General features: G+C 36.7%; 3 protein-coding genes across 3 annotated transcripts; all 3 read right to left on the bottom strand.

Annotated features, from left to right (window-relative positions):
• Positions 1–6,004: 6,004 nt before the first annotated feature.
• LOC119774962 (5-hydroxytryptamine receptor 3A-like) lies at positions 6,005–16,285 on the bottom strand. Its single transcript, XM_038272798.1, has 9 exons — positions 16,082–16,285; positions 14,312–14,356; positions 14,068–14,177; positions 12,919–13,088; positions 9,575–9,732; positions 8,989–9,199; positions 8,757–8,897; positions 6,704–6,786; positions 6,005–6,608 (listed from the first exon to the last, which is right to left on the bottom strand). Exons 1-9 carry the CDS (start codon positions 16,283–16,285, stop codon positions 6,381–6,383), a joined length of 1,350 nt encoding a protein of 449 aa, XP_038128726.1. The 3' UTR covers positions 6,005–6,380.
• A 3,231-nt stretch (positions 16,286–19,516) lies between these two features.
• Positions 19,517–38,762, bottom strand: LOC119774966 (5-hydroxytryptamine receptor 3A-like). The gene is made up of 10 exons (XM_038272800.1): positions 38,517–38,762; positions 37,808–37,965; positions 37,479–37,523; positions 37,246–37,355; positions 34,057–34,226; positions 29,786–29,946; positions 25,665–25,875; positions 25,431–25,583; positions 25,112–25,197; positions 19,517–21,505 (listed from the first exon to the last, which is right to left on the bottom strand). The coding sequence occupies exons 1-10, from the start codon at positions 38,554–38,556 to the stop codon at positions 21,287–21,289; spliced, it is 1,353 nt and encodes a 450-aa protein (XP_038128728.1). The 5' UTR covers positions 38,557–38,762; the 3' UTR covers positions 19,517–21,286.
• Positions 38,763–44,848: 6,086 nt separating this feature from the next.
• On the bottom strand, positions 44,849–59,108 carry LOC119774912 (5-hydroxytryptamine receptor 3A-like). The gene is made up of 11 exons (XM_038272641.1): positions 58,628–59,108; positions 58,423–58,553; positions 56,155–56,312; positions 56,028–56,072; positions 55,790–55,899; positions 53,907–54,076; positions 53,658–53,818; positions 51,684–51,894; positions 51,452–51,601; positions 47,461–47,546; positions 44,849–45,380 (listed from the first exon to the last, which is right to left on the bottom strand). Exons 2-11 carry the CDS (start codon positions 58,463–58,465, stop codon positions 45,162–45,164), a joined length of 1,353 nt encoding a protein of 450 aa, XP_038128569.1. The 5' UTR covers positions 58,466–58,553; positions 58,628–59,108; the 3' UTR covers positions 44,849–45,161.
• Positions 59,109–60,341: the final 1,233 nt, after the last annotated feature.

Here is a 60,341-nt window from a genome sequence, read left to right as displayed (position 1 = left end):
TATGAGGAACACATGAACACTAATTATTTATCAGTGTTTAAGCCCTTAGTGAAATGAAGCTTGTTCAAACTTCAACAGCAGCTCAAAACATGTTTCTGTATAGCATAGCGTAGTATGCAGTCCATCCTGTCAGATTTGTCTCTACTCATCAGTAAACACATGAAATGATCAATATCATTGAAAGACATATTGTTTGTTCTGTCCCTAATTGTGCCAGACCTGCAAACCCTTTTGTCCATTTCCATTGGCAGGCTTGAGTTTCATCCAGCTGCAGTTCAGCAGTCAGGGCAGGCTCTCTTTTGTCTCTGTGGCTCACAGCAGGGGTCCTCTTTGTCTCACTGGCTCATCAAGGCAGAATTATTATCCATTCTGGCTCTATAAGTTTTGAAACTCAAGAGAAATGTGTTGCAAAAGGTCTGTTTTGCAGCAATTTGGTTCTGAAAGGTTCTGACCTATCCTTTATGATTCTCAAGATCTGGGTCTCCCTGGGCCTTGCATCTCCATCTTGCCAGAGATCCTTCCAAAGCGGACCCCAGCTTCATGGGCAAGAGAGCAGGAAAAGAGAAGGAATCTGGTTTTGTCTGTGGTTTTCTACTGTCCTCACACAGAGGAGGCTGGTTGGTCACACCTCTGTGGGGGATCCTGTGGAGGTTTTCCCTGAAAAGGGGGTGGGGGGTGGAGAGATCTTATTGCTGGTTATTCCTCAAACATTTATTTCCTTCACTGGTCATCATGTCAAGATTAAAAATGGACACTGGTTCCCAATGTCCAAAAACCATGATCTTGGCATATGGCACATGCCATGATTTTCTTAAGGGATCTGAACCACATGCAGTAAACCACTCAGAGAAACCAGGGTGAAAGTTTAACAGGTTTATTGAGGAGATGAACGGGGTTGGATTCAGAAAACTCAGGGTACTGGTGAACTGGAACTGGAAGTGGGAAGGGAAGTATCAGAGGTTAGTTCAGGGTCCGTGGGAACTTTGATAATATAAACAATATCTAGATATTAGATATTGTTTATATCTTAGATATAAACAATATCTAAACAATATCTTTGGAAAAACAGAGAAAACGAGACTCACGTTAGTGGAGAAAACTTTCTTCCCAGAATCCAGTCTTGTGTGGGTTAACCAGAGGGAGGAACTCGTTGGAGACTCAAGCAATCCTTCCAGGGGAAGAAGGCCAAAAACATCCAGCTTTCAGGATGGCTTCCTGCCGAAAGCCAAAGACAAAAATACAGTTAGAACTCAGAGAAACAAAGACGCAGTTAGACTCAGCTAATCTCAGCTAGGTTAGAGTACCCAAACTGGCAAACACTCTGGCGTCGAGATAGTTACAGTCCACCGCTTAAGTAGTCCTCAGTGATGAACCAACCAGCCGCAGGTGTGCGAGAGGACCAACGGGAAGAGGGCACCACCTGGTTGTGAAGGAAGAGAAAGACACAAAAAAACACAACCCACACAAAACTGGATTCCTAACACAACAAATGTGATATTAGATTTTAGAAACATGGCAAGCCTTTTGCTTGTGGGTCTAAATTACAATTATGTTATCAGTTATTTCGATAAAAAAGTTATTTTGAATCGGCAGACCAAACCAGACGAAAGTGCGCATTCAGCTCGGCAAAGAACTCATGCTCTTCCTCAACACTGAAGTCCTCAGACATTTTTCTTTCGTTGTTTCTTTCTTTGCACAGGTAAACAGCACATTTCTTCTTCTACGCTTGCATTATCGGCAGAGCAGACGCTGAATGCGCACTTTCATCTGGTTTGGTCTGCCGCGGTTTCCGTAGACTCGTGAACGCGCTTTTAGGAAATCCTATACAATACTGTTTAGGCTCTAAAAACATTCTAAATGACTTCGTTTCGAGTAAATTCTGGACGATACCCACTCAGGACACTTGGAATACATTGGATGAGCAGTATGGAGGAATATTGACACGTTTTTGTGGACTTTTATGGACCTTTCTGTCTCGGGCACAATAGACCTCCATTATTTGAATGTCAGCAGACAGCAAGAAGCCTCCCAGATCTCAAGATGCATTTGAGATATCAAAAAAGTACTCCAGAGTGTTGTTCAGCATGGGGGTGGGTAGAAAATGAAGGCTAATCATGTTTTGGGTGTACTATTCCTTTAAGGTATCAGGCTCATTATTTGCACTAGTTGGTGTTTTTTTTGTTTTTTTTCTTCCCAATCTGAGATGAGTTTCTTTGTCTTTTACAGCCAGATAGTCAGCTGGGTTCTACATTTAATCTATTGTGATCAACGGCAGAATGTTGACATACCAAACTCAGTTTACCTACCAATTAGTGCAACATTAACAACAGTCCTCTTTTTTTCAATGAAAAGCCTTAACATCAATGCTTTTGGGTCTGATCTTCACAAGGTCTGTGTGTCTTGAACAAATACAAACATGTTTGTACCGCAGTAAGTGCATTGCAAGGGGTACATTCTCAGGTAATAAAATAAGAATTATACTTCGAAAAACTTAGTATACACAGGGTGTATACAAAAAGAGTGTATACACAGTGTGTATATACAATGTAATTACGTTGCTTACAGCTTACAACAGTGAAATGAAATTGCCATAAAAGTACAGCAGTAATCAGAATGTAAACAGTGTATAAGAAAAAGGAAACCAGTTTAAAAATGCAAAAGGGCATTAATATGAAAAGGTGCAGTGCATTGCAAAATAAATATAGTGCAAATTAAAAAAGGGATCTGTTTTGCTTTATGAGGACCGAACTAAGTACGTTTTTCTTCTATGTCTGAGTTCCCCCTAAGCTTTCACACGTCAAATCCAAGCAAAGGAACAGACTGGATTTGGTGAGCAGCATGGTATCAGTGGTTTTCCACATCTGAGCTCATCTAAGAAAGCTCAGCTGAAATGAATGTTGAAACAAATAAAAAAAAATGGAGTGAGACTGACTAATTTTTTTCTGTATTGTGTTCCCAATTCCTCAAGTCGAAATGTGATTAATTACTAGATTATTATAGACTGAGATGAGGTCCATTTTTATAAAGGTAGATTTATAGTTGGATTTTACTTTGCATTTCAGGCAAAGTATTTATTCTGTTTTTTATTTCAGTTGGAAAAAATATCATGCCATGAAGTTAAAAACATTTTTCTCTGTAAGCAGTGTTTTCTTTCTCAGTGAATAAATGACTGCTCTGTCTGGACTGCTCGCTCCACTCCCCCTTTCAAATTTTCTCATAACCAGTATAAGGAAGGCTTGTTGTGTGTGAGTGTCCGATCAGAAGCAATTTGTGCCAACTGCGATCAGCTCATAGCCCAAAGCACTGTCCATCATTATGTTGAGAAACACATGCCTGCAGAGAAATGCATCCCCTGCTCAAATTTAGAGGGAAGGTGTTGTGTTAGAACATGAGCTAAATAAGCCTAAATGTTTATTTGTAGTCACTAAATATACCAGTTGTTGTCTCATATGAAAGATCGTTCACATTGGTTTTTGAAAAAAAAATGTTTATCAGTGTATTGGCCCAGGGGGTAATTATAATTTCTTGCCTTGTATTTTAAACCTTATAAAGGGATCTTGTTCTGAAAATGTTGTTTCTTAGACACTCAATAATTTTTAAGATCAATGAAAAAAGCTCTTTTATTTGTTGAAATTAGAAGCAGAAGGCTGAATAATATGGCAACTACACTGCAATGCATGTATTATGCAGTGAAAAGTGTAAACCACTGCCACCATCTAAAGGATTAGTTGGCTGTTGCCAATGTTGTCCCAGTTCATAGTTAAAAAGAAAAAGCTCAAAGTACAGTTCACACAGATGAAAATTAACTAGCTCAAGTTCATATCATGCAACTTAGACAGATTAGCTATTTACGGGCTGAGAGGTCCACTCCCCCCGATTATAAAACGACCCCAGATTTTCATTTCTTGTCTTATATTTTGGCCAATACGGCAAGTAAAAAAGATTAACATGGTTTGATCAAATTTTGCCGGACTCCTCTGAGCACGTCAGACAAGCTGTTTAATAAAGAAAATGTAAAAAACATAAAATTGTCTCAGAAAAGTCATAAAAAATGTTTTATAGATTTGTATTAGCATTCTTTAGTGATTTAAGGATATAAATTAGTACCATGATTAAATTATTTATGGCAACATGGAAGAATATTTGGTTGAATATGTGCAAATTAGCCGATGGTATGGATCGTGCTTCTGGTACGGATCGGGGAGTGACACCGTTGTGACAACAAATCCCATAATAATCTGCGTTGAGAGCTCTCTTTTCAAAGCAATCTGGGATATATCTGCTTGTCTAGTTACCATGGATGTTCTACTTTTCAAGGTGCGTTGTGGGAAATTTCGAGTCCACTACTTTTTCATCCACTAGATGTTCGGACACTCATCTACACACATCATACAGCCTGGGTGTTGCATCCCCACATCTTCTACAGGTGCAACATCCATGTGCATATCTAAATATTTACCACATGCAAAGTGATTTTCAAAATTAGAGACATAACTGCAGCATCAGTTTATGCAACTTTTTTAGTACTTCAGGTGCAAAATTACAAACATATCTGCAGTCATTTTTGCCTCAAAGAAAGCATTGGCAGAGAGAGTTTCTCTGTAATGTACATTGAAACATATCTGGGTCGTGAGAAATAATAACAGCAGAAAAATATTAGCAAAGACAACATTTCTATGCAGGCTGACAACAAATTGATGCAGTGGGATGCAGGGGCCGACCTACCACCAAAACAAATACTTCCCCTTTAAAATAAAGTGTATCATGAGTGATATTCTCAAGTATAAAGTCCTAACTAATTAGATTTTCAGATTGTTAGTATGTTAATCATAAACTGACAACAAAGTTGCAACAATTTTATAATTATTCACATCAATATACCATCACTTTAAATCAGAAACATGGAATTCATGCCCTTTTTCAACATATTCTCATTATCAGTGTGTATGAAATCGTACGAAAAGTTATGCACACTATTTCGTACGTTTTGGACATTTTTTTTCAAAAAACCACATCAGTGCGCATACGCTGGCAGACAGAAAAAAAAAAGCAGATCCGCGGACGGACGTAAAATTGGGAAAAACAGTGCAATCATCACTTATTCATGTCTCTAACTACGTTGCTTGCTGTTTTATATCTTAGGGTTAGGGTCAGGGCTTATTGTAATTTATATTCTATATTCATGAATGGTGCGTCAGATGTGCATGCACGTACAACGAAAAAATCGTCCAAAACGTACGAAATTATGGTCCATAACTTTTCGTACGATTTCATACGCACTCATAATGAGAATAGGTTGCCTTTTTCAGAACTTGCTCTCTGTATTTTATGAGAAGATATCTGCTTCTGAAATAAACTAGGATTCTTCTATGAAACATTAAAGAGGAAAGAAAACTACTGCTTAACTTATCCAATGTGTGCATAATGCAGAACTATATGTGATTAAGACAACAAAGATTCCTAAATATAAAAGGGATTCATAAAATGTGGTCAATCTTACCGATTTATAATTATCATTATTACATCTATCTTCATGCTTGCTGAACATGCAATCTGCTAATTTGAATGGATGGAACCTAATTGATTTGTACATTTTAGCATTTGTGCAACAATCTTTGTAGGTCACCTGCCACATGCCCATTCATTGCACATACTAAGATAAATCCCACATGCAATTCAGAGTTTAAGATCTATAAGTGATTGGATTTATAAAACCTAGTAATCTCTGTTCAAGCTTAAATTAAAATCATTTAGATTTTCACGTAGTTGTGTAATAATTAACATTGTTAAAATTTGAATGTGCTGAAGGAAAACCCTCTAACCTTCTAATTTCAAACACCATATTCACACGTTACTGAAAAACCAGTGATGGGACTGGAATTTTTTTTTAAAGGCTGAAGAAGGTATTGTAAGTTTTCTATTTTCTAATATTCCAACACATTTAAAAAGTTATATGATAACGTATACATCTTTAATCCATTGACAAGGTTTTCACAGTTACTTACAAATAAATGATGATAAGGATAATTGCAGCTCCTCTTTGACTCATTGCATTAAATGTCACCAGGTCTTTTGAGAGGTTAAGATAAATTGTCCTGGTCCTTTAAATGAGGAAAAAATGGAGAAGCGGCTGTTAAGGCCACCACTAACTCAGTGTTATGAATAGGTTGGTTATCTTATAGCAATATCTGAATAACTTCAAATTAATGCCAATCATTTGTACATCAATCTACTTTTATATAGAACAGATACATTATTCAGGTTATAACAAATACATCTGAATATATTTTTCTACTCTTTCTACAAAGCAGTTCAGATAAGTGCTCAGATGGACTTATATATACAGCTGATATTTAATATGCAGTAACAATGAGCTCTAATCACTTATTCCATTCTAAGAAAATTAGAACCAGAAACAGGATGACTACTATGACGTAAATAAAAAAGAAGGTTTTGTTGACTTTTAATGCCAGTTTGGTCCAGTAGTCACATATCTGCTCTTCTTTCTTGGACTTGAAGAGCTGAGTTAAACTCTTCTCCATCGCCCTCAGTTCATCTGAAAGCCTCTCCAGGGTGTAACAGTCCCCCAACAGTTTGCTGTTCCTGTCCTGAAAAAGGTGGGTCAGCAAATCAGTTAACAGAAGCAAGGGATGTTTTTTTTGTACTTAAAATTTGTCCACACACATTATGACTAGATGCTTACCTCCTTGGCACCAGGCAGCATTTCACCATTTTCACTAGAAGACATATAGTATATAAAACCCCCTTGAGTCCAATCATTTGTGTCTGAAAGACAGTTTTTAAAATTAGTTGGTATTAGTTACATACCAGCAATGAAATACTATATAGCAGCATTAGGATCACATTAAATTTTAAAAGTTCCAGAGTAGTTGAACACACTTTTCTTTTTATCCCATAGTTATATAATCAAATTGCATTTTGCTGTCTTTGCAATCATTGATAACCCAAAAAAAACGATCCTGTATAATAGGAGCCGTTTATAGAATGCTTTGACATAATAGTTAATGTCTGAGTATTAGACTGTATTTAGTAAAATAGTTCAGAATTACAGTATTTCTTATTTATATCCCATATTCCACTTGCTTTTCCATATTTAATGCTTAGTTATTATTTTAACCATTTTTAAAACAAATGTTACTTGTTACTATGGCTTCGGTTGGCTACGTCATGTGCGCAGTCCAATGCAGATCATTGGCTCCATCCACATCTAGTGAAAACTAGCGTAATTGATGAGTCACATAACGCAAACACTCATTGGTTAGCTAAAGAATATCATCAGAAGCAAGCAGGTGTTCTTCAAACTGCAAACGTGAATTGTCTATGCCATGCTACAATGTCGGATTCAGAAAAAGATGTTGAAATGTCTGAAAGGTTGGTCACAGGCGAGAGCGTATCGGGAGACGGAGACCAACAAGATTTCCCTCATCCTTGGCCCTATCTCAAAGAATTTATCGAAATAGTGGAAAAATTGAGCTTTCAATTCATATAGTGGCATCTAGCTGGTTTTTTTTAAAGGTTACTTTATCAGGGTTTCTGTTGGTCATTAAAAATCATTAAATTATAATTTTGAGAATTAAGGCCTTAATTGGCATTAAAATTCATTAAATGTGATTATTGTGGCATTTAAAATGCTTTGATTAAAAACAAATATGTTTCTAAAAACAATTTTGTCAGATATATTATATCAGATATAATAAATCTGATATATCTGATTAACGATCCGCGTGTTTGCGTGGAACTGCTTCCGGTTGATCATAAAGCCGTACGCTCAGTGTTACGTCCACCTGGCTTGTTAGGTGGGGTAACATTAATTGAGACCACACGAGGATTTTAGAGTTAATGAAAAAGGAAATTTATTAAATTATATTAAGTAAAAACTGAAAAAAGAATTGCCTGAAATAAGAAGCCAAAACAGATTAATACAAAACTATAACCAATTAGAAATAAACAAACGCAAAACAAACCTAACAAAACTCAATCATAAGGTACAAACCAAACCAACTGGGTTCTGAAGAGGGGGAAAAAAGCCTCCTGACTGCTGCAGCATGACAGTTTTTAAAGCAGCAGCACTAATCAGGGAAAAAACATAACACCTGCAGAAGGCCTGCCTCCAGGACCCTGAAAGGAGAAAAAAACAGAGACCCACTGCAGCCGTAACATCAGAAAGGAAGCTTGAAGCGGAGAAAAAGCTAGAGAATGGGGAAAATGCAAATTTTCAACAAAAGTAACTGCAAAACGAGGAATTTGGGACATGGTTGCAGCCTGACGACAGTAAAAATGAAGAAGGATTTTGCCGTATTTTTTATTTAAATGTATATATATATATATATATATATATATATATATATATATATATATATATATATATATATATATATATATATATATATATATATATATATATATCATGGGTACTTGCCCTGGCATTAAAATTATTTCTAAGATTATTAAAAGAACATTAAAAAGCATTAAATTTGAGTTACTCATTCCTGTATAAAGCCTGTTTATACTTTTATACTTTAAGTTGTTATTGGGGCTCATACTTTTCACTTTTACTTGAGTAAAGAGGTCAAGTTGATACTTCAACTTTTACCAGAGTGTTTTTAAACTGCAGAATCTATACTTCCACTTACGTAACAAATGTGTGTACTTTTGACACCACTGCCAGTTTCCCAGTAATAATTATTTCTAATCAGGATCTCCGATCAGTGTAGAAAGTGCGGAGCCTACTGTACCTCTAGTTGACTTGATAGATTCCTGTATGTTGTGTTCGTCTCTTTCTACCTGCTGGGAGCCCCTCTCTCGCAGATACATCACAAAAATGGTCTCAAGGAGGCTAAGCATCATTAGAGCAAAAACTCCAATGCAATAAGTGGCTAAAAAGGATCAGATTGCACAAGATTAACAAGGTTAGATCAGGTTTACTTTACATGAGAGCAGTCCAGCAACAGCAAGGATTCATCCTACCAATGAGTGGGACCCTGTTGGAGGAAGAGGGGAGAATTTCATTGAGAATGAGCTGTAACACTGTAATGGCAAGCAGCACGGTGACTTTGAAGCTGAGTTTCTCTCCTCCGTAGTCTGAGATCATGAAGGATGCCAAATCCAGACACAAGAAGAAGAGAACAGGCACCAAGAAGTTGACGATGTACAGCAGAGATCTCCTCTTCATTGTGATCTAGAGAAACGACATTCAGGATTTAGATTAATTTACATCAAAAGCAGCAAATGGAGCTTTGTAATAAGGTTTAGTAAAAATTTCTCTGTGCAATAAAACTGTTGTTTTAATGTGAAATATATCTTTATGTACATTATCGTAAGATATGTTTTTGCTGCAGTGCTTGTTTTTATAAACTTGTACCGAGATTAAATCCCAAATAAGTATTCTTAAAAATTATACAGCTTTATCACAAATACATTTTATAGTCTGTATGTTTAAATTAATAAAAAGCTAAAGGAAAATTATTCAGAACATAGCAAAGAATAACTACAAAAAATACGTATATGTCTAGATAGTAATTAGTGGTGTATATGTCAAACTAGAGATACCTACAGTGTAAATGACAATATCCTGATCAGTTAAAACACTGGCGTTGTTAGCAGTAACTGTCAGTTTTTTGAACAACCACTCATACTGGGTCCTCATCACCTCCCGAGACCACTCTGTGGCTTCTGAAGAGTTGTCACTTGGTTGTAGCCGGATTTCCCTGGCTGAAACAGAGATGAGATGCTGTGAAAGCTGCTTTGATAAAACTGCAAGAAAAACTAGTCACACACCACTCAAATTCTATCCCCTTTTGATTCATTTATTGTTCAGCACATGCTATTCCTCTAAACCTATTGTCATTGTGCATTGTGTAATTAAAAACAAAGGCATTCTGATTTCAATTATTACTAAAGGTCTGACATAAGCCTTAATATAAAGCCAAATGCTTAATCAAATAAGGTTTCTATGACTTTAAGAGAGAAACATGCGCACAGCACAACTGATCATTCACCATACATTAACAGTCAACATGAGATACTTTGCTTTCTATCTAATCCAATATTCTCATGGCAGAGAATTGTTCTTCTTTAAGTAGCAGCAATATGTGGAGAGAAGAGGTTTTATGCTGACATGCCTCCCAAACAACCAGTTGCCATGGTGTTAGTGCCTAATGATTGCTAAGGTGCCTGATGACCCTAAGATGCAGCTGTATGCTGCAGCTATCTACTATTAACATGTTAAGATTTATTTATTCTCCTCTTCTAATTATTGGTTTTTGGAGCTATGTTATTTCCAGATATTGATCTGATATTAAATATGAGCAAATGATTTTCTTTCCATTTTGGGAATACATTTTGCGTTTCTCAAATATAGAGTAGCTAAGAGAAACTGACTTATTTCACATCAAATTTACACCCCAGACAGAAAAATCAAGGAAACCCAATTCAGAAAATTGGATTATTTAAAAGCTAAAGAGTGGATAAAGGAAGAGCTGCTACCAGATTTATTAAATAATAAATTAATTTCTGTATAATATCTAACAAATACTTGTTATTTAATTAACTTGCTTGCTGACCTAAACTGAGTGGAAATCAAAGAGATTAATTAGAATTGTTTATAAGATGATGCTGCAAGAAAAACCATTACAAAAAGTTCTTAAAGAGGCATTGACGGACTTTTGTAATAATACTGCCACCTGTGGCCAAACACAGAACTGCAACACTCTTCTGATTCTCGTAGCTCAATCTCGTACATGACAAGTTGTTTTTCTTTCTTTCTTTTTTTTTTGTCTTTTTAACCTCTGCTATTGGTGGCTGAGTTGAGCAGGGTGGTTGATTCCGAGTATCCGGAAAAATCCAGCTTAAATATAGCACTAAGTTGAAACCGTTTAACATGTTTGACGTCACATCCACCAAACAGGAACTTCTGATGCAAAGTAAATTGAGGAAAATAGGCTACAGACTTAAAGATGCATCAGCACTGATATACTGAAGTTACAGTATGACCATCAGACGATGTTTTAGTGCTAAAGGGTAAAATAAAAGGCTCTTTTTGTCAGGATTCCAGTTTTTGTGTTTGTCTGTTTGTCTTGTCTTTTGTGTTTCTCCCTTCCACAACCAGGAGGCGTAGCCTCCTCACACACCTGCAAGCGGTTGCCTCATCACCAGACTGCTCTTAAGCTGCTGGTTGCCACTACTTCGACGCCAGAGTGTTTGCCAGTTTGGGGCACTCTAGCCAAGCCTTGTTTATACTGAGTCTATCTGAGTTTTTGCATTTTTGAGTTTTTGTCCTCTAGCCAAGCTGAGATCACATTGATTTTTACTGTGCGCTTGTGTCTCCCTGAGTCTCAACTTTGTTTGTTCTTTGCCTTTCGGCAGGAAGCCATCCTGCAAACTGGACCTTTTCGGACCGCCTTCTCCCAATTGGGATCAACTGAGTCTTACACTGAGCGACGGATTCCAAACAGGAGGTTTTGGATCCAGCCACCTTTGAGCACGCTGAGATCACTCTCTGAGTAAGGAAATCATCTTCACCACGACCCATTCAAGTACCACAGGAAAACTGAGTTGCAAGCAGCGGCTGCATCATTCCACTCCGTCCGTGTTCTGGGTAAACCCTGTTCCGCCCTCCACCGAATCAAACAAACTCAGGGAGACCAACACACAGACTGAAGTCTAAGTGTCTCTTCTTCTCTGGAAACGTGAGTGGAAACTAATCTTCTCCTTCAAGCTAAACAACTCAAATTTCCCACTGAGCCTGAATCTCACAGTCTGTCTTCCCCTCAACTTCCAGTTCCCGGCTGAGCAGAGTTCGGAGGAACTCTGCACCAAACTCAAAATACTCTTCAATAAAACCCGTTGAACTTTTACTCTGTGTCTCTCTGTTTGGCTTCACTGCATGTGGGTCTGAGCCTTAGATAAAATCATGACACTTTTCAGTAAAAACATACACAATGTGTCTTCAATATGAGCTCTTAAAAATCCGCTGTTTCCATGCTTATCTTAAACATTAAGTATCTTAGCAAATTTTTTTCCAGTGCTTTTAATTTCCCAGAAAAACCTATATTCTCTTTTTCTTTTATCACAATGCATATTTTTTCTAATTTATTCATTTCCATTATTTTATGTTTTACTGTGTAGGGCAACAAAATAAATAAATAATAATAAATAAAATGAACATAATTGAAAGAATATAATTTCAGCCTCCTGACAGTCCTATTGTAAATTACTCATTAGAATTTCCCATTAAGTTTCCCATACCCCTTTTCTCCATATTGTCTAGCTAGATGATTTCAAATATCCTCCTGGTTACATATTTAATTAAAAAAGCAGAGAACTCAGACCTCCGCCATGCAGTAAACTTTGTCCAGAGGTGTGACTTACACCTATAGCCAAAACTCGCACATGTTTTTGGTCATTTTCTAATTAATTGAATTGTGTCATGAGACACACTTCTAGTAAAAAAAAAAAATCCATAAAATCCGTTGCTAACACACTAACAGTGTTCCCTTTTCTTCTGTTTTTGTCTTGAGTAAAATACCTCGGACCTTTTGTAGTCCGATGCTGATACTGTCAATACTTACTGCTGCCACCCTCTGGTTTAGTGGGGAACTGCAATTACCCCAATATATCCCTATCTCACAATGTTAGAGAATATTTTAAAAAATTCCTGATACATAATAATCTGGATCATCACCAAAATGTTTATGGATTGTGCCTTAACATGAGGGAAAACATGACATTCTCATTAACATTCATCCATAACTTTGCAAGTTATCGTGTACAGAGACACAGAGACAAGTATTATGCTATATTTCTGTCTTGACTGTCCTAAACTTTGGGTTTGTCCTCAGAACAATGCTACTTAAACCAGATGCAAAATATATAGATGTGTTAGAATCACGCTCTCACCTGTGTGTATGACGGATTTAAAGGTGAGGTTACAACTCTGAATGTCAAAAGGGAATTTGTATGTGTGCATCCTGCAGGTGCTCACTAACACCTGGTCGTTCTGAACTTCAACATCTCCTTTATTGTTGATTGTTAGATACGGACTTGGAGGAGCTTTGTCTTTCTCAGTCCTGTAAGAAAATAAATAAACAGACATGTGCTAAAAAGTGATTACAGAACTTTGAAAACCTTGGGATTCACAAAGGAAAAATCTGTACCTGTAAGTTTTGTGTATGGGGTGGCGTTTGTAAAGCTAAGTAGTCAATAAGTAGGAGCAATATTTATTTATTAAGTTTGTGTTAAGAGAAAAATTAGGGGGTTGTTTTTTCGAAGTCATTTTGTCACTGTCATTCATTTATGAAAATTTAAAGCTCCAAACTAAATGTTTACATTGTCAGTTAAAATAATTCTCAGCATGCTAGATATTAAAATATTTATTTTAATGTTTATTTTCCAAATAAACATTTTAACTAAATATCTATTTTCAACACTAAATAACTAGTTTATTAAATTAATATTTTGTTTGGAGCTAGATATATAGTTTGAAAATTAAACACTTATTTTGTTAAATAAATATTTAGCTCAAAACTAAATACCTATTTAACAAACAAAATATTTGATTTGGAAATTGAATATTTAGCTAGCACCAGGCTAAATATGTATTATATTTTATTATATAAACTAGATGAATATTTAATTTGAAAGTCAAATATTCTGTTTGCTAGATAAATATTTAATATTGGATTTGGATTTATTGTGAACTAAATATTTAATCAGCAAATTAAATATTTAGCTCCAAACTAAATATTTATTTAATAAACTAAGTATTTAATTTGGAAAATAGGTATTTAGCTTGCTGACAAATTTCTTAATTGACAGTTTAGTCAATTAATATTGACTAAATATTAGTATATTAATACTATTTAGTTTGGAACTTTTATTTTTGAAAATGAAAAATGAAAGAGGGAAAAAAATGAAAGATAAAATTAGCTTATTGGCAAATGTAAGAGCACCCTAATAATAAAATCACTCAAGCTTTCAGTGATTTTGAGCCCCAATATTTGTAAATTATATGCTGAATATAATTGTTGCTCACGCGTGAAAACTTACATTTCTTCAATTGTTAAATCTGGTTTCCATAAAATGTGAGAAGGCAAAGAAACGTTGTCAATTCCACAAAACTCATTGGGATCCCAAGAAATGTATTCATTGTTCCACCTCTAAAGAAAGAAGAGGAGAAAATAGAAAAATAAAATATTAAATGAACAGTAAAAATGTTACAATGGAAAAAAGGATTAGTTACTGTAGACAGTTCCCATGCTTACAAGGACTAAGAAACTTATGGATAACTTACTGTGACGGTCCACACATAAGGGATAAATTTCTGATCTTTCTCAACCTGCAAATATGTAGATTTGCTGGTAAGATCACAAGTTTAAGAAAATCTTTCAACATGCAAAATAAAGTTTTACTTTAATAATTTGTAAAATAACTGTCTAAAAAATTGCTCATTTACACAAAGCTTTTCTACTACAGTTCTTCCAAAGTACTTTAGATATTATATCTGCTGAATTATCACAGTTGGTATCAATGTATGGCTAATGTACAACATTCATTCTGAAGAAAGCTGTTATGTACTTGTGAAATTGAGGCATATTTCAGTTTTCTGGTGCAAATGTTTAGAAGCTCAGTGATCTGTTATTATCTGGCAAGAATTATCTAGACTCCACTGTATCTAAAAATAAAGGAGCTCCATTTAAAGTGAAATAGTTTAAAAATACCGTAATTGGGTTAATTTGTGTCTCTAAATGATCCTTCCTTCCTTCCTTCCTTCCTTCCTTCCTTCCTTCCTTCCTTCCTTCCTTCCTTCCTTCCTTCCTTCCTTCCTTCCTTCCTTCCTTCCTTCCTTCCTTCCTTCCTTCCTTCCTTCCTTCCTTCCTTTAATTTACTACTCTTTTATTTGTTATTCTTATTACAATTATAGAGCAAATGTTTCTTCTGTTTGTCTGTTTTTTGTGAAAATATGTCTGTCTTCAATGAAAGGTTTGGACATTTTTTTTTTTTTTTTTTTTTTAGAATAACTATTTCATGGCTCCAGCATCTGGTAATAAAAGAATCAAGTAGAATTTTGCCATCTTGCTCACCATTGCCCTGCACCACTTTTAAGATGTCCAGATGCTTTCATTGATTATAAAGACTTAATTTTTGTTGGTGAGTTTGCAGCAGAGAGGATTGGATCCAGAGTCAATTAGGATCTAGATCCAAATGAAAGTCAGCTATTTTGGTATCTCTGGTCTACATGGTTTTAATAGACATTAAACACCATAAAATAATTAAATATAGATTTTTTTTCAGCAGCCCGTACATGGTTCAGCTCAGGGAGAGTAAATGTAAATACTGAGACATGGAAACATTTTTTGACCATTCATTTTAAAACAATCAGAAACTAAGCAACAGGTGAAAGAACAACGGGGTTTCATTTGTGAGCATACAAATGACTACGGTTATAGAATAGAATAATATAAAATAGAAGGGTATTTGGCTGAAACTGGAAAACTCATCATATGTAATGCTTTCGCTGATTTTGTAAGCTAAAAGTGAAATCATAAAAGATCAAAAGGCTATCAAATTTTTTATTGATTCATCAGATATTTAGTTATTTTATATATCTGTTACAGTAGGTGTAAAAGTAGCTACGCCCAGCTATCATTTTTTCTGTTATCCCAATCCTCCTGCTACAACTCATCAGTCCTGTGCTATCTGGCCTATTTTTGGTATTTATTCCTTATACGTTAAATCATCAATCTTTAAAACCCTTTGGCTGTGATCTCTTTATTCTTTTTTGTTTCTGCATTTTTTTATTTTATTTCATTTTTTCTACTTGCTTTGATTCTGTTTTATTTTCCTATATCTTAATCATGTACAGCACTTTGTATTGTCTTTGTACTGAATTGTGCTATACAAATACATTTGCCTTGCCTTGCCTTTTGTTTTCTATCACTTTTTTGCATAATATGCTGTTTCAGATTTGCAATTTAATATAAATATTGTGAACTACAAGCCTCCAAATAAACAAAATTAAATCAAATTCAGCAAAGTTTATACAAAAGTATTAATTACTTACCACATCTAGGATGGCATAGAGCAGAACTTCCAGTGATACAAATGTGGGATTTTTATAATTTCTAACTGGTCGTGTCAAGGAGTACAGCTCATTGTTGCTTGACAGGTTTAAATAGTTCAAAACATCCTGATAACTGCAGTTTCGTTCACAATGAACCCCATCTACAAGAACAAACAAAAAACACAGTAAACATTTCTTAAACATGATGACTTAAAAAAAAAAACCTTAACACTTAATCTTTTGTTTGGTTTTTGCAATGCTATATGGAGTCATTCTTTAACAATATTATTATCGATGCATTAGCCGCTGTGTGGTCTGTACTTAGTGCTTCTAAATTTATGATGACAAAACCAGTTCACAGATATATGCTGTAATTAGAATTGACTGTGGCCATTAAGAGGCCATTATGGGATCATTACCGACATTACACAGGGGCTTATGTAATCAGTTCACTAATCATTCAGTGATATAAACATGTTTTTCAGCTATAATTATCTCTTTCTATCTTTATCTTTTAAGGATGTTGCAATTTTTTATTATGCTTCTGGGAAAACATCTTTCTGCACATCTAAATATATTTGATTTAATTCTTGTATATCTAACAAATCCTGCACTTCTTTAATTCTGAAATTTCCATTTCACCTGGTTTTTTTGCAGGTAATGCATACAGTTAACGTATACACAACAAAAATCACTATAGACTAATGCATTCATTGTAAGCTTTCCAGAAGCAAATGTATCAACAACAGTATATAATTCCTTTTTGCTGAACAAACCTAACTGTAAACTGCTTCTGATTATTTGGACTGGATATTCTCCTTAATATTATTTAGACTTACCAGAGGCGAGGAGCAAAAAAATGAACCAAACCACCATCACGACCTTTTCCATGTGAAAAATAAAAGCGTATGCTTGTCCTTTCACTGTGTCTTTACAGACGATGACAGCATTGTCTAATACTGGAGAGGGGCTGGGCAAGCAACAGCTATATTAGTAAATGTTTTTTTTTCTTCTGAGCTCTTTTCATATTCCCATTAGTCTGACAGCCATACCCAGACTGAGGCTACGCCCATGTTACTTGCATGTACTGAAATATTTCTACATCATATTTCAAAAGAAAATATACATTTGCGAGTGACTTCTGAGATATGTATTCTAGATTTTTTTTTTATTGCTGATTTTAACAAAGCAATTATGACAAAAACAAGGGCAAGTTCATAATTGATTCTCGTCCCCAAAGCTTTTGCTGTAAGCATAAATGGAAGGTTTGTGCAATAATTGTAGAGATTTGAAGATTTTGCTAAAAGTGAATCTCTTTAAAACCCTTACAGATTTGGACCGGGTTGACCATTTATAAGATCAGATATTTCCCAGTGCTAACAGGGACAGAACTAAACAAAGAGAGGTAGCAAGAATCTCCTATATATTTTGAAAACCTGAGATGTGCAGAAATGTTTGCTACTTTAAACCATCGTTTCCTTATTCTCCATATTCTAGAGTAATTTGTCATTTATAACTCCCCCCTCTCTGTTTTTAGTTTGGTTTCTCATGCTTTTCTTCAGCTCTTTGTGTTATGCCATGAATGAACTGTAATTTATAAGTTAACTTACCTGGCTTCAACCCGCAGGCCTCTCAGTCTTATACATAGTCTCAAAGTACAAGTTATCTGGGTCTTTTTCAAAGCATACAAAATATTAGTTTAAATTTATGACATCTGAGTTTTGAGATTAAATTAGATGAGCAAGCAAAAGCTTTTTTTTTCTTTTTTTAATCAGTTGAGAATGATAAGCCCAAAGGAACCATAGGAGACATTTATGAGGCCGTTGTTATCTCCTTAATTACAACATTAAACAGCAACTAGATTTCAGTTATGTTATTTTTTTCTTTTTTTTAATGAGGAGTTCAAAGCATTTTCAATCATATTCCCTTATTCAAAAAAATCTTTTTTGGCTCTATTCATATTTTGTTTTTAAGATAGGAATTGAAACAAAACCTATTTAACTAGCTTCCCAAATAAATTAATTGGTATGTATACATAAATGGCTTCTTAAAGATCAAATTGCAGGTTCAGGTTTTTTTGGAGTAATACAATAATAATGGTCAAGATAAGCAGTTAAAACCTGAAAGACCTAATTTACCCTCATCTCTGATCCAATCACTCTATCAGCCTTGTGCATGACTCTGCCATGGACAATAAATATTTATAATTGATAATCTATTATGTATCCAGTACATGTCTAATATAAAATCCAACGACCCAGCTGGATTTATGCTTCTTTCAGTCTTTCTGTCTCGCTTGGTCGCTGAAGGGCCGGCTCACTGAATGCATCTTCTTTCTACACCAGAGGGAAGTTCCCCAGCCCAGGTCTTTGTTCCTCTTTCGGCTCCCCACCTTCTCCCCTACAGTATATCCTCTCTATTTATTCGGCTGATTCACAAGCAAAATGGCACAGAACCAGCCTTCCTCCTCTGCTCGACTCATCGAATTCAGTGTTCGAACTTGCCTCCAGGTGTTACTGATGTCTGCGACTTTCCCTGTCTCATAGCAATCATCCGACTTCGAAGGCCCAAACATCACCATTTCCTCAGGATAACTTCACTGGCTCTGCTCACCTGGGCAGCCCCTCCCAAATACAACCTCCTCTGCAAATGTACAACCTGCATGTTTTTTATTCTCCTTTATTCTTAACCACATTCATTCATTCATTCATTTGTCCATTAAGATGTATATTACACTGCATCAATCTAAAACTCCTATAGCAACAAGTGAATTTGTTTTCCCTCATCTCTTCCTTCCCAAAGCTGACCAGCAAGGTGCTCCATGCTACATCACTGAACTGACTGAGTCATCCGGACCTCCGGTCTTCAAATCTAAGTAACTTACTATGGGATAGCTTTTTAGTAGTTTGTCAGTATTTGAGTCAAACTCAGGGCTTGCAAATAAAGGAGAGCATTTGCTAGAACAATTTGGTCTTTTTAAATTGTTTGATTAAAAAAGCTACAAATGGTCCTTGGAAATACTTAATGATCATCTCACCGATTGTGTAAGAATTTGTCATTGATGTCAATCTATTGTCTTTCCTGAAGTAGAGTTGAACCGGATCTGTACCTGTCCCTTGTTACACTGCAAACTCTGCCTGTAAACTTCACTAAAAGATGATTTGTACAATCTTTGGGTCATTTACTTTTTATAAGGTCAACATATTTCCTCTCAGCTATAATGTTAATGGCAATTAAGTAAATTCCTTTCCGGATGCATCTGTTGGTATATTCTTGGGGAAATTGTGTGCATATATATTAAAAAAAAATTAAAATCTGTAACATATTCCCTACTGATGGGATAAAGAATAGAAACATCCAGAAAAGTTAGCTGTGCATTTGAAACAACGGCCCAGAAAGAACAGTCTGGTTTGGAAACAAGCTCAGGTTCCACATTGATTGTTTATTTTCAGCTTAATAAGAAAAACAACATTCCGACAAACACAATTAACTTTAAGTTGCAGGACTTTTCACACTATAAACTGTAAAATGGTTCAAATGTAACCCATAAACAAACATATAAAGAGTCTAAACAAGGAAAATATACTCTATGTCCTCTAGTGAGTCTGAGTAGTACAAACACCGGATCCTTGCTCTAATGAACTAATCGAATGACCATCATTCTTTGTAATGACATGACAATGATGCACAAAAAGCAGGCTGCAGACAATTACTGTGATTGGTTCACAGAGGGAAATGAGCTGAGTTGAATCAGTTTAAAAGAGAAAAGGCTAGAAGTATTTTACCAATGTAGCTTTTTACTTTTTCTCATGAAGTAAATAATCTCTAATGTGTTTTCCAGTCATCTACGGATGCTGCTGCTCTGTTAAAAAAAAACTTCTATAATAATGTCTAAAGTTACTCTTCCTATGCATCAGTTGCTGCAGCCTGAACAGAGATTTTGAAATTAAATGATGTATATTACATTTTTTTTTTTACAGTATGGTTGTAAAAAAATTTTAGGTTTTAATTGTTTGTGGCGTTATTAATCGGAACTTTTAATAATCTCCAATATTTGAGTTAAAACTATTTTTTCCCCTATATCTGTCTGATTTAATATTCCTATTTTAAATGATCACATTTAACAGACATTAAGCCTTGAAAACATCAATTTGTGTTACATAGTTTTGAATTTAGACTGCATACCTTATTTTGGTAGAGGTGTTTAAAGATGATTTTTCTCTGAAATTAAGTGTCCAGATTCAACTAAATTGACTAAATTGCTGGATGGCATTCTTTCACTCATAGTCCACCCCCCAAAAAAAAGAGACCAGACTTCATGGATTTGCTACACACACTCAGCGTGTGTCACAGTAATTTGCAGTTATCTGCATGATAATAAGCATGAAAATTAAATAAAATGTTGTTTCTTTGAGAAATAGCATCTATGAAAAGAAAAGAGATTTTAAATAGAATTAATTGTATTCCCAATTATTTCACATAGATACTGGGATACAGGGTCGTGTCATCGATATAGAGACCAATTCTTTTTTATTTAAGCTTGATTTATGATGAAACTTTTGGTGTTTTTGTTATTTGTACGTTATTATTGCAAATGAACGATGGGACAATAATAAAACAAAGATTCAAAGCAAATTTAAACAAAACACTGAAACAAAATTAACGCACTACAAGAAATATTGCTGACATCACTGAGCCATGTGATGATGCAAGTTGGGGATTGGGGAGGGGGAACAGCAAAGTCCTGCGACACAGACAGGGAGACTTTGGTGAATCTGCTGCATTCAGTGCGTGCAGGAGAGGAAAAAATTATCATGCTTTTACACATGTATTGTGTGACAATACTTGGTATCGATATTATCGATATTACCACATTTACCTTTACATTGTTTTACTTACTTTTACTTATTACTTTTTTATATGATCTCACTGAGACCAAATTGGTTTGGGATTATTCCTACTTTAAAGTATTTGCTTATTTGATTCTCTAGCTTTGTTTTCATTTCAGAAAAGTCTAAAATGCTGATCCGTGTATGATGTGTTCATAATACATAGGAAACAGTTTCTAAAAGCATATCTATTAATCAAAATTACATTTCCACCCTAAACATTATCCTTGGTCACATAGATAGCAACGACTTTGGCACATGGCACATGCTAAAGGACATTGTACAAAACAGTATTACAGTGAATGATGTAATATGTCTAAGAGTACCATTCCAAAAAAATGAAGGAGAGAAAGAGTGAAACAGTAACAACATAAAAGACAAAGAAACATTTATTGATTCTCTTTGCCCAGAGTACTGACTTCATTCTCTCTTCTCTAGGGCCAAGATGGTGATGCATCATGTTCTTCAAGTTCTTCAACTCTTCCAGAATCAGCTGCAAAGCATTAGCATCCCCCGAGTCCCTGCTGTTGTTTGCCTGTACATAGATGCAGTGGTTTCACTGTATTTTTCTTTTTTACTGACATTAATACAATTACTCAACTTGTCTTCATCTTTTCTATAGTGCAGGGATTTCCAACTCTGGTCTTTGAGATCTACTGTTCCATATGTATCCCTGCTCAAATATAGCTGATCATATAGCTGATCAAATGACTAAATAACCTTTAAACTTTAACGTGTGATCAAGTTTGGCAAAGGCCTGGTAAAGAGCCAATCATTTGATTCAGTTGTGTTGCAGCAGGGATGCATCTAAAACCTGCAGAACAGTAGATCTTTACGATTATGGTGGGACAACATGTTCTACAGCAGTGTCTTTCCAACTCGGTCCTCAGGACCCACTTTCCTGCATGTTCTAGGTATTTCCCTGCCTCCACACCCCTAACTAAAATAAATGGGTGATTAGCAGGCCCTTGCAGTCATAAACTGTGTTAGATTTCAGCGGCAGCATCCTCCAAGGACCCGGTCTACCTGGACTGGGTCCTTCAGAGACCATTAAAGTAAGGAGGCTAGAAGAGATTGGCTATGGATTCAGGTCCAGCCTTCTCCGGCTGTCAACGCCCCTCAGTCAGTGTAAACTCTTTCCCCTGGCAACTGTGACAGTGCACCCACAAAGCAGTCAAAAAATGGATGCTTAACTTCTCACTATTGTTCTGTATGCTGTTAAATTTTTTTAAGGAGCTTCAGCAGCAGCACTGTCCTCGCAAATATAAGATTTATAGTCCCTACACTGCACAGATAATGGAATCTGTGCTTAAATGTCAGCAAAATCCATTAGCACAGGGCCTTTTGGTAAACCAACATTACCCACCAAATATCTGACTCAATCCATCCATCCATCCATCCATCCATCCATCCATCCATCCATCCATCCATCCATCCATCCATCTTCCTCCGCTTATCCGGGGTCGGGTCGCGGGGGCAGCAGCTTAAGAAGGGAGGCCCAGACTTCCCTCTCCCCAGCCACTTCTTCCAGCTCCTCAGGAGGAACCCCAAGGCGTTCCCAGGCCAGCCAAGAAACATAGTCTCTCCAGCGTGTCCTGGGTCTTCCCCGGGGCCTCCCCCGGTGGGACGTGCCCGGAACACCTCACCAGGGAGGCGTCCAGGAGGCATCCTAACCAGATGCCCGAGCCACCTCAACTGGCTCCTCTCGACGTGGAAGAGCAGCGGCTCTACTCCGAGTCCCTCCTGGATGACCGAGCTTCTCACCCTATCTCTAAGGGAGAGCCCTTAGAGACTCAATAATCATTAAAAAACTATTTTCATTCATTTCAGATGGAACTATTCACATACTTGTATTATATTAAACTGCACTCATAAAATTCACCCCTGTTTGGTGCCATTTCCCCTTTTCCTCTGAGCACAGAGAGCCTGCTTGCTTGGACTCACAATGAATTACGTGATACCCAAGACTACCGGTATATAAGATACTTACGACCTGTCCTTCCAACCAGCGGAAAAGAAGGCTCCACCTGTTGGCTGCATAACAAAGAGTCTTCTAATCAGAACAGGCCACGGCAAAGTGCAATGAGATAATCCACCAACAAATCTAGCCTACGGAGCGCGACACCGCTGGATTCGAAAAATAGCTATAGTGTCTGCTGGGCTGTTCAGACGGTGAAGCAGAGACATATCTAAAACATGAAGGGCAGTGGGACCAAGCTTGTAAACCACTGCTCTGGAGTAAGTTAGATTTAGAGTCCTTGGGTCTGTTTCAATAAACAAGTCAAATCCCCAACTCTCAATTGATCTAGCCTAAGGGTGGAAACTCTGATTTTTCAGTTTCATAAAACCTGCTGTAAGTTAGTTTAATCAACTGAGTAGGTTCACTCAGAGTTTAACACGTGCATAACAAGTATGAGAAGCCATTATCAGTGGTGCCCCAATTTGACAACAGGATACAGGAAGTGCCTATTACACCCCACTGGAACTAGAGATTCAAATGCAGAAATGAAAGAAAGAAATGTAAAATTTGTTTTAAATACAGAGAAACAGCGCTACAGCTGCAAAGGAGAGGAAGTTGGCGAGGGCAAAGATTGGTGCTTAACTTAATGCGCACGTCCAAATGGCAAGCCTTTTTTACATTTATTAAAAGCACTCTCCTCTCTGTTGTTCCATTTGTTGATCACAAAAACAGATTTTTCCTGGTCAAGATCCCATTACTACTCTGAAATATAATAGCAGATTTTCTAAAATACATTTTTGCTGCAGAAACTGAATTTCAGAAAGTAAACAAACTAAATTATACTAGTAAGACTTAAGTTGTATATATATATCTAGACATTTTAAGTGGCTGTTTTGACGTTAATCAGCTTGATTGAATATGTATTTATCATATCTGAAATATATTTCTTTATATATATTCTTTTCAGATATCAGGACTACATATTCAGTAAAACTAACACATATCAAAATGGCCTGCCATAGCCCGTTGTAACTATGATAACATTACAGGGAAAACAATGATATTTCTTGAATTGTAGTGGATCAATGTATCTGTTTTGGGTCAGCAGCTGTCAGCAGGTGAAGATGAAGAATAAAAACATTGTTCTAACTGTCATGGTTTTGGTTCTGTTATCCTTTACTTTGCTACATGTTTCCAGGTTCATTGGTTTAATTTCTATTTTGTTGTAGTTTCTAGATTTATCTTAGTTCTCAGGTTTTTCTGTTCTTTTCCTCTTTTGCCCTCTTGTGTGTGTTCCTTTCCCCTTGGCTCTCTCGTTGTCTCCTCACACCTGCTCCTTGTCAGCTCGTTAGCCCTGCCATTGTCTCAGTCAGCTACATACTGTATACTCTCCCTCTGCTGTCACTTCTGGTTGGTTACTTGTTGTTGCTGATCCTGTCGTCGCTGTTCTCTGCTCACCTCGTCTCTCCCCGGCTCCTTGTGCGTGTTTTCCCCTGATGTCTCCGTGGTTCTGGTCTGTGTTACATTTTTAGTTGGATTCCTTCTATTATGTTTTCCATCGCACAATAAATACTAAGTGTCTGCAGCTGCTTTACATGTTATCATCCCAATAAATGGCTGTTATTAGTGATTATCACTTCCATAGAATGGCATCAGATTGTACCAGTAGGCTCAGTAGGTTGTTATCATTGAATGAGTCCTAATCCTAAACCTGCAGTAATTAATTTTATGGAATTAATTATGTGTGTATCTATTTATGTGTAATCTGAAAATAATTTCATTAGTTCTTCATGAACTATAAAAAAAAAGATCCACAACTTGCTCATTAAACAAACCAAAATCAACTGCATTTTAACTGTACGCACAGAACTATTTCAAAAATGAATCTACCTCAGGAAATTAAACAACTGGATTGTCTTTAAGGAGAGCAGAAACAGAGGACACACTGAGTTTATTGAACAAAACCTGATCCCGACTAGATTAGCTCTGGGGAGAAAGCTACTACGGTGACTGAAACAGAGGTTGAGAAAACTCTCTTTGTGAAACGGAAAACTCAGAGTTTCCCTGATTTCAGGTTTAGAAAACTTAGAGTTTTCCATTAAACTGGCTCTGTTGTATCTAATTACAGTCTGGGAAGTAAGGTCTAAACATCTCTGCAAAGGTATGAACATAATACTTTACCTCCTCATTAACAGGAAGGAGCTCATGCTGCTTCTCACTCTCACAGACTCGGCAGATGCAGGGACAACCATTTCTTTTAACCTTGTCTGAGATCACAACATATTTGGTATAAAAATGAGCATGCATAAGAATTATTTTTTTAAATCATGCAAGTAAGCAGGGGCCTTTTGTCCTGAAAAATGATGTGCACAAGTGATTCCTTTTTATGGATATATATTAAGCTAACAAACAACACAATTTATCACAAATACAGAGCAAAAATATATGGAAATAAATAAAAATCAAAAGATACTCTTATCTAAAGTGAAGTGCATCTTACCTCTGCTATGATTCTTTGTTTTGAGGTGCTGGTCTTCCTTCTTGTCCCACAGGTTTAGTTCATCCTTAGTATCGTTTTCAATTAGATAAGTTACCAAGATAGTCTCCAGCAGACTAAGCAGCATCAAAGCAAAAATCACAATGCAGTAGGTGGCTAAGGGAAGCAAAAGATTAGTTAATTAGATTTTTCTTTTTCAGTGTCTCAAGTCAAATTAAATCCCTTTAGGTTTTATACCTATCAGTGGAGTCTTGTTGGACATTGAGGGCAGAATGTCATTAAGGATAAGGAGGAGCACAGAGATGGCCAGCAGCACTGTTACTTTGAAGCCCAGTTTTTCCCCTCGATGATCAGCGATGAAGAAAGAGGCAAGATCCAGAATAAGGAAAAACAGGATGGGCAACAGAAAATTGATAACATGAAGTAATGGTCTCCTCTTTATGCTGACCTGTGGAAAGAGATTAGCAAGGGATAAGAAAAGGACAAAATTCAGAGAAAGAAAAGTTTGAAATTTGTTAACTGAGGAGTTTTAAAAAAACAAATGGCACAATAGGATATCTGGATTTAGTTCTTGTACAACAAACAATCCTAAAAAAGGTTTACTGTTATTCTTTGGTGTGAATGAGTTTAATTTTTTATAACTTTTTTCTTGAAAAAAAACATCTTTGCATTTTCATAATCACGGCTTCTTTGGTTCTTTCCCAAAGTAGTTTCATGCATATATGCTCAACAAGCACCAGGGTATCATTTGTAAAACATTGTGTAGGAGCTATGATAAAAGAGTATGCCAAACAGGCAAAAAAGGAGTGCCAAAAAATTTATTTATTGAAATCCTTTTTACACACAAACCAAGTAATTTTCCTTTATATATCACAGCTGTATCTGAAATTTTGCACACAATGCTATATCTAATTTTTTTTTCTGCTTTTTATTGTCATAATACTGTCACAAGTACATAGCGACAAAATTAACTCTCTGCATTTAACCAATCCCCTTGAGGAGCAGTGGGCTGCCATTGTGTGGCCTCCAGGGAGCAGTGTGGGGTTAAGGCTCTTTGCTTACGGAGCCAGAGTAGCACTCTGTGGGATTCCAAAAAAAAAGTTAAAAACAAGGCCCTGGACTTGGTTTCCAAGTTTGAAGACGTTTTGCTTCCCATCCAGGAAGCTTTTTCAATTCAAAATGTCAGGAATAGTGTTAAGTTCAAGGTTTTATACAGTAGCACAAACTAAGCCTTGTTTTTGTGTTGAAAACATGCAAATTGGAACAGACGAAGGGGTCCACCCATTTGGAATGGGGGTCATTTGGCATCTTTTGTTAGACTGCAATACCCCATACCCATCTAAAGCCGGGGATACACTGTGCGATTTTTTTCAATAGTTGCACGCAGCTACAGCTCACGATGCATGTTCAGCCTGACACTCTGATGCGATCTACCTGCTCACACTGCACGTCTAAGAAACATGTCGGACTCAGCTGCCAAACGAGTAGAAGAGGAATATGAAGCTCACTAGAGTGAAACGTGCTGCCTCGGCAATTTGTGCAATTTTGTGCTGAAATCCCTGAAAAGAAAACGCAACGACGTATTTGGACAAAGACCTGGCTTAGCAAATGTAGCTACTAAGGTCTGTTAATTTTACGGAAAGAACACCATTTTATTTGCACTCCCGCCATACTTCTGTGTTTACATCTGAGAGGAAGAGAAAAAAAAGAGTCCTTCTTTGCGCATGCCCACTGAGCGATTTGCCAGACGTCATGATTCCTGATCGGGAGGTGGTCATGGGAGGCTGGTTACCCCCTGTACACTACACAATGCACGATCAGGCTGAAAGTTGGCCTGTTCGGAAAATTCTCGCACGACTGGAAAATCGCCCCAAAAGGGCAAAAAATCGCACAGTGTACGCCCAGACTAAGTGTCTGAAGGTCTGTCTTTAAAGGAGACTGGCTGAATAGATTAGGTCCTCCACGCTCCTATACAGGCGTAGAAGAGAAGAGAAGGGAAGGGAAGCCCCACTCCAGTCTGTGGGAGTGGGGCTTGAACTCAAAACCTCTGGATTCCAAGCTCTGTGAACTAACCATTAGGTCACCAGTCTCGCCACTCCTCATGTCATGTTTAGCCCTCTTTACGCCTGCATTCAACCATAAATGATCCATAGAAAGCATTGCATGAATGTATCTAAATGAGCCAACTGATGAATGTTATTTAATGGCTTCCATGGCAACTGCAGAGATGTTGTCTAGTTGTCTTTGTCAGCTCTGGTTAATTAACTTTTTGATGAATGCCTTAATGTGCACTGTTTTTTTTTTTTTTTTTCAAAACCAGTGATTATAAGATAATGTGTGGGTCCATTGAGTCAGTCTCTCCAACACTGGACTCAAGAGCAGGGCTCTAATCTGCTCATGGTACAAATATTATTCACTGAAAAAATAATGCTTTATTCAGTTACTTTAGTTACTTTAACACATTTTTTTCATGTTACAGGGTAGGATATAAAACAATTGTCTTAAAGTGACTAAATATGATTAAGTAAATGCCAAAAGCGGTTGGGTTACTTTTTTCAGTGTTGGTGATCCCTGAAAACGTCTTCCCACCCTCTTTTCTAAATTATAGTCAAGCATAGTTAAAGCATCCACACTGTAAAAACGACAACTCAAAATTGTTCACCTTACTAAGATTTTTGCATTCACTGACAATAAAATTGCCAGTTGGAACTTGAACTGTCTTTTGTGAGCCAGTTGAACTCACTTTCATAAGTTTCTGATCAAAAGTTCATCTTATTCTATAAATTAAGTTGAGTTTACTTAGAAGTTGTAGTTGACACCCAGTCCGAGCGAGGTCAACTTATCTGCACATGCTCATTTCAAATTTGTCATGGCAACCGGCTGCTACAGGGTTTCCATGGATTTTCCCAGGAGCTCCCTTCTAAAGTTTGGTTCAGCCATTTGGTCACTCTGCTGGTGGTAACTTTCCCTGAGGACTCGTCCAAGAGAAGACTAAGGCACTGGTTTCCTGTCATCTCTGGCAATATTGCATTATTTGTAAGGTTTTAACAGGAGTTGGAAAGTAAAAGAATATCTGCTGAAACCTGATTTGCTTTAAGCATAAGATTACTTGTTTACATTGTGGAATTGTAAACCTGTTTTTGCCAAAGTGGTTCAAATAAACATGCAAAATTTAACTGGTTTAAAGTCAGGGCTGCTCGGCGCAGTGGGTAGTACTGCTACCCTGCAGCAAGAAGGTTCTGGGTTCGATTCCTGGCCCGGGGTCTTTCTGCACGGAATTTGCATATTCTCCCTGAGCATGTGTGGGTTCTCTCTTGGTACTCCAGCTTCCTCCCACAGTCCAAAAACATGACTGTTAGGTTGATTGGCTTCTCTAAATTGTCCTTAGAAAATGGATGGATGGTTTACTGTCAGTGGATGATTTAATGGGGGGGATTCAAACTCAAAAATGTAAGTTATTACAGGGGATGGTAATCTGAATTTAAAATAACTTTTTACAGATAATCTGAACTTAAAATAATAAGTTTTTACAGACTTGAAAGTTCCAGTAACTTGAATTAAAAAAACTTAGTTGGCAGAACTTGAAAAACTTAGCTGACACAACTTAATAAGTGTAGTTCTACAAAACTTAAAAAATTAAGTTGATGCTTTCAACTCAAAAATTCTGTGCAGCCGGTTGCCTTGAAATTTTGAGTTGAACTAACTTTTTCGTTTTTACAGTGCATTGTGAACCATTAAGCATCGACAATGTTTAAATGTTTACCGTAATCAGTGGGAATTCCTCACACCTTGTTACATTAATGCATTGATCAGCAGTATGGCTCACATTGAAACAGAAATATTGTGCATACTTTGATTTTGAATTTAGGCAGTTCCCCATCATCAATGTTGCCAATTTCATTCTCTCCAAAATCTGCGCACATCCTACAGATAAATAAAATTTCACTCTAAGTTTGTTTTTTTTATTGATCACAACATTTGATTAGAAGTTGGCATTCACAAGTTTCAGGCCTCTTTTTGTTGGTATGTAAGCTTTATAAATGAGACCCCAGATGTGTAAAGAATACTTTTTTATTTTACTTTATTATGAACAAGTACTTATTGTTACTTGTGTTTCCCTTACCTAAACCTGGATAAGAAAAACCAACATGCCTGGTTTAAAAATATGGGGATTTAGATCAGTGTTCAACCAGACTATATATGTTTAAAGACTACAAAGCATCTTAGGAAGTATGCATATAGCAGGTGTGTTCAAGGCTTCTATTTGGGTGATCAACAACCTGTCGATCATATTAAAAGCTTCCAAAAGCTACAACTCTCTCTCTTTTATAGTTTGTCAGATGTTTTGTGTTGTGTACCGTGTAGGTCAGCAGCTCCCAATGTCTATCGTTCAAGCTGAGGTTGGAGCTTTCAACAGACATTTGCAGAAACTCCCACTCTCCCTGAGTCCTCATTACCTCTCGGGAAAATTGCGTGGCTCGAGAAGAATTTGAGAATGGAAAAATCCGCATTTCTTTTACTGTTGGGAGAGAAAAATATGAAAGAAGGGTTACATTTGCTAAATTGCCTCTCAGTCAATACAAGTGAAAGCTTTAATGTGGAAGAAAAACTGCAGAAATGGTCTCAAAAGCTGTAATTTTATATAGATTTTTATTCCATTTAAAAACTGAATTGTTTCAAACACTAACAAGCAAGGCCGCTGGAAGTACTCTTGAACAGGGAGTGCTCTAGAAATGTTTTTGGACTAAAGACCTATGAGCCTATAAGCCTATTTAAAATACAATAAAAAAAAAGTAAATAGATTGAGATTCGCTACTTTATTTTCATATACACTTCAGTGCACTCAACCAGTCTGTAACACACAGACAGGTCAGTATATGCGCTACTAATTAAACTTCACAATAACACTATAACAACGTAGATTTGGTCAGCTGTGTTTATGTCACATGACACTATTAGCGTTACTATTAGCTCCAAAATCCTTATACGTGAACAACAAAGAAATAATTATATTATTATACTATTTATACATTATCTAACAGTTCTCCACATCCATTACTGTACACAACACAAGATCAAAATAACACTCTAAAATACTATGGTTACATTAAACTGCATGAATCTGAATACTGCATGAGTAGATATGAAAGTGCGTGGGGGTGTGTCATATTTCCTCCTCGTTTTTGTCATTAGACTATGTAAATTTACTAGTATGCTGTTGCGAGCGGGATACCATGCCCTGGCTTGCTTGACGTTGCCATGAGAACGTAACTTACATTAAGTTGTGTTGATTAGGCGTCAAAATTATTAAATTAAAATCCAAATACACGTAATATTAAAATATGAAAAGGTGAAAATCATTTGCCAAAAATATTCATAAGAAATTTATAAACTGTGCAAACAGTATCTTAATGTTTTTTTTTATCGCCCTCTCACCACTAGGTGATGCTGCAGCACCCCCCACTTCCCGCGGCCATGCTAACAAGTAGTACAGTGGCTCTGGCTAGGGTCCCAAAATTATGTTTTTTAAACATTAAAGTAATAAACATTTTTAACAATTTAAGAAATTAAAAATAATCAGAGTTTTACTCTTCTCCGTATTATTATATCGTCACTGCTCTTCATCATCTTGCATAGGAGTAAATTAGATATCCCTTAAAGATTTTTATTCAGGGTGTGTCTCTATGATTAACTCTGTCCTGTAACCTTGAGAATGTTATTGTACATGTAGATTTCCAGTAATCCAGAATAAAACAAACCTAAAATACTGGGGTGATATGAAGAAATCACTATAAATAGAGCCTAGATTCATTTTTCAATCTTGCAGACTCTGCCAAGCAGTACCTGAATATCCCAACTGCCACATCTTCCAAATCTACCTTTGCCAATCTTATTCTGCTCTCCAAGCCTCCTCAGCAGCCAGTAGCATCCCCGACTCTCCTTTATAAGCTTCCTGAACACGGTCAATGTGTCTGCCATTCAACCAAAATGCAAACTTCATTCACTCAACATGTCGAATTCTGACCTGAACAGCCGTGCCAAGTTTATGCTTCCTTCAGCTGTTCTATTTCCTTTACACTGAGAAGTGCCAGAATGTTAGAATGCCCCCATCCCTCATCTCTCCATGTTAAGGGGGCATTGCTTTGCCACTGTTTAATTTCTGTTCAGCTTCCGAGCCTTCTTCCATGTGGCTTTGCTTCTCAATTCCTTCCTCCTCCTCGGCCACAACCAGTTGCTCCCTCCTTTGGAAAATCAACAAGCACAGAGGAAGCCCTTCTCCTTTGCTCCAACCTCCTATCTCAGATTGGCCTAGGCATGTTTTCAATCTGGAAGACTCTGCCAAGCCTTAATGCATTTCCAGAATACCACCTCTTTCGGATCTATCTCCCCAATCTCTGCTCTCAAAGCCTCCTCAGCATCAAATACCATCCAAGACTTTCATTTAACTCATCTCTGCAAGTGTCTGCCTTCCAACCAAACTGTAACTCCTCCGTTTAGCTCCCTCCCTCTGTCAGGCTCCTGTCCACCAGTGTTCAGGTTTCAGGGGGAAGACATCTACATTCTCATAAACAGCCCGTTTTATCATCATCAGCAATGCTAAGCTATATACCTTCTGCTCGGGTCAGGGTGCAAAACTTCAAAGTTATAGAAAAATTAGGTTTCAAATCTTTGATTAGTGCAATTTACCTTTCTGCTTCCACCAAGTCTAGTACAGCAAAAAATACATTTTAACACATTTCTTGGTCAGACAAAAGAACTGTTGCTTAGAACAGTTCTAATTCTCAGCTAATGTAGCTTGCCACTATCAGTGTATGTGTGTGAGTGAATGGGTGAATGACTAAATGTAGTATACAGCGCTTTTGGTCAAGACTCCTGAAAAGCCCTTTTTAAGTACAGGCCATTAACCTTTTCCTCATTGCTTTCTGCTGATAAACTCTGGATACAACTCTTTCTGTTGCACATCTTGTCTACCCCAACATTATAGCAGCACCTATCTCAAACTCCATCTGTCCTCTGTGGAAGAATCACAGATCAAGTCTCTGAACAACCCTGCAAAACCTTCCCCTGGCGGCCATTTCCATCTCCAAGATCTCAAGTAAGCGGGATTTTTAATTCAGAAAATCATCTTCAAGATCCCTAATTGCTTCTGTAGCCATTGCATAGACATAAGTCTATGTTGCACATTTCATTACTCTGTATTCAGGATGTGATTTTTCTCCTGAGAGTTATTTCTGCATGTGAGTTAGAAGTCTCAACAAAAATGTCACACCAGCCAGATCTTTTTTAATATGTTTAGATAGTTTGTGTAATTTATGGCTGTCAATTAAGTGCAAGTTCACTCCTCCATTTGGTACCAATACACTCCTACTGTATCCTTTCATATATGTTAATAGGGGTGTAAATCACATCCATCATGGCGATTCGATTCAGTATCGATTTCCTGACCCAACGATTCGATTATTTTCGATACTTAAGAATACACCACGATTCGATTAATTTTTTTTTTATTATTATTATTATTATTTTTTTACACCTTACAGGCTAAACAAAGTTTCAAGTTTGAAATAAATCAATGAAAGCTGTAATATCGTTATGCATTTTCTTTAGAAACAACAGCAAATAACAGAAGTAGAAAAGCTGCATCAAAAAATACTGTAAAAATACTGCACAATATCAGTGTAATGAGTTCAATGCAATACCTCGGCTCCAAAGAAACTGTCCAACATATTTTTTTAGAATTTAATAAATATACTCAGGAAAGAGAGATGTTGTGTAGAGAGTTAGACAGGAATAAAAGTAAACTAGATATAAGGGAATTGTTTCAAAGGTCATCTGGGGATGTAGTTTTTGGTAGTATTTTTAATTTTCTAAGAAGAACGGGTATTTTAGGGAGAATATAATGGAAGAAGGCTCCAGAGTGTTGACGTCACCGACCCCTTGAGAGACGCTCCGCTGCTCCTCTTCCAGATTGTAGCTGACCGCAAACAGTGCACCAGACAGGAGGGCGGCTTGTTTTGTTTTTATGACCGAAATTGCGGAAAACAACTCGTGAAGTTTGACCCGCTAGAAGAGCGAGGTGCGCGAGAACGCTGGGAGCCTTTTTCCAGCTGAATCTCCGCTCTTTTTGCCCCATTGTCCCTCCGTCGTCGGACTAAACTCGCCCCCACTTCCTCGCCGCCTCGGCCGTATCTAGACCCACAGCGTGTAGCTCAGACCACGCTGCAATATTGAGCATAATTTAAAAATGTCTGTGTGAAGCTTGCTGCAACAAACTGCTGTAAGAGTATAACCAGGAAGCGCGGTAGGAGGGCAAAATAAGTTTAGCGGCACCGCAGGGAGGGAGGAGAGTTACGCCCAGGAGAAAATTGATAAAAATAGACCGGAGGGAAAAAAAAAAAAACATTAATCGATTATCTTGCGGACGTGTCGATGCATCGGATTGTCGGCTTTTGGATCGATGCATCGATACAAAACGATTATTATTTACACCCCTATATGTTAACCATGAGTATGTTTTGCCAAATTCTAAATGTTTTATTTTTCAATAAATATTAACGGCTTTAAGAATTAGGGAGCAGGCTGAGCTACAAATAGCGCCATTATGTTACCCACCACATATAATACCCACCGCAGTATATTGCAGAACCGATGGACATGCTGCACTCTTGAGTATCAAAAGGAAACTTGTGGACGTCCATCTTGCAAGTGCTAACTACCCGCATGTCCTCATCATAAAAGATGGTACCATTATGATTTACAATCATGTATGGGTTTGGAGGAGACTCATCCTTCTGTATCCTGAAAAAACATAAAGGTAGAGACACACTTTTTAATGTCTTTCAACATGTTTCATGCTTACATTGAACTTAGACTTAGACAGATTTTATTTTGTCATTTTGTACACACAAGCATACACAAAAATAAATTACGTTGAGTACAGCTCTCTGTTGATTCTGTTAATTCAACTCCGTTGAACAGATGCTGGACTAATTTTGTTTGCTTTAGTGTTGTACTAAATGTACTATAAAATGGTTCTGTGTACTTTAATAAAAGTGAGTACACAATAAAGTTGATTACATCTGCAAATCCAGTAACAGAAATTATTAAATTGTAGTTTATCATCATAGCTGCAGAATCACCATAGCTGACTCTATATGAAATATAGTTTTTATTGAATCTTAAATTTACTCTGTTTATGAATCTTTCCATAAATTACAGCACATAGTATGCAAAGAAATCCATGTGCTGCATAAAGACATCAGAATTTGAGAATTTAAAAGGAACACTGTGTACAGTTTACCTGTTGTACTTGACCAGTAACCTCCAGATTTAGTATCCCCGGGCCCGCAGGCTGCTGTCAACATCACACTGTGGCAAAATCAATCAGTCTTGCTCTTTTTGGAACCTAATAGCAAACCAATCTGAACCAGTAGATTGAGTAGCCATGGAGTTACTTGACCTGCAGGCTGAGTCCTGATGACTGAGTTGCTAAATGCTGCTCATGATATAGGACTCAAGATTCAACACAGACAGGTCAGTGGAATGCACTGGATTTTACTTAAGGGGATAGGCAGGCCCTGTTCAGAACTGGGGATTGGCTCTGTGATGAGTTCAGGTCCGGGCCGGACGTCCGATTGCGGACGGGGCTTGAGGGAGCAGGGCCGTTGAGCGGCAGACGTTTCTTTGGGGACCCTGACTGGTGTGCTACAGTGACAATATGACGTCCAGGGAATGAGGTCCAAAGGGCAGTACAAAGGGGCAATCCAGAATGCAGGTCAAGGTCCGATCCAAGGTCTGATAACTAGTAGGTTCAGAGATGCAAAGGGGTTAGGCAGGTTCGGTAACTCACTGAGAGAGTGGGGGTCGGGCTCACAGCCAGACATTCCAAGGCAGAACAGGTGCAGGGGTCCAGAGGCAGGTCGGCTAGGTTTTCCGGGTGGGCAGACAGAATCAGATAAGGGATCAGGCTGGCTCGATGATAGAGGCAGAATCAGGTCAAGTAACAGATAGGCAGACAGTATCAGTAATGCTTGAAAGTACTCAGTGGTTAGCCTGAGACGATCTGGCACTGGGAACTGATCCAAACGAGGTTTATAAGAAAGTGGAGACAGGTGGAAACAGTGAGATATAATAGCAGGCAGGGTGGAGATGAGCAGGTGTGCCGAGTGGTGGATTAGGCTCATGTAGTGACCAGTAGGAGGGTTAATGTCTGTGTGCCTATCATGTGAGTTCTCGTCTTTTCATGTTTTATTACCCTTTTTTTTTTTAACCATTGTTTTTACCCTCCTGCAAACACAATTTCATTCAGTGGACAATAAAAGTAAAGTTGAAGTTAAAACTGACTTGTAAAGACAAGGTAACATTCACACCTCTCGAATTTAATCCTACATCAGAGAACCAAAAATGTCTGTTTTAATGGCTAAATGCAACCGTTAGCTTAGTTAACTCTTGTGTTTAAGGGCAGCTTAGACTGCCGTAAAATGCCACTCAAGATCACAAGACCTATTCAGAGATGTTCCGACCATCTCCAGTTATAAAGCTGAGATTTTGAGGAGAGCAGCCCTCACCGAGCATCAGTGTGTGGCAAGTGGTACATAATAACCTCAGTAATCATTCAATATATCTTGAATTAGATTAATACATTGGTCAAAAGTTACCCCGTGTGGCATTAAGTAAAAAATAAAATAAAACACTGATCCAATACTGCTTCTTTAGATATGTCAAATATATAGAAGTGAAACATTTGGAATCTGATCTTCAGAAGCTATGTCCTAAAATAAGTGCATGTTTGAAGAACGTGTAAAATGAATATGCAGATCATACTCTAATGACCAAACCATGCAAATGTAAACAAATACAATGTGCAAAGCAATTAACAGACAAAGACAGCTTTCTTGTGTTTTATATTTCATTGTTCAAAAACCTATGGAAAATGCTCTATAAATATTATTTAGGATTATAATTACTGTTTTTCAAACATTTGTTATCATACAGTATTACATCTAACTACGTGGCTTACAACCTCATCTTTCTTTTATGACAAAACACAACTGCCTGTGAACATTCAATCCGCTCAGTTTTATGGGTGGAACCAAGACAGTTTGTATGCCTTACAATTTGTATAGATCTTTGTTCATCCCCAGAATATGTCCACTTATTGCATATGCTATAAAAAAAAATGTACTTTTATTATTTTGAGTCTTCAAAGATCAGGCCCTTGGAGTGCTCTTAACCAGTAACATCTATATGTTTAACTTTTTATGGTACGGTATTTTGTTTTCTATATAAATTCTAAAGATAATTCATTATAAAAATGATCAAACTAACTTTAGCTCATTACAAAATGAATAAATATAACTCCATGCTCTGGTGTTTTCTAAAAGTGAATTAGGATTTGACTTCGTCTAATTCTTGTATTCCAGTGGGTTTCAGCTTTGGATATGTCTCACAACAACATCCAAACTAATGTGGCTGCTCCTGCATTGAACCGTAATTTTGATACTGAAATAAAATGTTCTGTTATTTTTTTTATTAACCGTAAAACAAAGTTTGTCATTAAAACAGCAACACATTATTATACACCTTATTATAGGAACATATAAGAACATTTTCCTTTCGTGGACTAGAAAACAGTGCGCAGAATCAGTCATGATTTTTTTTGTATTTCAATTTGCATGGTGAATGTTTCAATTCCTATAGTAGATGCATATTATTATGCAGAAGCAATACTTTTCCCACAGATGCTTGAATATATCACAATTACGTCTTTTCTGATATTGAGATGAAAAATGTGGGTGTCTATATGCTGAAGGCTTACATTTCATAGATGAAAAGGTCAGGTTTCCAGAGCATGTCTTTAGGCACTGAAATCTCAGTGATTCCACAAAACTGAGATGGGTCCCAAGAGATTCGCTCATCTTGCCATTGCTGCAATAAAAGTGAATTAAATGAATTAAGTAACTGAAATCAACCAACAAAGGAATAAAAAGTTATACTTGCTGTTATCATCAATGTTTGTCGAGGTATGAAAGAAAATTTCTTAAAACTCACCACTGATACCCAGACGAAAGGTACAAAGGTTTGTGTTTTCTCAACCTAAGAATAGGAACACAAACAATTTCAGAAAATCTGATTTAATTTAATTATCTGGCGACATTTTCTAGAGAACGATTTAAAATCAAATAGGTTTTGGGTGCATATCTTGCACTGTTTAAAATGTTTAACAGACCTTTTCAATGATTGTTACTTAGTGAAGGATGTACAAGTGACTGATTTTGAGTTCTCCCTATCAGCATATAACATATAAATGATTTGGATCACTAGAATATATTGATCAGGACATCCCTAATGATGAGTTATATATGTAAAGAAGCCCATACCACCGACAGAATTGCATAGAGGATGATGTCCGACTTCACCACTGTGACGTGTGTGTGGTCCAGAACGGGTCGGGTCAGTTTAAAAACAGAGTTGTCTGCCGTCAAGTTCAGGTAATCCAGAACATCCTGATAACTGCACACTTCACAGGAAACCCCATCTAAAGAAAAAACAGTTACAAACAGAAATATAGTCATTTTGTATTTGATCAAAATTTTCCACTGAATAAATGTTTTCCATAATTTGTAGTGCAGAAGAATTAACTTGTGGTACCTAGAATCTAATAAAAAACATCTGTATAGATGATTACTATAAGAGTGGCCTTTCCACTGAGCACTGATATTTATTTCCATTCATCAGGAGCACCCTTAGTGCTTTAGATAAAAAAGAATTTGAATTGTCATGTTTCACATCTGAACCAAAAGGCTTACTTGGTTCTGAAGATGATTTAAGTATAACATGCACATAGGTTGAAGTCAGCAATAACACCAATAGAGCTATATATACTTAAAGATTCAACAAGTATGTACAAGCCTGATGTAGCTCCTAAACTAAACTTTTGTCACATATATAAGTGGATGTATGTGAGGCTAAACTCTTGTTTGATGCAAAACAAATCTTTGAAAATTGTTGATTAAAAGCATACACTGTCTATTTGCAATAAAGACAATCAATAGCCCATAATGGAATTGGCTATTTAGAAGAACTTACCTATGATGGTACAAAGCAGAACGAAAGAAACAAGCATCATCTCAAGAGCTTTTTGCAGGCTTGTGGGACCCGGGTGGTTGTCCTTTATTCTTAGCAGTAAAGTCCACACTTAAATGAGCCATCCCACTACCGTGGTGATGCGTGACAGATAATTAACTTACAACCGAGGAGACATTCATTGCCTGCTATGTATCTGGCTTTGCTTTTATTCTGCTGACAGCTGTTTACGGCAACAAATGAGTTACAAAAAGCCAAACTAAATATAAAAGACAGGTGGAGGACATCTATTAGTTTAGCATGAGAGATAATGTGACTTTACAGCTTGCTGTCAACAAGCAAGATTTAGCTCTGAACTTGTGACTTCAGCCAACTGTTACCAAAGAAGATGATGCAACAGATAGAATTTGATTAGAATGGAACCAAGGCAACGTGAGAGCAGCATTATGAACGCTGTCGCCATTACAACCCACTTGTTTTATTGTTGCCTCCTGCCAGTCTAACTGTGGGTGTTTCATAAAGGTCTTTAAAAGCCTGGAAGTAATGGCTAAAATGATAGAATATCTAATAGTTGATTGATCAAAGACAAAGTATTATATTTCTAGAGTTTATTTAATTGAGGTTTAATAATTTGTTGACTAAATTAATTCTCCCTCAGTTAGTTTATCAGAAACTAAAATTAAACATATAACCAATTAAAAACCATTCTTAAATCTGAAACATCATTATCAAAACATAAAGATATTTAGCTCAATGCACGCTATCAATGTAGGTTTTTATCATTAAATACATATGTGGGGTCTTGGTAAGATTTAAGATAAAAATGCATTTGCATGAATACACATACATATCTATAATGTATAAGCGTTCAATTATTTTTCAAATGTTTTATATGAATTTCCAAAACACACAGAAAAATAAAAATCAAAAAAGCATACCCGACATATATTTTTTTTAATTGTTGTTCCCTCTATTTTTATGTGATGTTTAGTGTAATGTTATGCTTTTCTGGAAAAAAAGAGTTTCACCTGAAATAAATGAATTGGAAATTTGATTTTGGGGTTTATTCAAATTTAACTTTCTCTCCCCCAGCATGGCCTACATTTAACAACCACTCTGCAATGCAAGATAGGAGTATATATAGCAAGCCATTAGCAGCAGCAGCAGCTTATAACATTAAAGCAAGTAACTCAGGAGGTATTAAATGAAAAATGACAGCAGTTTACCTCAGGAAAAAAGAACAGATCATTTTTATTTCATCAATACATCTCATATGTATTAGTTCATGACATACATGCTTTTCTTAAACTATAAAATGTGAATAAATCATTTTTTCTTTTACACTGCAAATTTGTTTTATCTATATAAGTCATTCCTTTTCCTAAAACAAGTTCATTTTCCTTGAAATAAGCAGGTGAGACACTTTACCAATGGAATAAGTAAATTTGCATTTAAAATAAGAAAACACTTCTGTAGTCTCTTATTTTAAGCGCATAATATCTAATTATCTTATTTTAAGGGACAAAGTTCTCAATCCATTGGCAGATCATCTGATTTTCCTACTCAAATCGAGGGTAAATACACTTATTTTAAGAAAGTTGTACTCATTCAATTTCCAGCTTCATATTTAGAACATGGACAAAAAACACTATTAATGTAAACCATCCCTGCAGTTTAATACTGTTGTTTTTCAGGGGGTTCTTATTATTTAAGGACCTGCAGCTCTCTGTTGGGGATAAAACATACGCTACACTAAGAACAGCAGCAAACTTTTAGGGACTCCTCCTACCTGACTTGGGGGCTAACTAAGCTTTTTCTGGGATACTTTTTTAGTTTTTTTTAGGTGAGTTTTTTTGTTTTGTTTTGTTTTTGGTACCTGTAGCCTTTTTTAATATTTCTCTTGTCCATTTTTTTAAGATTGCAGCAATTTTTGTTTTGCTCTTTTTTCAGCATGTAAATTTTTTTGTGTAATCATTTTGTAGTTTGAATCACTCTGTGTTATATTGCTGTAGCATTTTTGTTTTGCACTTTGTCTGAATGTTTGTTTGCATTTTCCATTTCGTCTGCAGTGCCTTTGGCTCAGTGTGGCCTTTTTTAGCCGTGTTCTGTGTTCTTGAACCTGTTAGCCACTCTAAATACCACTTACCGAGGGCAGCAGTCTTAGCAGAGACTCCTGGATTTCCTTCTCCCCAGAGACCTTCTACAGCTATGCTGAGGGAAGACCAACACTCCCAGTCCCGCAGAGATACATAATCCCTCCAGCATAGTGTTAGAATAATTGATGAGGTGAGTTTATAACACCTTAATATTTAGCTGCATGTTGCATGTTAGAACTAACCCACAATTGTTTATCTAAATAAGACAGTTTGTCTGTCCGGATATACAGTTATAATCATTCTGCACGTGGCAAAGATTTGGAAATGGAATGAGAGAGGTGTCCTTCAGCTAAGCACAAAGTGTTATTTTGATAAGGCTGGAGCTATGGATGTCTAATCATCTGCTAACGTGTATGATGTAATGATGTGATGATGTGGCATACTAGAGATGTATAAAATGCCTCTTTAACTGTTAATCATGGCCGCTTCCTGAGAGGTAAGCCTGGGGGTGTGCAGCTGCCTTCTGTAACTCTAAGCAACTTTTCTGATCTGATTAAGATTAGGATTTCTACCTAAATCTGTTGTCATGTCTCATGGTTATTCAATACATATAAGTTATGAAGTGTTATTGAAAGAGTTTGTCCAGAGTGATCTCTTTTCAGAAAGAAGAACTGGAGAGAGAAAGCTTCAAGGTGCTTATACAGAGTCTATCTTTAACTATAGTGAAAGAAATGCTGGAGGAAAGTGTCTCCATACCAGCGTGTCCTGGAGACACCTCCCAATGGGCATGTCAAGGAGCATCTTAAAAAGATTTTCGACACCTCAGCTGACTTCTCTTGAATTGGAAAAGAAGTCGCTCTACAGAGCTCCTCATCTCCTAGGGAGAGCCCAGCCACCCTGTAGGGAACGCTCATTTCAAGCCGCTTGTATTCAAGATCTCTTTCTTTGAGTCTTCATCCAGGTGAGGGTAGGAACGTAGACGACTGCTAAATCCAGAGCTGTGCTTTTTCGCTACGCTGCCTTTTCACCACAGCAGACCAGTGCAGTGTCCTCATTAAAGCAGCAGCCACACCGATCCATCTTTTCATTTCCTGCTCCATTCTCCTCTCACTCGTTAATTCCTCCACTTGAGGCAGGAATTCTCCTCCCGACAGAGGTTAGAAAAACAGAACTCAGATAAAATAACTGTCAATGTCTGGTTGAGGTTTGAGGACCCCAATACAGAGGAAGGGAGGCAGAGGTGAGTTCTTGCAGTTTTATTTGAATAATCACAGTTAACAGAAGCAGGAAACCAAAAAAATCCAACTTAAAATGTTAAACTAAGCAGAATCATGGAGACATCAGGGAAAACAAGCACGAGGAGCCAGGAAAAGACGAGGAGAGACGAGGAACCAGCACTAAGGAACTGCACAGGGAGGGTATTTATGGTTGACTGAACAAAGGCAGGACTAACAAGCGGATTGGGAGCAGGTGAGAATAGAGGCTTCTAGAAAAGAGCTAGGGAAAAGGAGACCAACACCAGAGGGCAACAAAGAAAAGCCTAAGAACTTAAATACATCCAAAAACACAACATTGGCAGATAGAATATCCTCCTGAGAACCGAAGAAAAAAAATGTTTTCCAATTTCTTTTTTTGTGTGATTTCCCATGTATTTGGACCTAAAAAAACACATTACAATTTTAATTTTTTTAAATATATTTTTAATATTAATTTTATGGCATGTCCACTGTGGAGGACAACAGGACGATTTTCATGGGAAAATAGAACAAGCTTAAGAAATAAAGAAATAAAGAAAGATTATGTCTTGAAAGTGATATTTACCTAAGAACTTTGACATTTGATAAAAACAGATTCAATTCTGTAAAATCCTTCTTTTGTTTGTTGCTTGCAACAGCAAAAATACGTGTATTTAGTTCAACAGTAAACTATAAGACTATAAGCCCTTGTTCCTGCATCTTTCCGCATGCTTTATGTCCATGTGTCTAGCTCATAGTCTGCGTACAGATGGCTCTGGTTGTGGCATCCTTGTTTTGGTTGGTGGCTGATACTCTTCCTCACTGTCTTCACTGCTGTCATGAAATGCTGGACTATCCATCAGCTCTTCAGCCAGATGCAGTTTGAAGTCCAAGTACTGCTCTGTGTTTTTAGCTGGTCGATTCAGCGCTATACTGTCAGACCTGTACTTAATCCAAGCATTTGTGATGCCAACATCAAAGAAACGCGTCATCACACGTGATGTCCACCTCTTCGTCCTGGTTGACATTCGGTAGAAGCTCAGCATTCTGTCACAAAGGTCTACGCCACCCATGTTGTCATTATATTCTCTGATTACTGCTGGCCGTCGCACTGGGACATGATGTTTGTCTTTGTTGGACTATCTGCTACAGATATCCTCTGGATCTCTGCCATAGACAGTGGAGGCAATCAGAACTGGTTTATTATCAAACCATTTCATCAGTGCCAGCTCTGGCTCCCTCCTGACCAACACCACTGAAGCCCCTCTCCCTTCCTTTCTCAGCTGTTTATCTGCTGGTAGCTGGCATGTCTTTGGGATTCTGTTCTTCATAATAGTTCCAGTTGCTGGAAGACCCTTTGACAGCAAAGCGTCCATGAGATCGATTGTTGTGAAGTATCGATCAAAGAACACACAAGTTCCTCGAGGAACAGACGCGACCATTCGCAAAACTACTGCAGCTCCAACTCCCAGTCTTTGGCCCCCTGAATGTGTTCTTGCCACGATAAACCTCAAAATCAAGGATGAGACCATTTGGAGAGGCAAGCACAAAGACCTTCAGGCAGGTAGGGTTTGGCTTTCCTGGCACATACTGCCTGACTGGGCAACAGCCTGTGAATGGGATGATTTGCTCATCAATGCACACTTTATCACACCTTGGAAGGCTGAGACAACCTTGCCTCACATGGTTAAACAATGGTCTGACTCTCCAAAGAATGTCTGACTTCTTTGTCTCTTCACTCACATCCAGGTCACTGACAATCTTAAGTGACCTTCTTAGCTTGTAGAACCTGTCCCTTGTCATCTTCTTCCTTGTCATCTTCTTGCTAATGACTGGTACTTTGGTTTTTCTAGCCCAAAACATTTTCACTCTGGGATAGCCAAGGCAGGCCATGTGGACTGATACACCAAAGAAAATGTTTATTTCTTGGGCAGTAGTATTCAGCGACACTCCTGTAATTTGCAGCAGTCTGTGATTTGTAAAGGTTGCCAGATCTTCAAACATTTTTTATCAGTGTACTGTCAAAAGTACTGTATTGGACTCCAGTATTCACAAATTTTAGGGTCATTGTGATAGGCAGGAAGCCCAGGTAGCACAGGTGTGAATCTATTATAATGGAATGGGAAAAAGTTAATAAAACACTACATTTTTTTACACATCAATTTTGTTTAGTGCCATAATTTCAGTGTCATGGATATAATATTGACCAATCTTACAAGCATTTTTTTAGGCAACTTGCATACATTTAACATCTTTTATACAGACTACAAATTCTAAAATAATCTGCAGTAACATGATAATAAAATTGATTACATTAACCTGAAACTAAATAAAACATACAAGTTTGTCCTGGCCCACAGTGGACGACGACTTTCCGGCTCCCTCTCTGTCTCTGACTCTGTCTCATCAGATTCTCCTGTATTTTCTTCCTCTCCATCTTCGTTACTATCTTCCCCTATTACAGGCTGATACTCATTCTCATCCTTTTCCTCATCTGACAGCTCCAAATCTGAATCTCCCTCTATCATCCGGTACAGAATCCTCTCTGCTTCGCTTCTGTCTCCTACAACCATGTGCAGTCATTAAATACATTAAAATGGTCCTGGTGTCCACTACAGTTGACATTAATTAAATGACTGTTATTTCAAAACATAAATAATTAAAGTGTTTTCAGATGTAATAATATTGTTGATGACACATTAATAAACACGAATATGTATAATTATCATGGTAAAAACAGCAATAGATAAAGAATATTTGACTTCCCTCTCCTCTTTCCATAAAATGTGGTTGTTGGTATGGCTGCCATCTTGTGAGAGGAAAAAAGTAAAGTTCCCAGCATGCAAACCTATCACATGACACATCACTGGAAAGCCCAGGATGTCCTCTACAAAACACTATAGGACTTGATAGGGTAACTCCAGATACTTAAGAGAGATGCAGGTGGACAAAATGTCCACTATAATGGACATGAATGAATGGGCCGGGTCTCAGGAGGATATATAAACTTATTTTAAGAAAGATTTACTCATTCTTAGAAGGTTTTTGCAGTGTATAATATTCAGCTTCATATTTAGCTCTTTGTTGGGGAAAAAATCTATTTGTTTGAGTTTATTTATTCATGTTCTGTGTCTAAAAACTAGTGTGAAATCTGTCACGCCTGTGGGACTTAAATAGCTTTGCCGCATGTAATCAGTTCAATCTGCTTTGTGAATTTAGTGAAACTAAATAGTATCACCACTGATACCTTTTACAAATCAACATACACAGGTTAGATCTACAATAAAGAATCTGTTGGAAGCAATTTGCTCATATTTCTAGGATTTCCATTCTCTCCAGATGAGGAACAGAAAGAGGGAAATGGTGATGGTGTAGCAAACAAAGAAATATCTGTTGATCCTTTTGGCCCAGGACACAAATTTCATTTTCTCATCTCTGCCGCCCAGATGAATGTAAACTTTTTTCTGCAGCTTCTGCAGCTCGTCCAGGATCAAGAGCAGCATGCGAGACTCTTCTGACTGAAGGCTGCTGTACACCTGGAAACAAGTAGATGACATTGTTTTTTATTGCTGGGTGCCCACACATTAGCAAGCTTAGCTAGTTTTTAAGGAGTTGTTAATTACCAATGTGAGATGAACTCAAAAAAAGCCTTGGTCATAATGCTTTGATTATTTTGTAAAAAAAAAATAAAACTGATTGCATTTAAGAAAAGTTATCTATAAACATTTAAGCTCATTATTAAACTATCTTTAAGATTTTGTAAACCAATAAGCATTTAAAGAGTGTAGCGTAAAGAGTATGATCAGAGGTGTCAAAAGTATTAATGTTTATTAGTCAAGTAGAAGTATAAATCCTACTATTTAAAACAAGTTTGTAGAAATTAGGGAATCAACTTCAGCTTTTTACTCAAGTAAAAGTGAAAAAAGTAAAAGTTTTGAACCTTTCAGTGTAAAAGTAAAATATGCTTTAAATATACTGCACTATAATATTAAAGGAACATTTCTCTACAATTCCGTACGATAATTTCATTATATTTATTTTTCTTAGTTTTATATCTAATGGTAAAACTTTCAAATTTAACTGTGCCTCATCTCGAAAAAACTTTAGATTTTCGTATCTGGCGAGATGGTGCAGCGACGATTCAACCACAAACAAATACATTTTCTGGATGAAACAAATTATGTTGATGTTGTAGAAAGTATAGATAATTGCAAAAAAAATGTAAAGAGTAGAAGAATGATCTTGGAGCTGATGGCTGGCATTGTTGCTCATTCCATTCACCTGTCTAACTCTGCCTGGTTGCTCATTACCGCTCATTTGATTCACCTGCTTATGCCTCTATTTAGTGTGCTTGCATCCAGCTATCAGGGCCAGATTATTCTCATCCTCATGGTCCAGTGATGAGAGGGATTTTGAACATGCCATAATGTGTCTGATTTTTTGGTCCTGACCTCTTCTGCCTCTCGGCCACTGAGTGTACCTGTCCCCATCTGAGCGGTCTGCCTAGACTGTCTGTGTACTCCTGGAGCCCTGAACCAGCCAGGATTCTTAGTCCTGGACCTCTGACCCTCCATGTTCTAATCTTTTTTCCTGACCTGGCTCGGACTCCTCCATGTTCTCCAGGGCTGCAACATTTGGAACACTCTGGGCGGTGCCCGCCGCATCTCGTTGGCAGCCCACCGGCTGGATCCTACCTCATTCTCTGGCGATGGACTGAACTGTTAGACCAGGTAAGTGACTCACATGGATAATCATTGTCCGTCAGATTATCATGGTCTGTAATCTGTATTTCTCTCCTACAGAGCTTCAGTGATAGATGTCCTAGCCACCGTTACCACAGATCCACAGCTGGCTGTTGTTTTAATAAACGCTTTGGATTATATCACTTTCTGTCTCACTTTGAATACTGGGTCCTTCATCCCTGTGTCTTGACATGTTATTTAATCGGATAACAGTCTGACATTTATCAATAGAGATATGATGCACTCAGACCCCTGTGGATTGGGGATTTGCTGTTTCATTTCTAATTCTAATTTCTACTTTAATGGAATAATAACAAACAAGCAATTACCAAAATTTTAAATTGGTATTAAATCAAATAAAGCTTCTTTTTTTTTTACCAGGCATAAGGACAAGTTAGGTCTGCTTACATTTAAAGTCCAGGAAGTTTTTTTCTGTTGTTGTTGTTTTTTGTTTTTTAGGGGACCTTGAGAAAAGCACTTCCTGTAATTAAAAGGTTAAATCTGTGTTCCACAGTGTTTAAAAATAATGCTAGTCTTATTTATTACAACTAAAGAGGTACTAGAGTAAAAAGAAGTACAAAATACAGTAAATAATCCAACCAAAGAAATAAGTCAAGTCCAACCACATTAAACATAATTCAAGCATTTATTGTCTTTTTAAATAAAGTACAAACACTAGCTTATTTGAATATAAACACCCCTATTTCAGGTTTGTATACTCATTAATAGATATAACACAGCATGCCATTAAAGCTATTTACTGCATTTGGTGTATAATTTGGTCACTAAACATAAACACTTCTCAGGATAATGCAAAAAAAGTAATAGGAATTTAGCAGAGGTACTGTCTTTGGACATAAACAGAATGGTATACCTCTTCAAGTGCAGGAAGAAGCTCATGCTGATTATCTTTCTCTGACACTCTGCAGATGCTGTTACAGACAACACGCTTCTCATCTCCTAAGAAAATAGGACATGAGAATTTTTTTTTTTTTTTAATTAGCCTTCAGACAGAAACAGCATTATAAAAATTTATGGAGCACAAAAAGAGCACAAAAAAAAACAGGAAGATGGACTGTAATAAAACGACAGATAAACAATTAACTTTTCGAAAGTTTCACATTTTGAAACAATGAATTTAGGCATCTTTAGCCACTCATTTTGCTTAAATATTTCTGTGTTGGACCTGGGATTTATTTGATCTTATATGATAGATTATGTTTTGAAATATATTCATAATTCATGAGATAAGACTATTAATGTTCAATCTCCCAAAGAACTGATAGCAGTGAGTCAGACTTCAATCGTTTTTCCAAGAGCACAAATAAAGCAACAAACCTTGCAATTATTCTTTAACAGAACCCATCAGACGATATATATTGACCAGTAAGTACTTTAGACTATTTTTAGAATGTTTGTTGCTTGAAAAGGACATTAAACTGGGGAACATAGAAATATTCATAATTAAGTAAGTACCAGATTACAACATTATTTTCTAAAAACTGGAATAGAACCCCAACAGCTCAGACTGTAATGAAGTTCTGATTCCAGTTTAGCAATAAATTATAGCTGTGTTCAGTAAGCAGTGATTAGAAAGTCAGCCTTTTAACTAGAGTTGTGCCGATGCCATTTATTGGCCCCGATACCCATACCAGGTACCTGGCTGTGCAGGATTGGCCGATACCGGTACCATCTGTTTGAAGTTGATGTGTTTGTGGTTGTATATATGAAGAACTGCATACTTCTTGGATGTAAAATAGTTGCCATCATGGCTTTTTCAAGCTGCTGCCTACCTTTGTGAAGCAGGAAAAAAATAGACTAAAGCAAAGTGAATCCAATAGAGCTTTTAATTGCCTACCCGGAATGGGTGACAATAATCTAATAAACTTTTGGCTCTCAAAATGGTAATGGTGCCCTATTTGTTGGTACTTGCCGATACCGATACCATCATTTTAGTCCAGCATCGGGCCCTCGCCCGATACTGGTATTGATGCAACACTAGCTTTAACACACAATGATGATTAAGAGAGAGTAGGATTTTATTAGCTAATAAGCAGCCTCTAAAGAAGGCAGCATAATAACATTTATTATCCAAACCAATTTTCTATCAAGCCTTTTTTTTTCTTTTTTTAAAGCCTCATAAGTTCTTCATATTTTTCTAAGATTATCACCCAAACTGTTGCTTTTAATATAAAAGAACAAGTTTGATGACAACAAGCTGAAAGACTGTCTTCTAGGACGACTTTGCCCTAAAAGTCCCTATTGTTTAAAGCTACAGTGTGTAATTTTCAGCGACATCTAGCGGTCAGACTGCAGACTGCAGCAACATGAACGTCTCCCCCCCACCGCTTCTCCCCCCCAACAGTACGGCGAGCGTTACGGGACAAAATGTCTTCCACGACGTCCGCATCACCTACCTTCTCAAGTGATGAGGTTTGTTTACATAGATAATTTTACAGATAGTATTTCATTAGTCTGTGTAGGGTATAGATTTCATGTAGACTTAAGATAATAAATATACCCGTTATTTTTTCTACGTCGTTGTGACGTTTTGGTGAGCTGCTTTGCATGGTGATATAAACAGACGAAGTAATTGTAGTCATTAGTTTAACAGCGAGATTGTGTTCGCTGGAAGAATATATATTCCCCGTTTACAGAGTCCAAGTCTTGTTTGTGGCACGGGGGTTACAAGGCAAGGAAGAGGGAAAGGAAGAGGGCAGAGAGGCCGGGGTGAGCGTGCAGCTGGGGCCAGGCGAGAGAGGGGAGCCAGCGGGGTGAGAGCAGAGGAGGAAAGGCTTGAAGATCTCCAAAGGAGCCGGAGAGAAGTAACCGAGGTATATATCCAGAAAATTATTTTACAGAAAATTACTGAATCATTACCTGTGAAACGTCAGGGACGTTGCTGAATAAGTATACTGGAGAGTAACAGCATCATCACGCAGCATGTTATTGTTTTAGACAGGTCTGAGCATCCTGTACTCCAAAAACTGCAGTGATATTAGACAATTGTGTGTATAGGATTAATTACCTGTCCAAGAGAAAACTGGCAACTTGAGCGTCACTTTGAAAACCTTTTTCCTCCATCAGTGACTTCCATCGTGTAAATGCCGTGCCAATGTTGATCCGTGTTTTTTGTCGTTTCTTGTCACTCTTGCGTTTATTCTCGTCGTGTTTCCGCTTCTTAGATGACGGGGGTTCGGTGTCCGCCGCTTTTCGTTGTGATACAGAGTAGGCATGATCCTCCATTCGTCTGATGTTTGGCCACACAGTGCCAAACAGTTTGCAAAGTCACTCACGCCTGCCGCCTTGTTTACCTTTCTTGTTACCGAGGCGCAGTATACCTGCTTCTTCTTCTTCTTTGGTTTCAGGCAGACTAAACGCTTCTCAGGCATAATACTGCCATCTACTGTTCAGTACCCTCTCAGTTCATCTCTCTCAACTTGCCGTAGTTATTTTCGAGCGTCATGGGAGATCTCGCAATCGCTAGTTTGTTGCCTCTGCGCTGCCGTAGCGCAAAGATGTCAGCCTCCATGGCTGCGAGACCCGCTCCTATGTAATTATAAATAACGAATTCTAAGGCAACGCAAATGTTATGGTTAAAAGGCTGAGCTCATAGGTGATGATAAATAACATAGTTATGTATAATATATTAAATTTCTGAATTTATATGCCTGTAATTATTACACACTGTAGCTTTAACTTCGCTTCCTGATCACCAGGTCAGTCTAAAGCCATATTTACAATACCCTCTAAAAACCGATCCGTGCCGAGCTTGTTTCAGTTAACATGTCCCGAGCTCTGCTCCTTAAGACCATTTAAACACCACACTTGCCTCCGAGTAATTCAGGAAGTTTGCGAAGAGTCAGGCGAAGAAGGCAGCCTTTGTTTAGTTTACTTGACATTGGGCTTTAGGAATTGGATACGAAAAACGATAATCTAATCAGGGCTTACAGACGCAGGAAGCAACAACAGGAAATGAGGCTCCTCACAATGCTAAGCAGAATCATCACTGGAAATCTTGTGGAACGGTAGGGAAGCTAGTGTTTTTATGAATGTCATAAAGTTCATGATTACGTGGGCTGACTGTAAGGAGATCATGCAGTCTGCTCATACGCTCTTTGTTATCAGAGAACCGTGCCACAACTGAACGGCGCCAAGCCCTACTGATGAACTAGTACCATGTTAGCACGGTTTGGTTGTGTTTTGCGCGGTCCGGTTTAGTTTTGCGTCCCATTTACACTCAACAGTTACCCCGGTTACCGCGCTCGGACTGATCTCGGCACGGTTTCAAAAGGGTAGTGTAAATGGGGCTTAAGAAAAAGCTCAGTGGAGGAAACTAACAAAGTGCATTTACTTGATTACTGTACTTTGAATGTATAATAGAGGATGTTCTTTTCCCTGGTGGATCATCAAAATAAGTGATTATTAGTTATTATTAGTAATACTTACATTAATCTGTTTCACTATAAGTAGAGCTATATGATGACCTATGAACCCTGAGAATACAAATTTACTTACATTGAAAATCAAGCAAAAATTAGAATCTGTATCCTAAAGATATGCTCTTATTATGAAACAACAGTTTTTACCATTTCTTCAGAAGTGATACACTTCTACCAAATAAGCTAATCTGCGGGCTTTTTTACACAAGCAAAGGCAATGAATTATTAAAATCATTACTTAATTATTTTGAAAAAGTGTGTATCCCTTTCCTCTTCATCTCTGCTCTTTTGCTATGATGAAGTCGAAATACGAGGTAAATGATGTGGCACACTGGAGGGAACAATCTATGCAGAAAACAACCAAAATGGATGCACAAAGCAAATGTGAAACAAAATAGACAACTTTGATGTGATGCTTCTCACCTTTTTCATCGTTATTAGTGTTGGTATTGTTAATTTTTTTCTTTTTTTTCTCCTGGGAACGGATCTCATCTTTTTCAATCAGATAGGTGACCAGGATCGTCTCCAAAAGGCTCACCAACATCAGAGCAAAAATCACAATGCAATAGGTTGCTAAAAAGGGGAGAAAACTGATTAGATGAAAATGTTTTTTTTGTTTAAGAAGTTATATTGTTGTGTAAGAGACAGTTTGTACCTATCAGTGGAGTCTTGTTGGACATGGCCGGCAGGATTTCATTGAGGATGAGGAGGAGGACAGAGATGGCTAACAGAACTGTTACTTTAAAGCCTAGCTTCTCCCCACGATGGTCCGAGATAAAAAAGGAGGCGAAATCCAGAATAAGAAAGAATAGGATGGGCAATAAGAAATTTATGACATGGAGGAGGGGCCTTCTCTTTATGGTGACCTGAGGAAAAAGATATAGGGTTTAAAGGAAAAACAAATGCAACATGACTATTTGATCCCTATGATTGCTATGGATAGAGTAAACAAAGGAATTGGCATTTTATTGTGCTTTTTTTAGACAAATTATTTTTAATGGATTCAAATTACTTCATTTTCAATGAAGATAACTTTAAACTAGTCTTAACTTTAAAGAAATACACTCTATACATTGCTAATGTGGTAAATGACTATTCTAGCTGCAAATGTCTAGTTTTTGGTGCAATATCTACATAGGTGTATAGAGGCCTATTTTCAGCAACTATCTCTCCAGTGTTCTAATGGTACAATGTGTTTGCTCATTGGCTCAGAAGGCTTATTGATGAATAGAAAACCCTTGTGCAATCATGTTCACACATCTGAAAACAGTTTAGCTCATTACCGAAGCTACAAAACTGACCTTCCTTTGAGCAGATTGAGTTTCTGGTGCATCACATTTGTGGGGTCAATTAAATGCTCAAAATGGCCAGAAAAAGAGAACTTTCATCTAAAAACTTGACAGTCTATTCTTGTTCTTAGAAATGAAGGTTATTCCATGCGAGAAATTGCTAAGAAATTGAAGATTTCCTACAACGGTGTGTACTACTCCATTCAGAGGACAGCACAAATGGGCTCTAACCAGAGTAGAAGAAGAAGTGGGAGGCTGCGTTGCACAACTGAGCAAGAAGATAAGTACATTAGAGTCTCTAGTTTGAGAAACAGACGCCTCAGAGGTCCCCAACTGGCATCTTCATTTAATAGTACCCGCAGTAGCCTGTTTGTGCTGTCTTTTTTTGCTATAAACTCCACTTTAAAGTCTGTATGAGGACACAGTAAGCTTGTCTGAGCTATGAAAGCAGCACATGTTAAACAGGACATGCACAAGGACAAATGGGCTTCAGGATGCCTTGTGCATGTCTTTTAAAAAATCATCCACAATATCTTTAAGAAAAAGAGTGATCTGAAATGGAGAAATAATTTTGAAAGTAAAATGAATATATTGGAGAGAACAAATTTTCACACAAATAGCAAAATAAATGTTATTTGAGACTGAAGAAAACATTTTTAAGAGAAATTGGACATTTATTTTTTCTCTCAGATTTTGCTTATTTGAAAATAGTGAAAATATTTTCTCTCGAACACAGATTTCTCTCTCAAAGTGTTTTTATTCTTCCTCTCAAAACCTAAGTCTTTGCACTCGATTCAGGTTTTTTCTCTCAATGTGAAAAATGTGTCAAGGGCAGGCCTGTGTTCCTATTGGCCAGACTCAACAGTAACTAAAACAATGTTTTTATCTTCTTCACCTCCTCTTAGAAGTATTAATCAGTGGCCTTATATTGGTTTTTTAATCATCATGAAAGCTTTTGAAGCACTCAATGTGGCCCGTCAAGGGGGCTGTTCAAAGAGGGGGTCCATGAGGACATAAAAGTTATCTTAAAAAATCTTTAGAACTTCCTCCCTGAAATAAAGCCTGTTTAATCAATGTGATTAATGTCTGGAGAAAGGTCCTTAAAATGATGTCTACATATAAAATCAAATGTTTAACTTTTTGCTAATTCAAGGTTTTAAACAACAAATATTACAAGACAAAAATGGGAGACATTAATGACTGAAAATGTAGTATTTTGCATTAAATTCAGATTTTAAGGCTCTTAAGCTTTTTAGACATCCTGCTTGCAGAGCATTCTTTCTATTCATTGTCTTTCTTTACATAGTTGTTTTTGCTGGTGTCATGTACGTGTTACATACTGTGTATGTCAGCACATCCCAGCTCCTGTTTTCATGAGTATGAGTGGAGTTGCTGACAGTCAGATGAAGGAACTCCCACTCTCCTTGGGTCTTCATAATCTCCTGTGAAAACTCAGTGACCCGAGAGGAGTTTGAATAGGGAATAATTCGCATTTCGTTTACTGTGTGCAGGGAAATCCGGAAATAGAACACTAAGTGAAAGGCAATACAAAAAAATATATAGATGTCATATGATTGAAGGAAACCTACTGCAGTATACTCCAGAACCAAGCGATATGTTGCATTGTTGAGTGTCAAAGGGGAACTTGTAGACGTCCATCTTGCAGGTGCTAACCACGCGGATGTCATCGCCAGCAATGACCGTTCCGTCAAAATTCACAACTACATTTGGATTTCCTGGGGAGTTGTCCTTCTCTATCCTGGAAATATTTGAAAGACAACCACACACATGCAGGACATTTCTTTTAACAAGCTGACTGGGGAGCCTTTACATGGTTTTCAAACCTGTAATAAAGTGAAGCTTTCTGCTTTCAAAGCTGAAAGATAAACGTGTTTACTTGTCATTACACTGTAAACACCTGTGTGTACTTTAATAAAAATGAGAGCATAAAACTAAATCATAAATATTATCATCAAACAGAGGACATGATTATGAGCAATAAAGAAAGCATTACTTGTTTTATCTCAATCTGTTGCATGTGTTGATGTTTTTAATTTTTGTATTATCCTGTGTTCTTTTGTTTTGTTTTTTTTTGCGAAAATTTGCGCAAATCCTCCTCTACACCTTTAAGTTATGCTGAATCCGCTTCCGAATTCACATGAAGACTTTGTGAAAAGGTGTTTCATTTATATTAATAAACTATATTGTTAACTTAAGTGGGGATTTTAAATGTTACAGCCATATATACTGCCTTGAATTTTGTTATACCTTTAACATTTCGTCAGATTTTAACCAAAAAACCTTTAAGCTCAGATTTTATATGACAAGCACAAAAACACTACACTGAAAAAAAAAAAAAAACTAAAAGAAGAAATAGAAGCAAAATGTTTTGGTGTCAATATATATCTATCCTTTGTATTTAGTGAAAACCCTATAAGCCACCTTTTATTTAAACTAGACCTGTACATCTAAGTGCATGTCTACACCAACTTTGCAAATTGTTTTACTTTTCATAAAAGCTAAAGGTTGGATGGAAAGAAAGTGAATATTATTTTTTAGGCATTGACAAAGATTTGCAGTTGAGCCATTGTAACACATTAATAAGCTTTTAGGGTCAGTATTCTGCTGGACGATAGCCATTCACCAGAGCCTTTTGCAGCTGTAACCGGTATCCATCATCCCATAAACTCGCCACAACATGAAGCTACCAACACTGATATTTCACTATTGGGATGGTTTTCACTGAAGAGGAATTTGTTGTGTTTTGGCTGGAGTTTTATTGTAGCCTGAACTGATCACACAATCTTTCTCCAAGTTTTTGTCTGTTCCTTTCCAACATGCCTTGTTATAAACTAAAAAAAATAATTTTTTTCTTTACTTTCTATTATATTAGTTTTCTTGTTGCCTTGGGCCTCTTGGCTTTTTCTATGATTAATGCTACCCTCTCATTAATCACCAATTAACCACCAATTTAGGAGGATGATCACATCTCGGTAGGTTTCCAGTAGTCACTCTTTCCATTTCTAGCAGAAAAATTTAATGGAAACCTAACCCTCTTTTTAAACTCTTTATAATTTTGGCCTGTCTGCTGTTTTCCTGGGTCCTAACAATGCTTCTTATTTTCTAAATTAGCTCTGTGAAAGCCTAGAAGCATCTGTAGCTGTACTGAGACTTGAGTACAAAATAGATAGCTTTATACTAGTTGGGTGACATTTGTAGGAAATTGGTGCCACTAAATGTTAATTTAGAGTACCCAATTAGCAAGGTGAAGGGGGTTAGAATCATTAGTACATAATACTTATTATATTTGTAATTGTAAAAAGATGTGAGCCAAGAACAGTTGTTCTTATACTCTACATTATGCATTTGTTTTTGTTGGTCCTAACACGAAACCCTAATAAAAGGCATCTTGTTGTGTTTTTCTACTTGTTTTAGTTTTATCATATGTGCTTAATGTCATATGCAGGCTTACATCTCATAGATGAAGAGATCTGGTTTCCAGAGCAGGTCTCTAGGAACTGAAGTCTGAGTGATTCCACAAAACTGAGCTGGATCCCATGAGATAAGTTCATTCTTCCACTGCTGCAGTGCAATAATGTCAAAATGAATTATCAAAAAAATTAACTAACCAAACAGATCATTTGAAGTTTGATAGCATTATTTTACAAGTTATGTGTATGAAAACTGTCCAAATCAGAGCTTTGACTGACCATTGATCCCCAGATGAAAGGAACAAAGGTTTGTGTTTTTTCAACCTGAGGATTAAGACATAGAAAGTTAAAGCCTCCTATTGATACTGTACTTTACACATCATGTAAGCAATAATGTAGTCTGTACCACTGCCAGGATGGCATAGACGATAAGGTCCAGCTTCACCACAGTGATGTGTGTGTGGTCCAGAACGGGCCGGGTTATTTTAAACAAGCTGCTGTCTGCGGTCAGGTTCAGGTAGTCCAGAACATCCTGATAACTGCACACTTTACAGAACCCGCCATCTATGGGTGTAAACAAAAAAATCCTGTTAGATTTCATCATGAAAATATCAAGACCAATAGAAAATTATCATCTGGTGACGTCACACTACATGGCTGCAGGTTTTTCTTGTCTTTTGGTGTTATATTTGAAACTTAAAGTAATATGCATGTATTTTTTAATGCAGTTTTGTTAGCAGGGAAAATGAATAGTTTGTAAAATGTTTTAAATGCTACACTCCTGGAATAAGGCAAATTATATAATTCTAGATTTGTGAAAAATCTGTTTGTGATTTAGAAAAATCTTCATTTAAGTACAATGACGTTTTGCTATATTTTTTCAAACAGTGTTAGTTCAGAGAAACTTTTTTTATAAAATATTCAAATTGAAAATAAAACAGATTTTATATTTGCACACTTAAAATTTGTGTGTCTATTCAACTGTTTTAGCTTTGATTTGATAATTATTTTTTCTCTCTGTTATTTTGCTTTTTTTTTTACATATAGTTAAAAAAAATTAAAAACGGGGTTAAGCTTTAAGCTGAGATGTTTTAATACTATATTGTATATGTAGATAAAAAAAAAATTACTGATACAAAAATATTGCTTGTTTTTTGTTTTATCAATAATTTTTTTCTCGTAAATTCTACATACAGTATATATATATATATATATATATATATATATATATATATATATATATATATATATATATATATATATATATATATATATATATATATATATATATATATATATATATTTATATATATTTAAAATAAAAAAGTGTACAACTCATCTTTCTACAGATAATTTTTCCCCCAAAATTCCCAGGGACCTTTTAAAAAATGACAGTGTCTGATATTAAAGTTATGTGTTTTTAAGCTAAAATTTTATACACCATCTTATACAAAATACACGATTTTTGTTAGTTTTTTTTATTTTTTTTTTTCAGTTTTTACTCTTCCTTATGTTTTTATTATATTGATTTTTGTTGCTGTTTTAAGTGTTTTTTTTTTCACGTCTCTCTTTTACAGCTTTATTTAGAAAAACAAAGGCAACAGCAATGATGTGTAAATATAGATTAGTAAAAGGATGGTTGACATATTTTCCCTTTGATTATATTTTTGTTCATTTTTTTATACCATTAATGATTATATAATATTTTTCAGTTATTTTAAGATAGTAATTCAGATATATGGGCAAATATAAATACATCCATTGCATCAATGTACAAAACCAGTAACAATACTTATCTGAACAGAAGCGAATAACAAGTAAATAACTTTTATAAAACCCCTCCTTAATACATTTTTATCATCATATTTTTGAGTTTTTCATTTGTTTGTGTTTTTCTATAATTAACAGTTATTTACTATAAATAAAGCTGAATACATACATTTTTTTAACAAAAGAAATAATGTGGTTATACATATTTATTTATATTCTAATAAATAAATCAAATCATTTAATGCATCAATCTTTTCTCAAGAAATGAATACAACTACATATTCTGTGCCATTGTTTTATTTTATAAAACAAATGTTTTCACCTGTTATTATATGGAACTATTTTTAAAGATCAACTCTTTATTTTGTGTTGTTTTTTTCTCCTATTTCCTTTTTTTTCTTTGTTTGCAATTTTTTATTTACTTTCAACCACCTATGTACACTTTGATACAGTTTTCTCGAAAAATCCGACAATTCTAGATATTCTAAAAAACAAAAAGCTTACATTTAAGAGGTACCAACAGGAAAAATAAAAAATAAAAAAAAATTTGCTTAGAAACTAATCTAGTTTTAACTTGTCTAATTTTACCAGATCAGTGGATTATTTCTGCATTTCTTTCCTTTTTTTATTTGTTTTTGATCAAATCACACAGGGCTTCGAGGTTTCTGATGAACTTATTTCATACGTACAAGGAACTCAAGCTTTGTCCAAACCATATTATGAATTTTTTAGAATTACCAGTAATAGTTGTTTGGCTCAATAGCATCAATTTGTCTAATGTCAAATTGCCTACAGAAGAACATTTAGCAAAAAAGTAAAAAAAAAAATTCAATGGCTCACACAGGTATAGAGCTATATGCAATTAACATGAAATAATTTTATTAGTTGAAGGAATGAAACTTACTTGTCAGGATGAGCACCAGCAGGAGAAAGGTAGTACAGGTCATCTCTGCAGCTTTTTGTATGTCTCTGCTGTTCAGGCTGGGGGTCTTTTATTCTTTAGCCTCAGGCTGCTTCCAGAAAACGATTCCCAGACTGTCTGAATTGAAAAAAAACTCTGAGGTAGACATGTATAAAACATAATTAGCTTACAGAGGGATGAGACGTACAGTATATCCCATATATCATGTTTAACTTGGATCTTGCAGACAGCCAATGTTGGGTATGATCGTTTTGGGTGGAAAGTAAGAAAAATCCAAACTCAGTAAAGGCAAGTCAGGGACATTTATCTGCTTAGAGGCAGAGATAATGTGATTTCACTGCTTCTTGTCACTGAGAAGAATATGGACTCTGCATGATTACGGGACATATGAGGTCATGGATAGACAGTAGCCCAAAAAAAAGGAGGGGAAATTTAATAAGAATAGAAATTGGTGACTGAGGCATTATGGTAACCAGATTATGAACACTCTCCCCAATTAGACCCACTAATGTCACTATCGTCGTCTGCCAGCCTCACAATATTAAAAACTTGTTTCAACACACCATATCTCTCATGGTCCTGGACTCCTCTGTGAGTTTATTAATATATCTCCTGGCGTACTACATATTTACTTAAAAAATATATTATGAAGGTGCTCAGAAAGTGTAAATATTATCAAAGATCCATTTGTGTCAGTAATTTGTATTAAATGTCACATTAGTAAATAGATTCTTTACACAAATTATTAATTTCTACGGATGTTGATGATAACAGTTTATGGTTTATGACAAGCAGAAATCCTCCTTTTTTAATTCAGTGCAACGTAGCATGGAGGCTTACAACCTGTGCCTCTGTCAAAGCAACACTTGTGTCATCAGTCTCTACCAAATGTTTCCTTCTGCATCATTTTCCCTTTACATCCTTGGGAGCAATAGTTTGTGATGAATCAGCTTCTTTAGTAATTAGCTTTTTGTGGCTTATTCTCCTTGTCATTGTGGTTGTCATCCTCGATCTGATTTTTTAGAGCAATCACAGAATAGTTACACCGAGTGCCCCATGGTCATACGCAGGAAGACTAAAGCATTTTTTTAATAAATACCAAAAGTTTAATTAAAAGATAAGTTAATTTTAACTTAATTTATTTATTCTTTCTGTGCTAAGACTGATTAGTACGTCTCTTACCAGACAGCTATTATGCAGCCAATGTTGCCAATTTAGTGAATTTTGTTTCTATATTCACCAACTTTTGTGGTAAATTATTTAAGCCATTAAAAGAAAAACTAGCAAATTTTTTGTGTTGTTGGAAATTTTTACAGAAAGCATAATTTGTTCTGAAGCTTCTGGCTTCAGGTTAAAGCTGAGCAGCCTGCTGCGTGCAGAAAAACACTGATAGGCCTCCAGATGGAGACATTGCAGTTTTTTTATATCCTTATAATGATGGAGCCCATTATGCAGCTGTGGGAGCTTTGACAGCCTTTCTTGGGCTCAATCTGAAAATAGCTCCTACATCCTGCTTCTAGTTAAGGGGACTATCAGCAAAAGGGGCGCTAGACTGATGTGCTGAATCTGGACACCCGTTTAGGGAGATCATTACATGCCACACAATGGCATAAATATTGGTAAGCAGAGACTGCAGTTGCTAAGGGGTCCCCGACCTCGTAGGGGCCCCTTCAATGACACCTGGTAGACCCCCTACACAATTGTGCACTAGGATGTCTCTTTGCAGATGTAATGGTGCAAAAAATTCCTCTTAAACCCACCTGAAACTAGGATGATCGATCGGACCTTATTTATACCCCAACACATGCATGTTGTACTTCATATGGGGCCCACCCATATAATGTTGCTTACGGGCCTATTGTTATGTCATTACACCATTAATGCTGCACACAGACGAATGA

Source organism: Cyprinodon tularosa, unplaced genomic scaffold, assembly GCF_016077235.1.
Source record: "Cyprinodon tularosa strain WSP-4 unplaced genomic scaffold, ASM1607723v1 ctg84, whole genome shotgun sequence".
Lineage (NCBI taxonomy): Eukaryota > Metazoa > Chordata > Actinopteri > Cyprinodontiformes > Cyprinodontidae > Cyprinodon > Cyprinodon tularosa.
This window is presented reverse-complemented; position numbering and strand designations above follow the sequence as displayed.

Coding starts and splice junctions, on each gene's coding strand:
- LOC119774962 (XM_038272798.1), bottom strand. CDS start 16,285: ATGTTTAAGAAATGTTTACTGTGTTTTTTGTTTGTTCTTGTAGATGGG. Junction 13,089..14,067: donor GATTTAACAATTGAAGAAAT/GTAAGTTTTCAC, acceptor ATTTTCTTACAG/GACTGAGAAAGACAAAGCTC. Junction 6,787..8,756: donor ATCTATCAAGTCAACTAGAG/GTACAGTAGGCT, acceptor ACTGTCTTTCAG/ACACAAATGATTGGACTCAA.
- LOC119774966 (XM_038272800.1), bottom strand. CDS start 38,556: ATGATGCTTGTTTCTTTCGTTCTGCTTTGTACCATCATAG. Junction 34,227..37,245: donor GACCTTTTCATCTATGAAAT/GTAAGCCTTCAG, acceptor ATGTTTTTTCAG/GATACAGAAGGATGAGTCTC. Junction 25,584..25,664: donor CAACAAGACTCCACTGATAG/GTATAAAACCTA, acceptor TGCTTCCCTTAG/CCACCTACTGCATTGTGATT.
- LOC119774912 (XM_038272641.1), bottom strand. CDS start 58,465: ATGACCTGTACTACCTTTCTCCTGCTGGTGCTCATCCTGACAA. Junction 54,077..55,789: donor GATCTCTTCATCTATGAGAT/GTAAGCCTGCAT, acceptor AAATATTTCCAG/GATAGAGAAGGACAACTCCC. Junction 45,381..47,460: donor TTCTTCCTGCACTTGAAGAG/GTATACCATTCT, acceptor ACTTGTTTCCAG/GTGTACAGCAGCCTTCAGTC.